This window comes from Blennius ocellaris (assembly GCF_963422515.1).
Source record: "Blennius ocellaris genome assembly, chromosome: 7".
In the NCBI taxonomy this organism is placed as follows: domain Eukaryota; kingdom Metazoa; phylum Chordata; class Actinopteri; order Blenniiformes; family Blenniidae; genus Blennius; species Blennius ocellaris.
Window position 1 is genome coordinate 17,292,100 of NC_137656.1, and position 72,089 is coordinate 17,364,188.

Genomic DNA, 72,089 nt, shown 5'->3' on the forward strand with positions numbered 1-72,089 from the left:
GAAAACTGTATTTCTTGCATATTTGTGCGTGTTTGCAGTATTTCTCACCGAGTGTGTGGGCGTCGCAGCTTTCTGACAGCCAGCCTGGCAATAACAGAGGTGTGTTGGCCGTCTACCTGAATAAGCACAGATGCCAGTTTCAGCCTCAGACTGGACACCACCTCGAGTGGTGATGATGTCACTGTTAACTCCCAGTCTCCCCTCTCTGTCAGGACAGCTGGAGTCCGCCTGACCGAAGCGGGTGATTATTCCTACTTTTAACTGCTGTGTCACGTGACGCTCTCTTTTCTGCCCTCCCAGTTTGTGTGTGGGAAAAGTTTTATGGAAACTTTTGGGTCATGGGGAGAAGCGCGTTGTCTGGCTACTTGGTTGAAGTGATGATATTAGGGTGTTGAAGAAATACTGAATTACTATTTAGTTGTCAACTGTGGGGTTTTGACCGATGGAAATCTGCTGTGTATTAACTATTCATGTGATCTGTTGTATCCTGTTGAATTATTGTTACTCTGAGGTTTATCAACCATAAATGTTACAGACCAATGAAACAAAACCACCAGTGGTTCACTTTTACAGTATTTAAGCATCAATTTAACGCTCAGTCCACAAAACTCATTCCATGAAAAAACACTGAGATTGCTGGAAATAAACTGATTTGCCACAATTGTATGACCACCTGCCTAATATTGTTGAGGTCCCTATTTTACCGCCCTGACCTTGTTACAAATCACCACATTTATTGGCGTGATCACAATCACTTATTCACTCAAACACTTTACTGTTTAAAGTACTTTCGAATGGTTTTCCAACAGTAATATACCTCTCCATACCTGGGAATGACACCCCAGGAGTGAAGCAAGTCTGTCATCTCCCTCCCTGGCTTGTTTCATTTTTATAAAGTGTGTTGCGCCAATGATTGAATCAGAAATCAAACCCTATATAGTGTCATCGGAGGTTTAGCCAATCCCATTCAAGGTAGGACCTCCCTTTAGTTCCTCCCACAGTTAGATAGCTCTGCTCTGGCATGTGGCACCACGAGAGGCAGTACTTCCTCCTCTTCCCAAGATGGGCATGTGTGGGTGGAGCCAGTCCAGCTCACATAGACACAGCAGTTTCTGAAAGCAGCTGTTATGATCCAATATTCTAATGGATGACAATGTAGGAAAAGCTGGATTTGGGGCAATAAACTTTGAATACAATGTTTTTGGACCAACGAGACCCATGTGAAAGTGTTGAAAAGCTGTATAATATGACCGATTTAACATATCCCACACACTAACCACAATATAAACACCATTTGTAATTATCACCTGACTTTTGTTGAAGTCTTGATAGAGGAGATTGGTTCAACACTCATGTTTGTAAGTTACACATCAAACTATACTAAAATAAATGATTAAATTAGCCAAAGGTAAAAGATTGTTAAGAGTATTGAAACACTTAGATATACTATAGATAGATACAGTATTATTATCTTATTAGCCACTTCATTAGATAAGTGATTAATTATATCCAAAGTTACCTCTTAATACAGTGTGGTTTAAATGTACTGTAAGTTACAACCTCAAAACAATACCATATACTTAAAGCTGAAGCTCTCAAGCAAAAATGCACATTTGTACTTTTACTTGTAAACGTACAATTAATTTCAGGGTTTCTGTGCTGGATCACAATAAACTTTAAAATCGTGTGTGTGCATTACTGAATTGCTGTTTTAAGCCCTTTTCTGTCTCGCTCTGCAGTTGAACAACCACAGTACGACCTTCTTCGAAAATATTTGTCCATATAGCTCTATAATTATTTTTCTCACAGTTTACTTGCTTGGCAGGAGAATATAAATATAGCTAACCTGTGTTTCTACTTCCTGTGTTGTTAAGCTGTTAACTCCAGTAATATGAGAGATTCCATCACATAAGTGTACAAATAGCTGCTAAATATAGTTATCGGCGGATAATAACACACACAAGTTTCCAGTCATCACTCATCTTCCAAATAAGTCAGATATAGTCCAAACTAATGACGTAGGCTATAGTTGTATATTTGACATATTTGACTTTTTTTTTTGTGACTCCTCCAGAAAACTGTTTTTCCTCTGTCAGTTAGTCATCATTATCACATTGTCAATTCTGAATATAGTGATTTTTGGTCACTTCTAAACATGTATCAAGGATACATATCCTAGATACTGTAGGTGCTGAATCGAGTCAGCTTCTTTTGAAGCATTTGCATAGTTTGCTGAATCGGTCATTTGAAGGGGTAAAATCAAAAGAAAGAGCTGAACATGTGTTTATGTGTGTGGGTCGGACAGTTTAGGTACATTGCCTGCTCTAGTTCCTGGACTGGATTTCTAACAGGTGTCGTTTGTGCAAAGCTGTACTGATGCAGACAGTTTTGGTAACAACCAATTATCTCTCCATCTCATCAATGGAGGGAAACAGAGCAATCAAAGGCAAGCAAAGGAGAGAGAATGCAAAGGCAATGGAGTGACATATGTATTATTTGATGATCTGAAGGTGTTATTTTTACTTATTGCAAAGATACGTAAGTTCAGGCCCAGGACATTTGTCAAATTAAAAATATAGAGTTGTTAATTTGACAGATGTCCCGATATCTGTCAAATTAACAACTCTATATTTGTTTTGTCCCATTCACAAGTCTTTATCTCAGGTTCTAAAAAAATGAGCAGGAGTGTTTTTTCAGTAGGTGGGATACTTTGAGTCAGACAGCATCTTGTTTACATATATAAATACCTAAACCTATGTAAGGCAACACAGAGTAGGTGGATGATGATAACAGAGAGACATGAATGCTGCTTCTGGGTTAAACTTGAAATTACATGCAGACAGCTCATAAGTGAAGTCACTGCAGGAAGCTTCTGTTCAGGGAGTGGACAGTACAACTCAAACATGTTGCCAATATAAGAACACACAGACTAAATGTTGACGCCCATATATGATACATGCAGTACACATGCCATGCTGATTTTCAAATATCTAATAATCTCTTCAATAAATGTGTTTTTACTCACAAAAAGTCATCCAAATGTGTCCTGGTAATGATTTTAAGAATAATAATTGTAACTTTTATAAAAAAAAATAAAAATAAGTCTGATTTTGCCAATATCACTGAAAGGCTTCCAGTGGCCTCTTGACATTATTGTTTTTCTCTTAGTTCCATCAAATTCGCACAGCCAACTTGGCTTACAAATATGCAGGAAAGGATTTATTTGCATTGTTTTGCTTTTTTTAATTTATAATTTCTTTGTTAGACCACTTACAAGAACTGAAGATGCTTTGTTACCTTTATAAAGCTGAAATGGGAAGAGTGGATTGGATTTGGACGGCTTTTAATATACAATCTTTACAGATATATATATATATATAATTTATTATTAGTTCGGCTGTTAAGCATCCAATAATATGCAAAATAAGAAAATGATAAAGGATTTCAAATTCTGGAATTGACTGGTACATCATTAAGATGTTAGCAATACCACACAATGAATTACATTTTAATTTCTATATATTTGGACTCTTTTAGTGTATAAATTTAGAAAGAACCCTGGTTAGAAAGACCTGTTGGACTTGATATGCAATTAAAGTACTTTGTTATCAATATAGAGATTATGTTTATATTTCTATGAACTGCGTCAGTCTTCACAATGTGGTGAACACACACACAAGGACTTGGAGTTTAATGCATTTAGCCATCAGACACACCAGTCACAGACCAAAACCTGGCATACCTTGTGTTTTACTCTGGACCAGTAAGTTCCTTTGTGGTTTGTCTAGATATTTATATGGCAATCATCTGAACAGTATTTGTAATCTTCTTTTCTTACCTTTTTCTTTGATTCAAATTTTGAGTTTCCTTTAGATGCTTCTATAATCCAATTTAAAAACAGTGATTAATACAGCTTGGATCATTGCTTGTGTGTAGGTCATCCAGTCTGTGACACACAGATGAAGGAATTCCTAACTTGTGCTCATTCCACTTGTTGCACACAATAGTTTGTTATTTTTAAATCAGGATTAAAACATGATTTGAAGTTGGTTCCTTCTTGCTGTTTACTTCATTAAATGCCTGTCGGAAGAGCTCTATTGCCTACGCAAGTCTGTGTGGATTGTCCCATTTAGCAGCTGTAGTATAATGTAAATATCCCTACTATGAGGTCAGTGGAGGTCGGGACTTTACATCTGATGGTATTTTCATACATTTAAACAGCTTAGCCATCAAAACAAAAGCAGTTTTTCCCACAGCAGCTGTCTGCAGTCCTGCAGACAACCTCAGTTCTTATTTCCCCACTTATTAGCATAAATGTAATGACAAAATATGAACAGACCAAAGTTCTTCCACGGAATAATACATGGTTGTTTGGTTGAATTATTTAGATTTCTGACCAAATTATGCCTAGGATCTTTGGTTTTGAAACTGTGCCCTTGACATTGAGAACATGCACCCATTTTGTCGGAAAGTGTTACTTTCCAAATGCCCTGGGTTAGTTAGAGCTTTGAGCACAACTTCATCAGTAAAACTACCTCTATACAACTGTGTGAATATATATTCTTCCCTGTGACTTAATTTTATAAAGTAGCATATTTGTTGTTTTTCCACTGACAATGAGATTGGCATTAATTAGAGTATCTTAGAATTGATTTGTCAGTATTGTTTTTCTTACAATACATTGCTAAGTTATTTTTACCTGTTCTTTTGTTTTACTTGTCTTTGCAGATGACCACACTCAGCAGCCGCAGGATACCCAGTCTCCTCTCATACCAGTCGTACCGGACCATCCCATCCCCTCCATTGCGGATGGTGAGCCGATCCTGCAGAGTGGAGAGACAGATCTTTTCCCCCAAGCTGCTGTAAACATCACACCAGTGGTCAGCTTTATAAATGGGAAACAGGAGATCACATTCGAGACACAGAGTCCTGAGGAAGAAGAGGTGAAAGGTACCCAGATTTTGACAAATGTGACAACATTGGGGGCTAGCGAAGAAATAACTACAGCATTTGATTATAGTTGGACTGGCATTCCTGATGATAGTTTCACTGATAATACAGATGAACCCACAGCAATATTGACCTCGACAGAGATTTCAGATGTTATTGACTCTGATCTGGATGGGATCCCAATAGTTGAATCTACACCCCCTGAAATTGAGTTCGAGCTGGCCACAGAAGAGCCCACACACAAAGACTTAACCTCTATTTTGACCTCGACAGTAGAGGATAAGGCTCTGTCAAAAACTACACAGGAAACTAAAACTGGCCCAACTGCACCAGATACCACTGACTTTGTTCCCACAGTAACACTGACAGAGCAACAAATCACCAAAGCAACTGAGGAAACCCAAACAACACAGGCTCATATGAAAAGCTCCTCTGTCAGCACCACCTCTGTTGAAGAAGAGGTGAGCGAGTCAGGAAGGACTCCCACTTATGTGAAAAGTGACTCGAATGTGACTCACATAAAGACGGCTGAGGATGAATCCACGGTTGCTTCTCCAACCAAACCTCACACAGCTACAGATAAAACTGAAATCACACAGGACACAACGAGCACAGCTGCTGCTCCAGCTGTGACAGACATCACTCAGTCTGTGTTACAGACTGTGTTGACTCCCTCCTCTGATGACGCTGATGGGAAAACACGAGCATCAAGCAGTGACTCGCTGGACTCCACTCAAGATGCGAACGGAGGAACAGAGATGGAAACCTCAAAAGAATTTGCCTTCAGCACAATGTTGTCACCATTTACTTCTTCTGCATCGTCCACTACAGCCAAGCCTGAAATAACACCAGCTATAGATACAGGCAGCACTGAGTCATCAGCAGCTCAGGCACAAACATTGTCGAATACTTATGTGAGTGTAGTCAGCCAAGAAGGGGGTACTGTGCGCCAAATACCTTCCCTCTCACCAAAGGCAAGAGTCAAAAGTGATGCAATGTCTCCAGAAAAGGAAGAAGAGGAGGGTTCAGCAATCCAAACAGTAAATATGTTTACACCAAGTGCACAGTCTGCAGAGAATGCTGCATCACTTTCAGGTTTTAACTTGACACAAACAGACAGTGAAGTGATATCACAAACAGTTCGAATGGCACTCACAGATAAAACTGGTCATGCAACAGCAATGACCACTCCAACACAAGAAGACATTAAACAAGCTGAGACAACAGCAACCCCCCTTCTTAAATCCACTGTCACCACTGATTCACCTTTCTATACTGCAATTGAAATGATCAGATCCACAATGGCCACATTCACTGAGATTTTTAGCCAGTATTCATCTCAAGGTGCATCAACCATTTCTGAACTGCCAGACACAAAAGTTAATACTACTGGACGAGCTTTCACTGACAAAAGCACATCGATAAATCAAACCTTTCCATCTCTCAGTGCTAAAGTGCCTGAAAAAGCAGATGGTCCTGGTTCAACTGTAGTTTCAACAGTAGCAAGGGGAACTGAAGACACTACTGTCAGTGCATTTACAGGGAATGGGACACTGTTTTCAAGCACTGGTTCAGACACAAGAAGTGGAAAATCATATGGTATTGAATCAACAGAAACAATAACACCCTCAATTAGCAGTAGAGGAAAGCTAACATCAGTTTCACCAAAAACACAAGAAATGAATGAGATACAAACAGCTACATCAGTTAAACCCCACAATGCTTCTCTCAAATATGAAACATTAACAACCCCAACAATAGTTCCTCAAAGTAGCACATCCGTTATATCACCCACAATCTTTGATGAAGATGGTTTCAGTACTGAAACTACGGCAGTAGAATCCATTCCCTCTGCTAGTGGGTCAACCACTCGAAGTGAAACATCATCATTCTTTAGTACCATTGATGCTGAGAGTTCTGGAGATGGGACGAGTTTTTTCAGCAAAGATTCAACTATCATGTCAACCACTCTTTCCACTCTGTTGAGTACTGAAATGACTTCATCATTAGATTCTCAGACATCTGAATCAGCTGCGACCTTAAAAACAGGTGTAACGGCAACACCATCTCTTTTAAGTACCAAACAACTGCCAACAGTATCACCTAAGACTCCAGAAACATTTACAAGTACGGCAGAACAGGATTCACAAACAACAGAGCAAAGTCCTGCTTCCTCTGCAACAGATGATCAGAGGTCAGCCAGTGTGCCATCGGAAATCTCCAGGACTCCCAAAACAGCTCCTACAGCTTCATCATTATTTAGCACTGAAAAACCAACAGCTCTGCCAATAGAAGGCAAGGAAAGTGTCAGTACGGATCAGACTGACAAGAGCTCAGTTTCTCCTGTAGCTGTCGAGACAGAACAATCTTCAGTCTTCACACCCATTGATGAAGAGGGTTCAGGCAATGAGACCACAGACATGCCCTTCCCAAGCTCATCTGACAGATATCCATCCTCATCTGTATTTTCTACTGAGGCATTGACATATGCCATGAATGGAACAACTGAAACTGTTACAACAGAAGAGACAAAGACATCATCATTAAGTCAAGAAATATCCTTATCTCCAATCGCAACAGAGAAAAGTCCTGCTTCCTCTGCAACAGATGATCAGAGGTCAGCCAGTGTGCCATCGGAAATGTCCAGCAGCCCCAAAACAGCTCCTACAGCTTCATCATTATTTAGCACTGAAAAACCAACAGCTCTGCCAATAGAAGACAAGGAAAGTGTCAGTACGGTTCAGACTGACAAGAGTTCGATGTCTCCTGTAACTGTCGAGACAGAACAATCTTCAGTTTTCACACCCATTGATGAAGAGGGTTCAGGCAATGAGACCACAGACATGCCCTTCCCAAGCTCATCTGACAGATATCTATCCTCCTCCATATTCTCTCCGGAGGATTCAACAACTGTGATGACTGGACCAACAGACACTTCGACAAAAGATGAGACAAAAACATCACCAATCAGTGAAGAACCATCCTTATCCCCAATCAAAGATGAGACATCATTAAGCCCATTAATGGTTTCTTCAAGTGACACATCTGTTATATCATCCACAGTCTTTGATATTGATGAAGATGGTATCAGTACTGAAACTACGGCAGTAGAATCCATTCCCTCTGCTAGTGGGTCAACCACTCAAAGTGAAACATCATCATTCCTTAGTACCATTGATGCTGAGAGTTCTGGAGATGGGACTAGTTTTTTCAGCAAAGATTCAACTATCATGTCAACCACTCTTTCCACTCTGTTGAGTACTGAAATGACTTCATCATTAGATTCTCAGACATCTGAATCAGCTGCGACCTTAAAAACAGGTGTAACGGCAACACCATCTCTTTTAAGTACCAAAAAACTGCCAACAGTATCACCTGAGACTCCAGAAACATTTACAAGTATGGCAGAACAGGATTCACAAACAACAGAGCAAAGTCCTGCTTCCTCTGCAACAAATGATCAGAGGTCAGCCAGTGTGCCATCGGAAATCTCCAGGAGTCCCAAAACAGCTCCTACAGCTTCATCATTATTTAGCACTGAAAAACCAACAGCTCTGCCAATAGAAGACAAGGAAAGTGTCAGTACGGTTCAGACTGACAAGAGCTCAGTTTTTCCTGTAACTGTCGAGACAGAACAATCTTCAGTCTTCACACCCATTGATGAAGAGGGTTCAGGCAATGAGACCACAGACATGTCCTTCCCAAGCTCATCTGACAGATATCCATCCTCATCTGTATTTTCTACTGAGGCATTGACACATGCCATGAATGGAACAACTGAAACTGTTACAACAGAAGAGACAAAGACATCATCATTAAGTCAAGAAATATCCTTATCTCCAGTCGCAACAGAGCAAAGTCCTGCTTCCTCTGCAACAGATGATCAGAGTTCAGCCAGTGTGCCATCGGAAATCTCCAGGAGTCCCAAAACAGCTCCTACAGCTTCATCATTATTTAGCACTGAAAAACCAACAGCTCTGCCAATAGAAGACAAGGAAAGTGTCAGTACGGATCAGACTGACAAGAGCTCGATGTCTCCTGTAACTGTCGAGACAGAACAATCTTCAGTTTTCACACCCATTGATGAAGAGGGTTCAGGCAATGAGACCACAGACATGCCCTTCCCAAGCTCATCTGACAGATATCTATCCTCCTCCATATTCTCTCCGGAGGATTCAACAACTGTGATGACTGGACCAACAGACACTTCGACAAAAGATGAGACAAAAACATCACCAATCAGTGAAGAACCATCCTTATCCCCAATCAAAGATGAGACATCATTAAGCCCATTAATGGTTTCTTCAAGTGACACATCTGTTATATCATCCACAGTCTTTGATATTGATGAAGATGGTATCAGTACTGAAATTACGGCAGTAGAATCCATTCCCTCTGCTAGTGGGTCAACCACTCGAAGTGAAACATCATCATTCCTTAGTACCATTGATGCTGAGAGTTCTGGAGATGGGACTAGTTTTTTCAGCAAAGATTCAACTATCATGTCAACCACTCTTTCCACTCTGTTGAGTACTGAAATGACTTCATCATTAGATTCTCAGACATCTGAATCAGCTGCGACCTTAAAAACAGGTGTAACGGCAACACCATCTCTTTTAAGTACCAAAAAACTGCCAACAGTATCACCTGAGACTCCAGAAACATTTACAAGTATGGCAGAACAGGATTCACAAACAACAGGGCAAAGTCCTGCTTCCTCTGCAACAGATGATCAGAGGTTAGCCAGTGTGCCATCGGAAATCTCCAGGAGTCCCAAAACAGCTCCTACAGCTTCATCATTATTTAGCACTGAAAAACCAACAGCTCTGCCAATAGAAGACAAGGAAAGTGTCAGTACGGTTCAGACTGACAAGAGCTCAGTTTCTCCTGTAGCTGTCGAGACAGAACAATCTTCAGTCTTCACACCCATTGATGAAGAGGGTTCAGGCAATGAGACCACAGACATGCCCTTCCCAAGCTCATCTGACAGATATCCATCCTCATCTGTATTTTCTACTGAGGCATTGACATATGCCATGAATGGAACAACTGAAACTGTTACAACAGAAGAGACAAAGACATCATCATTAAGTCAAGAAATATCCTTATCTCCAATCGCAACAGAGAAAAGTCCTGCTTCCTCTGCAACAGATGATCAGAGGTCAGCCAGTGTGCCATCGAAAATGTCCATCAGCCCCAAAACAGCTCCTACAGCTTCATCATTATTTAGCACTGAAAAACCAACAGCTCTGCCAATAGAAGACAAGGAAAGTGTCAGTACGGTTCAGACTGACAAGAGTTCGATGTCTCCTGTAACTGTCGAGACAGAACAATCTTCAGTTTTCACACCCATTGATGAAGAGGGTTCAGGCAATGAGACCACAGACATGCCCTTCCCAAGCTCATCTGACAGATATCTATCCTCCTCCATGTTCTCTCCGGAGGATTCAACAACTGTGATGACTGGACCAACAGACACTTCGACAAAAGATGAGACAAAAACATCACCAATCAGTGAAGAACCATCCTTATCCCCAATCAAAGATGAGACATCATTAAGCCCATTAATGGTTTCTTCAAGTGACACATCTGTTATATCATCCACAGTCTTTGATATTGATGAAGATGGTATCAGTACTGAAACTACGGCAGTAGAATCCATTCCCTCTGCTAGTGGGTCAACCACTCAAAGTGAAACATCATCATTCCTTAGTACCATTGATGCTGAGAGTTCTGGAGATGGGACTAGTTTTTTCAGCAAAGATTCAACTATCATGTCAACCACTCTTTCCACTCTGTTGAGTACTGAAATGACTTCATCATTAGATTCTCAGACATCTGAATCAGCTGCGACCTTAAAAACAGGTGTAACGGCAACACCATCTCTTTTAAGTACCAAAAAACTGCCAACAGTATCACCTGAGACTCCAGAAACATTTACAAGTATGGCAGAACAGGATTCACAAACAACAGAGCAAAGTCCTGCTTCCTCTGCAACAGATGATCAGAGGTCAGCCAGTGTGCCATCGGAAATCTCCAGGAGTCCCAAAACAGCTCCTACAGCTTCATCATTATTTAGCACTGAAAAACCAACAGCTCTGCCAATAGAAGACAAGGAAAGTGTCAGTACGGATCAGACTGACAAGAGCTCGGTTTTTCCTGTAACTGTCGAGACAGAACAATCTTCAGTCTTCACACCCATTGATGAAGAGGGTTCAGGCAATGAGACCACAGACATGCCCTTCCCAAGCTCATCTGACAGATATCCATCCTCATCTGTATTTTCTACTGAGGCATTGACACATGCCATGAATGGAACAACTGAAACTGTTATAACAGAAGAGACAAAGACATCATCATTAAGTCAAGAAATATCCTTATCTCCAATCGCAACAGAGAAAAGTCCTGCTTCCTCTGCAACAGATGATCAGAGGTCAGCCAGTGTGCCATCGAAAATGTCCATCAGCCCCAAAACAGCTCCTACAGCTTCATCATTATTTAGCACTGAAAAACCAACAGCTCTGCCAATAGAAGGCAAGGAAAGTGTCAGTACGGTTCAGACTGACAAGAGTTCGATGTCTCCTGTAACTGTCGAGACAAAACAATCTTCAGTTTTCACACCCATTGATGAAGAGGGTTCAGGCAATGAGACCACAGACATGCCCTTCCCAAGCTCATCTGACAGATATCTATCCTCCTCCATATTCTCTCCGGAGGATTCAACAACTGTGATGACTGGACCAACAGACACTTCGACAAAAGATGAGACAAAAACATCACCAATCAGTGAAGAACCATCCTTATCCCCAATCAAAGATGAGACATCATTAAGCCCATTAATGGTTTCTTCAAGTGACACATCTGTTATATCATCCACAGTCTTTGATATTGATGAAGATGGTATCAGTACTGAAACTACGGCAGTAGAATCCATTCCCTCTGCTAGTGGGTCAACCACTCAAAGTGAAACATCATCATTCCTTAGTACCATTGATGCTGAGAGTTCTGGAGATGGGACTAGTTTTTTCAGCAAAGATTCAACTATCATGTCAACCACTCTTTCCACTCTGTTGAGTACTGAAATGACTTCATCATTAGATTCTCAGACATCTGAATCAGCTGCGACCTTAAAAACAGGTGTAACGGCAACACCATCTCTTTTAAGTACCAAAAAACTGCCAACAGTATCACCTGAGACTCCAGAAACATTTACAAGTATGGCAGAACAGGATTCACAAACAACAGAGCAAAGTCCTGCTTCCTCTGCAACAGATGATCAGAGGTCAGCCAGTGTGCCATCGGAAATCTCCAGGAGTCCCAAAACAGCTCCTACAGCTTCATCATTATTTAGTTCAGAGAAACCAACAGCTCTGCGAATAGAAGACAAGGAAAGTGTCAGTACGGATCAGACTGACAAGAGCTCGGTTTTTCCTGTAACTGTCGAGACAGAACTATCATCTGTCTTCACACCCATTGATGAAGAGGGTTCAGGCAATGAGACCACAGACATGCCCTTCCCAAGCTCATCTGACAGATATCCATCCTCATCTGTATTTTCTACTGAGGCATTGACACATGCCATGAATGGAACAACTGAAACTGTTATAACAGAAGAGACAAAGACATCATCATTAAGTCAAGAAATATCCTTATCTCCAGTCGCAACAGAGAAAAGTCCTGCTTCCTCTGCAACAGATGATCAGAGGTCACCCAGTGTGCCATCGGAAATATCCAGCAGCCCCAAAACAGCTCCTACAGCTTCATCATTATTTAGCACTGAAAAACCAACAGCTCTGCCAATAGAAGACAAGGAAAGTTTCAGTACGGTTCAGACTGACAAGAGCTCGATGTCTCCTGTAACTGTCGAGACAGAACAATCTTCAGTTTTCACACCCATTGATGAAGAGGGTTCAGGCAATGAGACCACAGACATGCCCTTCCCAAGCTCATCTGACAGATATCTGTCCTCCTCCATATTCTCTCCAGAGGATTCAACAACTGTGATGACTGGACCAACAGATACTTCGACAAAAGATCAGACAAAAACATCACCAATCAGTGAAGAACCATCCTTATCTCCAATCAAAGATGAGACATCATTAAGCCCATTAATGGTTTCTTCAAGTGACACATCTGTTATGTCATCCACAGTCTTTGATATTGATGAAGATGGTATCAGTACTGAAACTACGGCAGTAGAATCCATTCCCTCTGCTAGTGGGTCAACCACTCAAAGTGAAACATCATCATTCCTTAGTACCATTGATGCTGAGAGTTCTGGAGATGGGACTAGTTTTTTCAGCAAAGATTCAACTATCATGTCAACCACTCTTTCCAATCTGTTGAGTACTGAAATGACTTCAGCACTAGATTCTCAGACATCTGAATCAGCTGCGACCTTAAAAACAGATTCAACGGCAACACCATCTCTTTTAAGTACCAAAAAACTGCCAACAGTATCACCTGAGACTCCAGAAACATTTACAAGTATGGCAGAACAGGATTCACAAACAACAGAGCAAAGTCCTGCTTCCTCTGCAACAGATGATCAGAGGTCAGCCAGTGTGCCATCGGAAATCTCCAGGAGTCCCAAAACAGCTCCTACAGCTTCATCATTATTTAGCACTGAAAAACCAACAGCTCTGCCAATAGAAGACAAGGAAAGTGTCAGTACGGTTCAGACTGACAAGAGCTCAGTTTCTCCTGTAGCTGTCGAGACAGAACAATCTTCAGTCTTCACACCCATTGATGAAGAGGGTTCAGGCAATGAGACCACAGACATGCCCTTCCCAAGCTCATCTGACAGATATCCATCCTCATCTGTATTTTCTACTGAGGCATTGACATATGCCATGAATGGAACAACTGAAACTGTTACAACAGAAGAGACAAAGACATCATCATTAAGTCAAGAAATATCCTTATCTCCAGTCGCAACAGAGAAAAGTCCTGCTTCCTCTGCAACAGATGATCAGAGGTCAGCCAGTGTGCCATCGGAAATGTCCAGCAGCCCCAAAACAGCTCCTACAGCTTCATCATTATTTAGCACTGAAAAACCAACAGCTCTGCCAATAGAAGACAAGGAAAGTGTCAGTACGGTTCAGACTGACAAGAGTTCGATGTCTCCTGTAACTGTCGAGACAGAACAATCTTCAGTTTTCACACCCATTGATGAAGAGGGTTCAGGCAATGAGACCACAGACATGCCCTTCCCAAGCTCATCTGACAGATATCTATCCTCCTCCATATTCTCTCCGGAGGATTCAACAACTGTGATGACTGGACCAACAGACACTTCGACAAAAGATGAGACAAAAACATCACCAATCAGTGAAGAACCATCCTTATCCCCAATCAAAGATGAGACATCATTAAGCCCATTAATGGTTTCTTCAAGTGACACATCTGTTATATCATCCACAGTCTTTGATATTGATGAAGATGGTATCAGTACTGAAACTACGGCAGTAGAATCCATTCCCTCTGCTAGTGGGTCAACCACTCAAAGTGAAACATCATCATTCCTTAGTACCATTGATGCTGAGAGTTCTGGAGATGGGACTAGTTTTTTCAGCAAAGATTCAACTATCATGTCAACCACTCTTTCCACTCTGTTGAGTACTGAAATGACTTCATCATTAGATTCTCAGACATCTGAATCAGCTGCGACCTTAAAAACAGGTGTAACGGCAACACCATCTCTTTTAAGTACCAAAAAACTGCCAACAGTATCACCTGAGACTCCAGAAACATTTACAAGTATGGCAGAACAGGATTCACAAACAACAGAGCAAAGTCCTGCTTCCTCTGCAACAGATGATCAGAGGTCAGCCAGTGTGCCATCGGAAATCTCCAGGAGTCCCAAAACAGCTCCTACAGCTTCATCATTATTTAGCACTGAAAAACCAACAGCTCTGCCAATAGAAGACAAGGAAAGTGTCAGTACGGATCAGACTGACAAGAGCTCGGTTTTTCCTGTAACTGTCGAGACAGAACAATCTTCAGTCTTCACACCCATTGATGAAGAGGGTTCAGGCAATGAGACCACAGACATGCCCTTCCCAAGCTCATCTGACAGATATCCATCCTCATCTGTATTTTCTACTGAGGCATTGACATATGCCATGAATGGAACAACTGAAACTGTTACAACAGAAGAGACAAAGACATCATCATTAAGTCAAGAAATATCCTTATCTCCAGTCGCAACAGAGAAAAGTCCTGCTTCCTCTGCAACAGATGATCAGAGGTCAGCCAGTGTGCCATCGGAAATGTCCAGCAGCCCCAAAACAGCTCCTACAGCTTCATCATTATTTAGCACTGAAAAACCAACAGCTCTGCCAATAGAAGACAAGGAAAGTGTCAGTACGGTTCAGACTGACAAGAGTTCGATGTCTCCTGTAACTGTCGAGACAGAACAATCTTCAGTTTTCACACCCATTGATGAAGAGGGTTCAGGCAATGAGACCACAGACATGCCCTTCCCAAGCTCATCTGACAGATATCTATCCTCCTCCATATTCTCTCCGGAGGATTCAACAACTGTGATGACTGGACCAACAGACACTTCGACAAAAGATGAGACAAAAACATCACCAATCAGTGAAGAACCATCCTTATCCCCAATCAAAGATGAGACATCATTAAGCCCATTAATGGTTTCTTCAAGTGACACATCTGTTATATCATCCACAGTCTTTGATATTGATGAAGATGGTATCAGTACTGAAACTACGGCAGTAGAATCCATTCCCTCTGCTAGTGGGTCAACCACTCGAAGTGAAACATCATCATTCCTTAGTACCATTGATGCTGAGAGTTCTGGAGATGGGACTAGTTTTTTCAGCAAAGATTCAACTATCATGTCAACCACTCTTTCCACTCTGTTGAGTACTGAAATGACTTCATCATTAGATTCTCAGACATCTGAATCAGCTGCGACCTTAAAAACAGGTGTAACGGCAACACCATCTCTTTTAAGTACCAAAAAACTGCCAACAGTATCACCTGAGACTCCAGAAACATTTACAAGTATGGCAGAACAGGATTCACAAACAACAGAGCAAAGTCCTGCTTCCTCTGCAACAGATGATCAGAGGTCAGCCAGTGTGCCATCGGAAATCTCCAGGAGTCCCAAAACAGCTCCTACAGCTTCATCATTATTTAGCACTGAAAAACCAACAGCTCTGCCAATAGAAGACAAGGAAAGTGTCAGTACGGTTCAGACTGACAAGAGCTCAGTTTCTCCTGTAGCTGTCGAGACAGAACAATCTTCAGTCTTCACACCCATTGATGAAGAGGGTTCAGGCAATGAGACCACAGACATGCCCTTCCCAAGCTCATCTGACAGATATCCATCCTCATCTGTATTTTCTACTGAGGCATTGACATATGCCATGAATGGAACAACTGAAACTGTTACAACAGAAGAGACAAAGACATCATCATTAAGTCAAGAAATATCCTTATCTCCAGTCGCAACAGAGAAAAGTCCTGCTTCCTCTGCAACAGATGATCAGAGGTCAGCCAGTGTGCCATCGGAAATGTCCATCAGCCCCAAAACAGCTCCTACAGCTTCATCATTATTTAGCACTGAAAAACCAACAGCTCTGCCAATAGAAGACAAGGAAAGTTTCAGTACGGTTCAGACTGACAAGAGTTCGATGTCTCCTGTAACTGTCGAGACAGAACAATCTTCAGTTTTCACACCCATTGATGAAGAGGGTTCAGGCAATGAGACCACAGACATGCCCTTCCCAAGCTCATCTGACAGATATCTATCCTCCTCCATATTCTCTCCGGAGGATTCAACAACTGTGATGACTGGACCAACAGACACTTCGACAAAAGATGAGACAAAAACATCACCAATCAGTGAAGAACCATCCTTATCCCCAATCAAAGATGAGACATCATTAAGCCCATTAATGGTTTCTTCAAGTGACACATCTGTTATATCATCCACAGTCTTTGATATTGATGAAGATGGTATCAGTACTGAAACTACGGCAGTAGAATCCATTCCCTCTGCTAGTGGGTCAACCACTCGAAGTGAAACATCATCATTCCTTAGTACCATTGATGCTGAGAGTTCTGGAGATGGGACTAGTTTTTTCAGCAAAGATTCAACTATCATGTCAACCACTCTTTCCACTCTGTTGAGTACTGAAATGACTTCATCATTAGATTCTCAGACATCTGAATCAGCTGCGACCTTAAAAACAGGTGTAACGGCAACACCATCTCTTTTAAGTACCAAAAAACTGCCAACAGTATCACCTGAGACTCCAGAAACATTTACAAGTATGGCAGAACAGGTTTCACAAACAACAGAGCAAAGTCCTGCTTCCTCTGCAACAGATGATCAGAGGTCAGCCAGTGTGCCATCGGAAATCTCCAGGAGTCCCAAAACAGCTCCTACAGCTTCATCATTATTTAGCACTGAAAAACCAACAGCTCTGCCAATAGAAGACAAGGAAAGTGTCAGTACGGTTCAGACTGACAAGAGCTCAGTTTCTCCTGTAGCTGTCGAGACAGAACAATCTTCAGTCTTCACACCCATTGATGAAGAGGGTTCAGGCAATGAGACCACAGACATGCCCTTCCCAAGCTCATCTGACAGATATCCATCCTCATCTGTATTTTCTACTGAGGCATTGACATATGCCATGAATGGAACAACTGAAACTGTTACAACAGAAGAGACAAAGACATCATCATTAAGTCAAGAAATATCCTTATCTCCAGTCGCAACAGAGAAAAGTCCTGCTTCCTCTGCAACAGATGATCAGAGGTCAGCCAGTGTGCCATCGGAAATGTCCAGCAGCCCCAAAACAGCTCCTACAGCTTCATCATTATTTAGCACTGAAAAACCAACAGCTCTGCCAATAGAAGACAAGGAAAGTGTCAGTACGGTTCAGACTGACAAGAGTTCGATGTCTCCTGTAACTGTCGAGACAGAACAATCTTCAGTTTTCACACCCATTGATGAAGAGGGTTCAGGCAATGAGACCACAGACATGCCCTTCCCAAGCTCATCTGACAGATATCTATCCTCCTCCATATTCTCTCCGGAGGATTCAACAACTGTGATGACTGGACCAACAGACACTTCGACAAAAGATGAGACAAAAACATCACCAATCAGTGAAGAACCATCCTTATCCCCAATCAAAGATGAGACATCATTAAGCCCATTAATGGTTTCTTCAAGTGACACATCTGTTATATCATCCACAGTCTTTGATATTGATGAAGATGGTATCAGTACTGAAACTACGGCAGTAGAATCCATTCCCTCTGCTAGTGGGTCAACCACTCAAAGTGAAACATCATCATTCCTTAGTACCATTGATGCTGAGAGTTCTGGAGATGGGACTAGTTTTTTCAGCAAAGATTCAACTATCATGTCAACCACTCTTTCCACTCTGTTGAGTACTGAAATGACTTCATCATTAGATTCTCAGACATCTGAATCAGCTGCGACCTTAAAAACAGGTGTAACGGCAACACCATCTCTTTTAAGTACCAAAAAACTGCCAACAGTATCACCTGAGACTCCAGAAACATTTACAAGTATGGCAGAACAGGATTCACAAACAACAGAGCAAAGTCCTGCTTCCTCTGCAACAGATGATCAGAGGTCAGCCAGTGTGCCATCGGAAATCTCCAGGAGTCCCAAAACAGCTCCTACAGCTTCATCATTATTTAGCACTGAAAAACCAACAGCTCTGCCAATAGAAGACAAGGAAAGTGTCAGTACGGATCAGACTGACAAGAGCTCGGTTTTTCCTGTAACTGTCGAGACAGAACAATCTTCAGTCTTCACACCCATTGATGAAGAGGGTTCAGGCAATGAGACCACAGACATGCCCTTCCCAAGCTCATCTGACAGATATCCATCCTCATCTGTATTTTCTACTGAGGCATTGACATATGCCATGAATGGAACAACTGAAACTGTTACAACAGAAGAGACAAAGACATCATCATTAAGTCAAGAAATATCCTTATCTCCAGTCGCAACAGAGAAAAGTCCTGCTTCCTCTGCAACAGATGATCAGAGGTCAGCCAGTGTGCCATCGGAAATGTCCAGCAGCCCCAAAACAGCTCCTACAGCTTCATCATTATTTAGCACTGAAAAACCAACAGCTCTGCCAATAGAAGACAAGGAAAGTGTCAGTACGGTTCAGACTGACAAGAGTTCGATGTCTCCTGTAACTGTCGAGACAGAACAATCTTCAGTTTTCACACCCATTGATGAAGAGGGTTCAGGCAATGAGACCACAGACATGCCCTTCCCAAGCTCATCTGACAGATATCTATCCTCCTCCATATTCTCTCCGGAGGATTCAACAACTGTGATGACTGGACCAACAGACACTTCGACAAAAGATGAGACAAAAACATCACCAATCAGTGAAGAACCATCCTTATCCCCAATCAAAGATGAGACATCATTAAGCCCATTAATGGTTTCTTCAAGTGACACATCTGTTATATCATCCACAGTCTTTGATATTGATGAAGATGGTATCAGTACTGAAACTACGGCAGTAGAATCCATTCCCTCTGCTAGTGGGTCAACCACTCGAAGTGAAACATCATCATTCCTTAGTACCATTGATGCTGAGAGTTCTGGAGATGGGACTAGTTTTTTCAGCAAAGATTCAACTATCATGTCAACCACTCTTTCCACTCTGTTGAGTACTGAAATGACTTCATCATTAGATTCTCAGACATCTGAATCAGCTGCGACCTTAAAAACAGGTGTAACGGCAACACCATCTCTTTTAAGTACCAAAAAACTGCCAACAGTATCACCTGAGACTCCAGAAACATTTACAAGTATGGCAGAACAGGATTCACAAACAACAGAGCAAAGTCCTGCTTCCTCTGCAACAGATGATCAGAGGTTAGCCAGTGTGCCATCGGAAATCTCCAGGAGTCCCAAAACAGCTCCTACAGCTTCATCATTATTTAGCACTGAAAAACCAACAGCTCTGCCAATAGAAGACAAGGAAAGTGTCAGTACGGATCAGACTGACAAGAGCTCGGTTTTTCCTGTAACTGTCGAGACAGAACAATCTTCAGTCTTCACACCCATTGATGAAGAGGGTTCAGGCAATGAGACCACAGACATGCCCTTCCCAAGCTCATCTGACAGATATCCATCCTCATCTGTATTTTCTACTGAGGCATTGACATATGCCATGAATGGAACAACTGAAACTGTTACAACAGAAGAGACAAAGACATCATCATTAAGTCAAGAAATATCCTTATCTCCAGTCGCAACAGAGAAAAGTCCTGCTTCCTCTGCAACAGATGATCAGAGGTCAGCCAGTGTGCCATCGGAAATGTCCAGCAGCCCCAAAACAGCTCCTACGGCTTCATCATTATTTAGCACTGAAAAACCAACAGCTCTGCCAATAGAAGACAAGGAAAGTGTCAGTACGGTTCAGACTGACAAGAGTTCGATGTCTCCTGTAACTGTCGAGACAGAACAATCTTCAGTTTTCACACCCATTGATGAAGAGGGTTCAGGCAATGAGACCACAGACATGCCCTTCCCAAGCTCATCTGACAGATATCTATCCTCCTCCATATTCTCTCCGGAGGATTCAACAACTGTGATGACTGGACCAACAGACACTTCGACAAAAGATGAGACAAAAACATCACCAATCAGTGAAGAACCATCCTTATCCCCAATCAAAGATGAGACATCATTAAGCCCATTAATGGTTTCTTCAAGTGACACATCTGTTATATCATCCACAGTCTTTGATATTGATGAAGATGGTATCAGTACTGAAACTACGGCAGTAGAATCCATTCCCTCTGCTAGTGGGTCAACCACTCGAAGTGAAACATCATCATTCCTTAGTACCATTGATGCTGAGAGTTCTGGAGATGGGACTAGTTTTTTCAGCAAAGATTCAACTATCATGTCAACCACTCTTTCCACTCTGTTGAGTACTGAAATGACTTCATCATTAGATTCTCAGACATCTGAATCAGCTGCGACCTTAAAAACAGGTGTAATGGCAACACCATCTCTTTTAAGTACCAAAAAACTGCCAACAGTATCACCTGAGACTCCAGAAACATTTACAAGTATGGCAGAACAGGATTCACAAACAACAGAGCAAAGTCCTGCTTCCTCTGCAACAGATGATCAGAGGTCAGCCAGTGTGCCATCGGAAATCTCCAGGAGTCCCAAAACAGCTCCTACAGCTTCATCATTATTTAGCACTGAAAAACCAACAGCTCTGCCAATAGAAGACAAGGAAAGTGTCAGTACGGTTCAGACTGACAAGAGCTCGGTTTCTCCTGTAGCTGTCGAGACAGAACAATCTTCAGTCTTCACACCCATTGATGAAGAGGGTTCAGGCAATGAGACCACAGACATGCCCTTCCCAAGCTCATCTGACAGATATCCATCCTCATCTGTATTTTCTACTGAGGCATTGACATATGCCATGAATGGAACAACTGAAACTGTTACAACAGAAGAGACAAAGACATCATCATTAAGTCAAGAAATATCCTTATCTCCAGTCGCAACAGAGAAAAGTCCTGCTTCCTCTGCAACAGATGATCAGAGGTCAGCCAGTGTGCCATCGGAAATCTCCAGGAGTCCCAAAACAGCTCCTACAGCTTCATCATTATTTAGCACTGAAAAACCAACAGCTCTGCCAATAGAAGACAAGGAAAGTGTCAGTACGGTTCAGACTGACAAGAGCTCGATGTCTCCTGTAACTGTCGAGACAGAACAATCTTCAGTTTTCACACCCATTGATGAAGAGGGTTCAGGCAATGAGACCACAGACATGCCCTTCCCAAGCTCATCTGACAGATATCTATCCTCCTCCATATTCTCTCCGGAGGATTCAACAACTGTGATGACTGGACCAACAGACACTTCGACAAAAGATGAGACAAAAACATCACCAATCAGTGAAGAACCATCCTTATCCCCAATCAAAGATGAGACATCATTAAGCCCATTAATGGTTTCTTCAAGTGACACATCTGTTATATCATCCACAGTCTTTGATATTGATGAAGATGGTATCAGTACTGAAACTACGGCAGTAGAATCCATTCCCTCTGCTAGTGGGTCAACCACTCGAAGCGAAACATCATCATTCCTTAGTACCATTGATGCTGAGAGTTCTGGAGATGGGACTAGTTTTTTCAGCAAAGATTTAACTATCATCTCAACCACCCTTTCCACTCTGTTGAGTACTGAAATGACTTCAGCATTAGATTCTCAGACATCTGAATTAGCTGCTACCTTACAAACAGATGTAACGGCAACACCATCTCTTTTAAGTATTGAAAAACTGCCAACAGTATCACCTAAGACTCCAGAAACATTAACAAGTATGGCAGAACAGGATTCACAAACAACAGAGCAAAGTCCTGCTTCCTCTGCAACAGATGATCAGAGGTCAGCCAGTGTGCCATCGGAAATCTCCAGGAGTCCCAAAACAGCTCCTACAGCTTCATCATTATTTAGCACTGAAAAACCAACAGCTCTGCCAATAGAAGACAAGGAAAGTGTCAGTACGGTTCAGACTGACAAGAGCTCGGTTTCTCCTGTAGCTGTCGAGACAGAACAATCTTCAGTCTTCACACCCATTGATGAAGAGGGTTCAGGCAATGAGACCACAGACATGCCCTTCCCAAGCTCATCTGACAGATATCCATCCTCATCTGTATTTTCTACTGAGGCATTGACATATGCCATGAATGGAACAACTGAAACTGTTACAACAGAAGAGACAAAGACATCATCATTAAGTCAAGAAATATCCTTATCTCCAGTCGCAACAGAGAAAAGTCCTGCTTCCTCTGCAACAGATGATCAGAGGTCAGCCAGTGTGCCATCGGAAATCTCCAGGAGTCCCAAAACAGCTCCTACAGCTTCATCATTATTTAGCACTGAAAAACCAACAGCTCTGCCAATAGAAGACAAGGAAAGTGTCAGTACGGTTCAGACTGACAAGAGCTCGATGTCTCCTGTAACTGTCGAGACAGAACAATCTTCAGTTTTCACACCCATTGATGAAGAGGGTTCAGGCAATGAGACCACAGACATGCCCTTCCCAAGCTCATCTGACAGATATCTATCCTCCTCCATATTCTCTCCGGAGGATTCAACAACTGTGATGACTGGACCAACAGACACTTCGACAAAAGATGAGACAAAAACATCACCAATCAGTGAAGAACCATCCTTATCCCCAATCAAAGATGAGACATCATTAAGCCCATTAATGGTTTCTTCAAGTGACACATCTGTTATATCATCCACAGTCTTTGATATTGATGAAGATGGTATCAGTACTGAAACTACGGCAGTAGAATCCATTCCCTCTGCTAGTGGGTCAACCACTCGAAGCGAAACATCATCATTCCTTAGTACCATTGATGCTGAGAGTTCTGGAGATGGGACTAGTTTTTTCAGCAAAGATTTAACTATCATCTCAACCACCCTTTCCACTCTGTTGAGTACTGAAATGACTTCAGCATTAGATTCTCAGACATCTGAATTAGCTGCTACCTTACAAACAGATGTAACGGCAACACCATCTCTTTTAAGTATTGAAAAACTGCCAACAGTATCACCTAAGACTCCAGAAACATTAACAAATATAGCAGAACAGGATTCACAAACAACAGAGCAAAGTCCTGCTTCCTCTGCAACAGATGATCAGAGGTCAGCCAGTGTGCCATCGGAAATCTCCAGGAGTCCCAAAACAGCTCCTACAGCTTCATCATTATTTAGCACTGAAAAACCAACAGCTCTGCCAATAGAAGACAAGGAAAGTGTCAGTACGGTTCAGACTGACAAGAGCTCGGTTTCTCCTGTAACTGTCGAGACAGAACAATCTTCAGTCTTCACACCCATTGATGAAGAGGGTTCAGGCAATGAGACCACAGACATGCCCTTCCCAAGCTCATCTGACAGATATCCATCCTCATCTGCATTTTCTACTGAGGCATTGACACATGCCATGAATGGAACAACTGAAACTGTTACAACAGAAGAGACAAAGACATCAACATTAAGTCAAGAAATATCCTTATCTCCAGTCGCAACAGAGAAAAGTCCTGCTTCCTTTGCAACAGATGATCAGAGCTCAGCCAGTGTTCCACCTGAAATTTCCACCACCTCAGAAGCAGTTCCTACAGGTTCGTCACTATTCAGCACAGAGAAACTGACAGCTCTCCCAATAGAAGGCAAGGACAGTGTCAGCACAGAGCAGACCGGCAGGACCACCTTTTCGCCTATAATTGTTGAGACAGAAAAATCTTCAGTCATCACACCCATCGATGAAGACGGTTCAGGCAAAGAGACTGTAGAAATAGTCTTTCCAAGCTCATCTGACAGATTTACAGACTCATCTATATCCTTAACTGAGGCACCAACCTCTGTTTTAGATCAAAAAACAGTAACTACTTCCTTTATTAACACCACAAATAATTCAAATGTCACAGTGTCAGGAGAACTATTAGAGGAGGTTGACTACACCTTCAGTACTGATTTCACTCTTGTGGAATCCTCACCTCCTTCAAGAAAAGCCACTGTCAACACACTAACAAACTCACCAAAAAGCACAGCAACTGATTTAACATTTATTATGTCTCAAGAAACCACTGCAAGTGCAGACATCACTGTTTCTCCAATTATCAGCACATCGAAGCCAATATCTGAAACTGAAAGATCTGAACTTTCAACCACTGTTTCTACTCAATCCGAAATCAAAGCCACACTAGAAAATGAAAGCTTCGTAGGTTTGGATCATACCACATCGCATCTTGGTCTTGAATCATCAACCCCAGCTGAGTTCAAGATACAACAATCTACTGATCAAACCACATCTGAGTTAATAGTATCATCTACATCTGATGCAGAAAGTGGTGACTTAACTGAAGCCGAATATTCAGGGGATAACATATCTACATACACAGATGGTCCTCATCAAGAAACACAAACACGGGTCGCACTTCCCTCTATGAATATTATGACTACCACAATAAGTCCCTATATGCTTAAAACTTCTCAGCCTATGGCGTTACCAAGTGTTGCCGTGTTCACGTCAAAGGACACCTCTACCTACATTGATGCAGAGAGCTCTGGTGGTTTGCCTGAAGAGGATGATTTGGAGTCAACTCCAGATGGATCTGGTGCAGAGGCATCCATTGACGCTACCACAAGCCAACAGCATGACTTTATTGTAACAACCGATGAGACTGAAATAGATGAGAGTCAGAGCACTTCTTTCATGTATGATATTACTACATCAACTCAATCCAGTACACAGTTTCCAAAAGTGTTGATGTCATCAACTCAATCTCCTCATAAGACCAGCACTGAGATCTACAATAAGGAACAAGGCAGTGGGATGTCCACAGATGGTTCTGGAGATGAAGACGAGTTTTCAGGTGACGACACCAGTGGTTCAACTACATTTGTACCAATGACCTCAACTGTAGCACTTTCAAAGCAAGCCCAGTCCACGGTTGGTACTATTATACCAAAACCCACTGGCTCCACAGCTTCTTCTTTATATAGCACTGAGAGACAAGCAACAATGTCTCCTCAAACAGATACCTCAACAGTTCAGGAGAGTTCCACAACGTCATCAGAACAATCTTCAAATATTACCACTCCCACAGATGGTACAAGCTCAGAGTACACAGTGGTTGCTTCCAATGAGCAAACTACTGACGTGTTTCCTAAATTGGATGCCACATTTTATTCAGCACACACCACAAAGAGTCCAACAAATACAGCCTCAACTTATGAACCTGCATTCGGTGACACCACAAAGAGTGTTGCATCTTCCCTCTTCAGCACAGAAAAACCTAAAACAACAACAGCACTATATGAAACGTCATCAGTGAAAGAGAGTGTCACATTTGGAGAAGCAGCAGGGGAAACACAAACCTTTGTTTCAATGACACCAACCGCTGATGTTCTTTCATCACAGGGGGTTGGAATAACGACAAGTACAGAAACCCCCATCTTTTCTGAAGCAACAGAACACCCCGTTTCAAGCTCTGTGAAGGATCAAGCTACTGAGCACATAATGCAAACTTCCAATACAAGTGTTTCAGTCCATTCAACTGAATCTTCTTTTAGCCATCATACTGTTGTCGAATTCACTTCACAAAGCTCCAGCAGTGAATATAAGCAAAACGAATTCACAGCATCGCCCACTCCCATTCCCAGCATAGTTTATCACAGCGTTACAGATCAACAAGTTGTGATTATTACTCCAAGCAGCAGCCAAAGTAAGACTAACCTAACTGAACACACACCAACCATGGTCCTACATGCATCTAAACCATCAACCAGCACATCTATCATATTCACAGAGGAGGCAAAAGATGAAGATGATCTGTTCTCTGCAGTTACTAAAAGTGCAACTGAAGGCAGTTCAACCACTGGGCTAATCACCAAAGATGACACCATCATTGATGGAGACACTATTTCTATAGTTCCCTCCTCTTCATTTTACCCAACTATTCGGACAGAGGAAGCTGGAGGTGTCACGGCAATCACAATGACACAAAAGATGGAGCTTACAGAGGAACCAGAGGGATCAGGAACTACAGCAATAACTACACATGCACCTTCAGTCACTGATTCATCATTAGCCTCAACATCATCTGAAGCATCACCAGGAGTAAGCATTTCTCCAACAGACACATCCAGTGAAGAAAAGAAGCTCACAATGTCACCTCAAGCCATACATACTACTATTGTTTCTATAACCTCGACTTCTGAAGAAATCCTTGAGGGAGAACACACCACTGAAAATAAAACAGAGATTGCATCTTCTTACTCCAATTTGCCTTCTCAAACCTTAATTGGAGCAACAGCCACAAGTATCCCAGATGTGGAGGGCTCTGGGAATGAGATCACTTACAAAACAGCTGCACCATCTGAAACAGGGTCATCCGAGAGTCAAAAGACTGTACCCACCCGACATTTCAGCACAGAGGATCCCAACACATTTACCAAGAAGGATGACAGTCAGGCCACAGATGAAAATAAAGTATTATTGCCCACCACTGAAGGAATTTCAACATCAGCAGGTGACAAGATCACCTCTATATCCAAAAATGAAACTACTTTTACATCAACTGTGATCCCTCTGCAAACCACATCAAAACCGGATGTCATGGTTCAGTTTGTTACTACTATTGTCCCACAACCAGAAACGACACAAACTGAGGTGACCTTTCAACAAGTGAGGTCAGAGGTCACATTCACACATCAACCCGATGTTGACATCTCTTCAGAGAAAATGAATCTGGCCACAACCAGCCCAGTGTTGTCTGGTGAAGAGACAAGAAATGAATTTGATTCCACTGATGTGACTCCTCAGAGTACAGCCATTGTCACATCACTGGGAGGCAAGACAGATGTTACATCTCGCCAGCCACCTACAACCAGAGAGGATTCATCTGATGCTGAAAGTGGCTCAGACAAAGGCAGTGCTATCCATGAAACATCTACTCATCCTGAAGTGACATCAACGCACACAATTACAGTTACAGAGAGACTATCTCCAGGGGACGAAACTACAACTACAAAATTTACAAGTGACATATCTGTCAGACCTCCAAGTAATGCAACAACATCCTCAGGAATTGAAGAGGCATTTGTATCAACTGAAAAAAGCACAAATCTTCATCCAGATGTTCAAATAACTCCTTCCTCACCTGATTATGTTGACAAAGACCCAGATTATCCAACGCCAGACTATGATGCATCAGACCCAAACAAAGTAGAATCCATTCCTTATGACAATCAACCAACAGCACCAAGAGAAGATGGAGTACTTGCCACTACAACACATGCTGTGTCTCGGACATCTGAGAGCTCGCCTCTTGACCCACTGAGCAGCTCTGAAAGTATTTCGGAAGAAAAAGTCACCAACTCACCTGGAGTAGCAGCAGTATCTGTCATTGCATCAACTCCCGCACAATCTATCAGTAGTTCTGAGAGGGATTCAGAGAGCAGCAGCACCTCAGATGAGAGCATGATCACCCCAAGCATTGCTGATAATGAAGATGGGAGAGCTGCTGTTCCCACCACCACTAAATCACCTGCTATGTCCAGCACAAGAGCTCAAACTGAATCTGTCAGTTATGAGAGTACATCTGTCAGCTCTGATGTGGCCTCTGGAGAATTGATTACAAAGAGTGAGGGTACGGCTCAACATCCTTTGTCCCCTGATGAAATCCAAACTGTATTCAAGGTAAATGCTACAGCAACTTCAGAAGTGGAGATTAATAGGATGGGCACAACCTTTAGCAATGAAGCCAAAACCGATACGGATGTCTCTTCTCAAACTCAAACACAATTCGAATCTACAACAAGGTCTCCAGCTCACGTGCAAAGCCAGCTAGTTTCAGTCGCGTCTGTGACCAGTCCACCATCAACTTCACCTCAATACGATGGCAAACTGGACATCGACTCTACTGCGCAGTCTTCACTCATTGAAGGACACCCACCAACCAGTGAGGGGACTACGACGACTGTACCAGATCCGACAGTTGAATTGGGACATGCAGTTGTTGGCGAGCCTGTGGAAATTCCTGGTAAGTTTCTTTTAACATCTTTTATTTAAATTCTGTTTTTCGGGGAGATACACATTTCTCTTAGCCTTTGTTTTTTTTTTTATTAACAGGATTGTATGCATGCACAGAAAACATTTGTCTGAATGGAGGTTCTTGCTACAAGAGTGGAAATGTCTATTCATGTAACTGTGCTCCTGGTTACGGAGGGCTCCAATGTGAAACAGGTATTTCTCTAATCTCAGTACCTTAATTTACACACGAGAATAATTCAAATATTATTATAAACGCTCCTTTATAAAATAATGATTAGATGTTGTATTTCCTGTAATTGATTCTCTCTTTGTTTTTCTTCTGAAGATATTGACGAGTGCCAGTCAAACCCTTGTCGCAATGGAGGTTCATGTGTCGATGGGTTGGCTTCCTTCAAATGTGTTTGCCTCCCAAGCTATTCTGGGCTGTATTGTGAGGAAGGTATAAATGACATGCCAATGATTTTTTTTTATTACAATATTTCTTTTATAATTTTATTTATTCAGGCATCTAATGCTGCCCCTGCAAATTAGCCACAAAGAGTTTTTCAGACATGATAAATGCATGAAAATTGTAATGACATGATATAATATAGATTTGACCAATTTGTCTGTGTACAACTAAGTATCCTCTTAAGTTTCTCCACGGAATTAGCTGAGTCATAAACACCACCTCCATCTTATCACTGCAATTACTTTCAACAGTTTCTTTTTTAGTGTTGCCTGACGGTCCATTATGTCTGATAGTACTTGGGATGATTCAAACTCCCATGAGCTCCTTTAGAGTTTCCACATGCCTCAGACACAAAAGACAGCTGATACATTGTCTCCTTTCCTTATTTTCCACATTACTGCCTTCATGTCAAGCCTGGGTCACTGCAGGTGCACCACACTCTGTGGCACTTATGGATATTTCCATCTCGAAAATACGTCTTGAGAATATATTACATTACTTGAATGCCTTTCGATATGTAAATAGTATTTACACATCATTTCATAATGTGGAGGGCTGTATTCTTAAGTTCTGGGTTTTACAGTATTACTAAACCGGGGCACCATACATCTTTAGCTGATTTCTGTTGACCAGTGGCTACACCCTAAATTCTGTCTGGATCACTCATCAGGGAATCCCACCCATATTGTGTACGCAGACACAGCTGCTAACTGAGCTGTTTTTTCCAAATGAAAGAGGAGGGAGAGAGAGAGAGAGATGAGAGATATCTCGACGAAGAACAACCACAAGATTGACTCTTTCACCTCTTCTCTTTGTCTATTAGCCCTCTGAGTATTAATTTTGGTATGGCAAGATGGGACTGAATACTGATTTGTTGTATTACGTTTAGACAGACCCAAATACGACATATTCTAGAGTCGGCATACACTTTTTATTTGACAGTGACTCAGTGTTTTAGTTTTGTTGAAATGAAACACAGCGTTCCACCCAATTCTCACATTTTGTAGTTTACATATAACTGAATAACTTGTTATTTAATCTAGTATATCTTTTTATAAGAATACTGAGTAAGGTATCGCCTGCTTTAGCGATCATTCAAACCTTTGAATAATTATTGAGACCAAACTTGATAGTGCTTTTGTGAGAAACCAATCTATCATATTGATTATCTTTTAACGTCCTTAAACAGTCAGAGATGAAGACAGATATGCAAGAAAACTTTGCTCTATTTAAATCCTAACGATTAAGTTAAAATTGAATTATATCATTAAAGCTTTTCATGTCACTTTGATGCTTAATATGTCTACTGTCTTTTCCATCAGATACAGAAATTTGCGACTACGGCTGGCACAAGTTCCAGGGGCACTGCTACAAGTACTTCCCTCACAGGAGAAACTGGGACACAGCAGAAAGAGAGTGCCGCATTCAAGGAGCTCATCTCACCAGCATCTTGTCCCACGAGGAGCAACTGTTTGTCAACCGTAAGTTGAAGATAAAGAATCAACAATAACTTATTTTATCCCTGTCTTGTGAAACATATTGCACATGATAAGACTGAAGCAGTTATCTAAGAAAACAGCATTAAATTCACACATGAAGCTAGGAAAAGCCTTCAAAATGCCACTGATATCACTCTATTTGTCTTGAACGTTGTATAACTCAACTGCCCCAAAAAGGTCATTTGGCAAAATGAAATCTACATCCCTCTACTCTGCATGGCAGGTCTGGGACAGGACTACCAGTGGATCGGCCTGAATGATAAGATGTTTGACAGTGACTTCCGTTGGACTGACGGCACCTCTATGGTAAGATATGTTGCTTTCTCACATATTTTTGTCTCAACAAATATGGCACAGAGGAGAGTGTAAATATTTGGAAGTGATGCAGGAAACAGATTCAGTCATCTAGGGAGAGTTGTTGTTTTAAAGGAACTGTGATGACTTTTTCTCATGACGCACCCGCCACGACCTCATATCGCTACACCCTGGTGACAGCTCTGGTGATATACTGTATACTAGGACGTAGATGATACTGTGACTCACCACTGAAAACCTATAGGAGCAACAATTCAAAGTGCAAAAGATAATAATGGAGGGAAAAGTACATATTGTACAGAAAAGCTGTGTCGATGAAACATAGTGGAAGTACATGTTTGCTGTCGAGGTGCTAGCTGCTGAGGATGCTCCACACTTGGCAGAAAGCAGTTAATTACAACATGCTTCCGTGCTGTATAGAAGGACGTGTTCACTTCAAAGATGATTCTCTGGGAGAAGAGAGCTGGATTAAACATAAAGATGGCCTGGGGGGGGGTTAAAGATAAGCGGAGGCCTCCCATGGGGACCCTGATTCAGTTGAAAGATTGGGGGGTTGACGAGGGCGTCAGTGACGCAGTGGGGAAGGGGGGTTTGGCAGGCGCAGACAGGTATGGTCACCATTTATCCCCCCACACTCATGAGAAGGCCCAGGCAGCAGGCAGACACCCGGGGGCAGGGCCACCAAACAGGCAGCCACACAGATGGACAGCACCTGTGTTCAGCTGCAGAAAAAAAAACAAAAAAGAAACTGACCAGGGGGTCTGAGTGGGTGGTCATCTCCAGGGTATTTAAATATAATAAATACGACTGCCTTTAAACAATGGTGACTTACTCAATATAAGAAGAAGTGAGATCTTTAAAAAAAAAAAACTTTTTTAATATATTAATAGGAGGGCACAGAAACACAAGAGCTGTAGTATATTTTTAACGTGTGTTTAGGTGGGCGATCAAAGTTTGTTTGATTATTTTGAAGAGGATGCCGGCCTGCAGAGCATTTGATGGGTCAGCCATTTGTTAACTGGAGTGAGCAGAGCAGGAAGTTGGTGTATGTTTGTTAACCATAATGACAGAGCAGCACAGCCGTGGGGCCTGATTGGAGAAGTTGGGGGGGTCACAGCTTTGAAGAAAGTGTTTGAACCTAGAATGTGTTGACAGGCTGCAGGTAGCATCAACTCAAGCCCAAATACCCCACAGCATTACAGCTGTGTGTACACTGTATGAATGAGTGAGCGTTCATACGCATGTGTGCAACTATATCATATGCACAATTAGATAAACTGTGATGAAACGTCATTACAAATTCACAGTTTGAATTGAACACAAAACCCTTTTAGTGGATTCTAAACATGATATGTGATACTGTGCCGTTTCTTTTTTTATGTAGCCTTTCAAAATCTGTGCCAAAGTCATGTCATGAGTTGTTTTAGTCTTGGCAAGATACTATTCCTCCCTCTAGTGGACATAATTCAAAACTACAGCGATGAAAGTTTATTACTCTGTTTCTATTGCTTTGGTCAACCAAATTAAATAAATGGTTTAATTAATTGAAAAGGAATGCTATAAAAAATTAATCGTAAATGTCAAAGACAAGCACTCATATGAATATTACAGATTCAATATTTTTGAACCTTTAACTATTTGTTACCATCAAAGCAAAGGAGGGACTATCACACCTTAGAATTAAAAAAAAGTGTGAATTAAAAGGAAAAAACAGCACCCAGGTAACAGTTTTTGGAAATCACAAACAACCATTTTTTGCCAATTCTTCATCAGTTCTATTCTGTTTTGCTTTTTCACAAACTGCCTCAATGAGCCCTAATCAAGAGGCTGATCCACAAATATTCCAGTTCAATCTTAACTGTAACAGGCCTGTAAAATGACTGCAAGCAAATTACCCATCTTCCTTTCCAACACGATGCACACCACACTGTAAATTTTGAATTTCTGCCTTAATTTTAGTGCAAAGTACACGTTTTTACATCACCAGTGATAAGAGAGTGTCTGCTGTTCCTCCGATCCCTCAATTATGTTGCTACTGAGTTCCAGGTGTCAGTGTCGTGTTACATCAGTTACTACTTCTAAAACAGTATGTTATACCTGTAATAACGTTGAAGTTAGAATTTGACATTGTTGGCAACTTTAATAAACTACATTTATGTTGAAAGCAAAATCCCCCTGAAACCACAGAAATCAATATCACAACTTACACCTTTTCTTCTGCTCTAATTTAAGCAATATGAAAACTGGAGGCCGAACCAGCCCGACAGTTTCTTCACTTCTGGCGAGGATTGCGTTGTGATGATATGGCATGAGGACGGCCAGTGGAATGATGTTCCCTGCAACTACCACCTCACTTATACCTGCAAGAAGGGCACAGGTACAAACAAACCTAAAAAATCCCCACCCATTCATTTTGTGAACATACAACACATTTCTCATTCACGTGTTATTGCATTCCTCAGTGGCCTGTCGTCAACCCCCATTGGTGGAAAATGCTCGCACTTTTGGCACGGCACGCGAGAGGTATGAGATCAACTCACTGGTGAGGTATCAGTGTCGCATGGGCTTCATTCAGCGGCACATCCCAACTATCCGTTGCCGTGGGAACGGACGATGGGATATCCCGAAAGTCACCTGCATGAATCGTGAGTACAGCGAATAAAGCTCTCAATTGTAACATCTACTCTATGTGTCGTCCACATTAAGTGACGCTGTCGTTGCAAAGTCTAACATATGATTGATGTTTTGGTTTGTTTTTCTTGCAGCGTCAAGTTATCAGAGGACTTTTATCAGAAAGCATCAACACAATAGTCTCTACAGCATCAACAACTTCAGAAAGTGGCCAGATGAGGCCCTCCGCTTTCAACGTCAGCGTTATCGGGGAAGGAGAGACAGAACTGAACACAAGCGGAGAAAAGAATGACTGACAAAGAATAAGGCAGAGCTTTACTGAGACGAGTGCACATGCATTGATGTTTCCGCAGAATAAGGAAGAGAAAAAACTCACTAAAAACACATCACAGGAGGATCACCTGCAGTCTTTCTTGCATTTTGGACGATGATGGAATGAAGTGCCTTTCAGATGACATGTTGATTCATGCGCTTTTTTATCTTTTTCTTTTTTTTCTTTTCTTTTTTTTACAATAATACTGGAAAAGCTTTGTTTTTGTCATTTTACCAAAGAAATACATCCATGACTGTTTTCTAATGCCGTTTTACACTGACTGTGCAATTTAAAAATCACTCCAAGTGTTCCTCATTCATATAAAGAAAGCTGATGTGAATTATAGTGCACGTATGCTCTATTAAAGAATTCCCTGAATATGCTATCAAGCGGTTTAAAGCATGCATTAACCCTTTATCAGGCACATGTGATACTTGCAGTCATAGAATGCTAAAAATTCTAGAATTCTTTACCATTTAAATTTTCCAAAATAAGCAAATACGACAACAATCTTCTGCTATACACATTCACAGACATGATATAGTGTTTTAACCAATGCACATTGTGTGAAATAAGTCAGATTTACTGTATTCTCATACAAACAACACAAATGATGTACTGCTAAATCATACACAGCCCAGGGTTGCAGGAACCTCTGAATATTTCTGTCCTCTAAAGGGTTAATATGCACATGCAATGGAGCTTTCTTCCTCTCTTGTTTTTAGCAATGTTTATTCTCTGTCAAAAAGATCTCTGGTTTGTCAGAACACAAACAGGTGATCATGCAAAGGACTCATACTGTTGTTTACATATTGTACCTTGCTGTACTCTAAACAGAAGAATAGATCTAAATAAAGTGTCTTTTTTTCTCCCGTATTCAAACATTGTCAACGGAGGCACAAATCATACTCAGAGACATGGTTTCACAGTTTATACCAGTGGTAGTTGATTAGATTACAGATCAGTAATCCCCCTAATTCTGCACATTTCTTAGTAATCAGTTGAATACTCTCTTTGTGTTGGCAGCTTTTAAACTACCAAATTACCACCTTCCATCCTCTCCTGCTTCCAATGGATGTACTCTGTGTCAATTCTAATGTTTATAGAGAGATTTCTGTCGAGGGAATCTTCAAAATGTTATTGATATTTTTGTATGGTACAATTTGATATGAAAGGTTACTCTCTAAGTACTTATCGACAAAGCATTTATCCACGGATGGAAATTGATGTCCATCAGCTTTTGTAAAGTGAAAGAAGGAAAGTGTGGCTCGAGTAGCCTGTATCTTCTGCTCTGGAATTTTCAGTGCTTATCTGACAGTTTGTTGCTGCAGCATGTTTACAATATCTATAATGCTGGTTTTAAATGCGCACCCTGGAGTCTTGCTCTCACCTCTTTCTGTTGGTCTTTGGCTTATTGTATAAACAAATGCCTTTCTTTACTGAGCTTTTCTGTTATTGTGGTCAATTGAAAACAGCCATTGAGAGAATGTATATTGTGAAACACTCAGAAAGACTTGAACTGAACAGATGTTGAGGCACAGATGCGTATAATTTATTTTCAAGCTGCTCTTGATCTCCTCACTTGTTTCATACTGGCACCTAAAATATGATGCTGTTACGTGGCCCAGCAGTGTTTTTCATTTATGATACTCGATGATCAACAGGAGATGAGCCCACTGAGCAATAAGGCCAATTTACACATCTTTTCACATCTTTAGTGCCAGCGGTGGACCAAAGAAGACGGATGGTCACATCAGCAATAATCTGCAATAATGTTGCTTTTAACACAATATCCAAACATGTGGATGGTTTTTGTGTTTCTCTGGCATTTTGTTCATAGAGAAATATGACATCTGCCTGTGAATGTTTGGATGTGTTTTAGCCTTACTGTGCACATAATACCATTTTATATTTATAACAGTTTGTTCTATTTTGTTTTTTTAAATTTAATTTTACAATGTGAATGTCTGGGATGTTTGTGAATTTTCTAGAAATAGATCAAACTGTTTTTTTCTGCTTTGTTTCACCAAATCACCAAAGAAAATAAAAAAAAAATATATGATTCTTGAATACGATACAATTTCACTTGTATGTCTACGGTGCTTTGAGTGCTGGCCAAGTTCTCCGTCTGCTTCTGTGAATTCGTGCCAGATGTTGTGGTTTCCTCTCAGACATCAAAGACATGTGGGCATGAGGGAGTTTGCAATAGCTCTCTTTTTTCATTGTATATGTCGGGAAAGAAAATCCCACAAAAACCAAAATGAGAGTGGTGAAAAAGATTACTGAGAATCCTTCATCCTCTTGTGTTACGATCATGTAAATCTCATACGATTTAAGCAGTGAGGTGATTTCACCACCAGGTAGTGCTATTAGACCAAGTCATAAAAAAGTGTGTGCTGTTTTATTTCCTTCCATATAACACCCACAAAACTCAGAGAGGCAGAACATATTGATACTGTCAAGGATTAACACTTTGTGTGAATCACCCTCTGGAGGGCATCATGCCAAAGTATTGCAGTGCCTTGCATGTACATAAATCACTTATAACAAAAACAAATAAAAAACTTATCAGACATGCTCAATAAGGCTGTTGGTAGACAGACAGCACCATAAGGGGAAGCAAATAGGAAGTGGTGGTGTGAATGTTAGCAAGCATATGGAGTAAAAACTGGATTCACGCAAACTGATGCTTCATAACTGTGGTCTTGCATAAGTATGCAGCACTATACTGTATATTCCTAGTAAATAGCATGACTGAATGTGCGCCTACTGAATGTCACACACCACTTATGGGTACATAAAGTGCATAAATGAAGCAGATGAATTCCCGCAGTATAAAAACACAAGCCATTTTCAGCGCATTACCCTTCACTACAATTCTCAGAGTAGGTCCTCATGCAGCAGTCATTTGAAGTTCACAATGACACTGTATAATAGCATATAAAATACTATTACCTGGGTGATAGCATCAACCGGTAATCATTGTGTAAGTTGCCGTGGTTTTCACCATGACTGCCCACTCTGTCATTGGAGAAGGCTTGGCTTGTGATTAAAGGCTGCTCCTGTTTGCCCCTGCAACAGTCAACCCTGCAATCTTTCCTCATGAAGTACAGATGTCTCATGGCAGATCAGTGGAAAAAACCTGGACCCCTTTGGCTCAAGTCTCTCTGGGATTTTACAGGATTTCTCGGTTTATTTTAAAAAGGAAGTGCACCTTGGCTCCGACTGACATGTTGAGGTCAACAAGACTTTGTGTAATCCCATGTAAAGTGTCCGTCAAACCAATATTCAATATGAACACACAAACCAGTCTGCTGCAATGTGTATTTTTCAGAGGTTGGTGTACACACAGTGTGTTGGTCTTTTTGATGTAGTCATTCATTATTGATGTATGGTATTTTCAAATGAAACTCCTGTATTCCACTGCACATGGTCCAGCGGGGCGCATGTAAATTTCTGCAGTCATGCAGAACTTGACATAACACCTGTTCTTGTAAGAAAGAGATTTATGAACTAATGACAACGAGAGGAAGCAGCAAGAGAACAGCTGAGATGAACCAACATGCAGACAGCTCTTATAAAGATACCCAGGCATTCATTTTGGATCGGATACAGCACAGGTGCTGTGGAAACAGATTCATGTACATTTTTCTCAGACATTTTCCACGATACAGTCGGGAGGAATGAGCTTTTTCAAGATTTATGAGCAGCTTCTCCTGCAGTAAAGTGAGGGTTAAAAAAGAGAGACAAAAACACACCAAACACATGGCCCTCCCTTGAGATCAATAAATGATACTCAAAGTTATCAGAAAATTTTAATATATTCATAGTATACCTCCTTCTCTCAATTCAGTTGAATAACAAAATAATATCTTATAAATAGGCATATATTCACATGTACGCTAAAAAAAACCATTATCAATTATCAGTGGGACAAAAATATGTTGTAACCTCTGGAATGTAATAGAGATTTAAAAGAAATGCTCCATTTGTATAGAAAATCGAATCCACTCATTATGGATAGAGAGGGGAAGCGATATACTTTAGACAGATAACCATTCTCTCACACCTATATTTAATTTAGAATGACCAATCAACCTCATGTGTAGGTTTTCTTTTTGTTTTGGACTGTGAGTCAAAAACGCAGTACTTGGAGAAATCACACATGCACAAGGAGAAGATGCAAACTCCACACAGGAAGGCCTGGTCTGGAAGAAAATCAAAGTACAAGAACAACTATTGGCTCTCTTTAAAAGTCTGACAGGACTTAAGAATAAAATATTTAAACAAAATAACGCTAATGTTTTAGAAAGTCCAGCTTTAAAATAATATGTTCTTGTTCTTTTCATTTCAATATTGTATTGACATTGTTTTCAAAACGTTTCTGTGTAAATGCAAAACTTGTGAAATGAAAACACGAAAACAATGCCTTTTAACTTGAAGCATTAGGGCCTTAAAAAAAGCATTACTTTCCAACACGCAAAACAGTAATTGTTTAGACAGTGAGGCATTCCACTAAACCAAATCTTCATGTTGCAAGAGCAAAATTGTTAATATTTATTATCTGTAACAAGTGTTGAATAGTGTGTCACTATTAGGATTTTCAAAATTAATGAGTACATTTATTTCTTTTCATTTATTTCTTGGGAATTGTCCTCTTATCTTTTGTTGCTTTGAGCTGCTGCATCTACGTTGCAGTCTAGACTTTTCCTTACCATTGCATTTATTCACATTTGTGTGGGATCTGCCAGCTGTATCCACCTAAAACTGACCCCATTCCCATGGATTCTCACAAGCCTCTTAAAGACTGTGATACTGTTCTCTTTGTCTTACTGAGTGGTGGGTTGGCGGGCTGGCACTGAATAAAAAATGGAGAGCATAATCTTAAGTCTTCTTAAAGACATGGGTCTATGCCAGATACGTGGCCCCTGATTTGGTTGCTTCAACAATGCTGTCTAAATCTGTGTTTAAACTTCCACTCCTCCTCGTAATACGCACTGATCCTGCATCAGCGGAAATTAAATGCTGGTTAAAAAAAAGAAAAAAGAAAAAAGAAAGGAACACTTTGACACAAAAGACTGATTTAAGACTTTTGTTCTTTATTCCAAACTTCTTTTTCTTTGAAAAAAAAAAAAGGTACATGACGATAAGATACAAAAATACCTTCATCCTTTTTTTTCATGCACAAGTGTGTACAAATACACAAGATTGAAAGGCAAATTTTGAAAAAGATTTTGCTTTTACAAATAATGCATCGCCATATTACCACATGTAATCTGCAGTAAGTACCACATGAGTGCCCAGGGTTAGACAATGTTAACAGGAACTCTTATCAAATTTCTGCTTGCCAGGTCATGCAGTGACAGTCCAGTTACTGTTACATGATTTACAATGGATGTCTTTCTGAGTGTAAGTGGTCATCGGTATGGACCAGGTCCCTCCAAGTTCAAAGTGTCAGTGGTATGGACATAACCACAAAAACAAAAAGAAAGAAAAGCAAAACCTCTATCCATGCTAAAGGGAATATCCGGACTCCACTGTGATGATGAAATCCTGCTGGTATGAATTACTTAATGTTGGACTGCTTGTATAGGATGGAATCTGCACTTTTTCTTTTTCAAGAGTGCAGCAAACATTATAATATATCATTAAAACCATCATTAAAAAATACAAATATTTTGTTAGAACATAAATTTCCATCGTTTAAAGTTGTAATAGCAAAAATGTCTCTCAGAATGTGATTGAGAGTTAATCTAACGGGAACTTTCGATGCAGACTAAGCCATTAACAGTCATTTTCTTGGCAGTTAATTTGATCACAGCTCGTGCATTTAGAGAACCTTTCTGCAGTTTCAGAGGTTAAAAAAGAGTTTCAACTCCGACTAGAAAAGGATCCAATTGAATACTTACTGCAGGACAACATATATAAATGCGTAGCTCGACAGTGGTCGTAATGTTGTAATCATTTTCTGTCACTGATGTCACACCTGATAAAATAAAATCTCACATTGTTCTGTTGTCGACACATTTTAAAGCAGCACATGTCATCTGCACGTGAGCAGAAATTGCTAGAAATCTTGAACTTCACTCATTTCTTCATTTAATGGAAGACAAAACAAACTTAGATGTTGACCATTAAGTTCTTGTCTCTGTCACATCAGTCAAACTTAACATAACACTGTTGCCATTTCCCCAGCAGCCAATGTAAAATCAATGAATGCACAGCGAGAGAAAAACAAAACTTAACGGTTACAATACATTTTGCCATTTATTGCTTATGGGTGTAATGTGCAGTAATTGTTGTAGCGTTATCACAGCTTAAGAACAGTATTGAGTTCATGCTAGGTAAGATCCAAAGCTTATCTGCTTCATTGTTGCTATTACTGGTCGTTGTTGATGCTCTTTGGTGGTTATGGCTTCACTGCTCCTATCTACCCTTCTCACTGGTCGGCTTTGTAGCAGTAGACACCATAAGACTTTTGCTGCTTGTCTGGGAATCCGATGAAGCGCACAGCAGCTTCTGTGGGGCTGCAGTTCTTGCGGGGCCTGGTGATGGGGTAGCGAATGCTTCCGTCAGCCAACCAGCCGGCATCGCAGCGATCGTAGCCCTTGAGTTTCCAGGCGGCGTACATTTGGCCAACCTTTGCAATCTCCGCACCATCATCCAAACATGCCTGGGTAGCCTCGTCGAAGGTCAGCCTGTCAGGCTGGACCAGCCAGTACACATGTCCTGACACAAGAGAAACAACATTTGATACCTTTAGTCATGATATTCACTCAAGTGAGCTCAGCACAACTTGGGGAAAGAAGAGAAAAAAAATCTTAAAATCTCACCCTTGAGTTCACCGGTGTAGCAGAAGACATCATAGCGGCCTCTGTGCTTGTCTCTGCGTCCGTAGTTTCTCAGGCCAGGTCCACTGCTGGTACCACCGCAAGCCTCACGGGGTTTGGTGATGGGATACTGCACGGTGCTGTCGTTGAGCCACCCAGCATTGCACCAGTCCAGACCCCCCTTCCAGGCCTCAAAGAGCTGATCGAAGGTGGCGACCACAGCATCCTGGTCCTCACAGGCCTGCACAGCATCGTGGAAGTTGAGATTGTAGCGGCCGCTACTGGGAGAGTACGGGAATACGACTCCTGGAGGAAGCAGACAAGATCAAATTATTAAAAAAAAAAACAAAAAAAAAACATAAACCTTCAGAATATATATTTTTGTGTATATCAATCCTAAACCTGTTAGGATGTCTTAAAGATAGACAGATGTTTAAAGAGTGTGACTTCATCAAATATTAACTGGGAACACAAGCTAAAGTTGTGCAGCCAAATCAATAAATTGGAACAGGATGTCCCAGCTGGAAATTGGCAGATGCAAAACCAATTTAAATGAAACATTGTCAACTATCCGAGCAGATTGTCAATGAATCATATCACATAACCTAATATGCCTGATGTGAAGACATTTTGGAAGAGGAAATAAGCTTTTTTTTTTATTTTTCCAGTAATGCGTTCAGATCCGATCCGACTGTAGAAACATGTAATTGAGTAGAAGTGTGACCATTACAGTTTACAATCAGTTTAGAATGGCACTTCTAGTAAAATTCTATATAATGTTGAATAATTTTAGGGATATGTTGGTGGCCTTTAAGTCCACTGCCACCAAACCAGAAGTATAGGTGGCACACAGTATGTTTTGTGTTATGTTACGTACATGTGAATATCGGTCTATTAGCGCAGCAGCTTGCAGCATATTGGCAATGGTTTCCAGAAGCCCAACTTTGCTGACTCATTAATTTTGTGTTTCTCTGGCCCGCTGCACAGTGGGGAGGTGGGGGATGGGAGTGTTCTTTTATGTAAACTAAGTGTTAAGTTCTGCCACATTAAAGATCATAGTAGTGGGAAGCATGGTAAGTGTATGGATGTGAGAAGTGGTAAAACAGATTTTCAAAAAGGAATACATGCAAAGATGAAACCCGACTCAAGACAATTGCTTTTGCAACATGCAGAGGTAAATGCTGCAACAAATAAATTACCTTTGCTGAGACCAGCGCCGGCACCTTGCACCTCCAAGGTGATCTCTTGAACTGTGTCCTTGTCTCCATTCACAATCTCGCAGCGGTATTTTCCATTGTCTTCCACAGAAACGTCAGTGATTGTGATGGAGCCATCGTCACTGTCCTCTTCCTGCAGAAAGGCACGGTCTGTAAATCTTCCGTAGGTCTTCTTGTGGAATCCCATTGAAACCAGCACTTCCTCCTCCGGAGTGTCATCATCCGCTAATTTGGTCCATTGCACCCGGACACCAAAAGCTGAGCCATCTGACTGTGGCAGCCTGCAGGGCAGGGTGATGTTGGCACCCGGTTCAGAAAAAACCATGACTGGAAAAAGAAAGAAAGAAAAAAAAAAGACACGATATGAGTCTAACGTTGCAGTTTAGCCACTTGGAAAGTTTTACGGTGCTTATATAGCATTATAGATCTCTTTTAATACACTAACTCCAAAGAATTCAGGACTGTTTGCTCTATTTTGTGTTTGGCGTACAACTGGTGCCGCAAAACCGTCAGCGAAACACCATAAAAGGAGAAATACTCAGACGATCCCTTGGCAAGTGACCCCACCTTTATCAGCTTTGGCATTTTGTACTTTTTGTCATGTTCTGGCTTGTGCATGCTGTATATATGAAGATAATACGCTATATATGTACATATATATGTAGTGCATAAAGGATTAGCTTACACAAAAACTGCCAAAGACTCTGGAGGTATCCTTTTTTGGCTAATTAGATATAGTATTGGGCACCAGCCAGTCGTCAAACCTTGGAGCCAATCAGTCTCTTCATTTTTTTCCTGCTGTTGCCAGTCCTAGCTCTCATAAACCGTAGGTTCCTTGGCATTAACCCTCAAAATGAAATACTTATCTATCTTCCACTACATCTGATTTTTATTTAATAACTAAGGCACTAGAGGAATAACAGGAATAAAGGGAACAGATAAAGTTGTGCACTCCTCGTCTAGCCGACAGCTGAAAGCCGCAGGTTTCAGGGTCTCGCCATGGGTTCCCATCATTTCCATAACCTCTATGTTACGACCCCACAGGACTTGCTTAGTTAAGAAGACCCCAACCTGCAAAGTGTTGCAATTTCCAGGCAATAATAGGCACCAGATGAATAGATGTACAGGACCTCTGACCCCACTCGACAGCCAACTCTCACATGCCCCCCACTCCAGTCCAACTTTAACAGATTAGGCCTTGATGAGTCAAGAGACATTGCACAGAACACATCATTTAATCTGGAAATTAGTACATAAATTAAATCAGCTGCTTGAATTTAAGTTTAGGGCTCCTCTGATTATTTGGTATTCCCTGAGAAAACTGGCTGCTCCATATCTGATTTATGTTCTTCCCACTTACTCAGTATAGAAGATCTGTGTGTAAACCAGTCTGTCTCTGATTTCTGACAGCAGATGCCAGCATTTATGCTGAGGCGCCTCACTTGGAGCAGGCACACTGGAGCCATTACTGGAATACTGTGTCATGGGCCCCAACAAACCTTTCCCACATGAATAATACAGGACATAAAAGAGCTACTGGCTGGCTGCCTTTTGCAGTGATCACCCCATATCCTACTGACAAGGCACGCACACGTGCACGCACACGTGCACACACACATGCGCACACACACACACACACACACACACACACACACACACACACACACACACACACACACACACACACACACAGGAGTGACATCAAATTCACTTTTAATCAAACCCATGCCGAAACTGTTCCAAGCTTCAAGTTCACTTAAAAAATGTGTGTGTGTGTGTGTGTGTGTGTGTGTGTGCTTGCGTGCGTGCGTGCGTGCGTGCGTGCGTGTGTGTGTGTGTGTGTGTGTGCGTGTGGACACTGTTCAGGGGTACGCAGATCATTAGTATTGAGTGCTCCTGCACCAGAATGTAATTAGCAGAAGCACTGCTAACTGACCTAATCTACCCTTCAGTCTCACTTTATGCCACTCCATACTTAACTTTCCCAGTTCTTCTCTCAGGCTACACTACTCCTAACAGCAAATCGCCACACCCAGCAGCATCACTGACATCTGACTCAAGTGGCCAGCATGCTGCCAGCTATTTTATGAGGTAGGAAACACCCTCTTGCTGCTGCTGATTATTAATGTCTTGCAAAAATAAGTAGAGCTTAAATGCAGACTGGACAAGAAATCCCCTTTGCTTATTTTGTCATTGAGAAATGACTCACAGCTTCTCCGTGCCTCATAAAATTCTCTGCAAGTATAGCAGCTGCATGAAGTGTGACTAAAACCTAAATGACTCACTGGCAAAGGTACCAGTGATGTGGGCAACCAGGTGTGATACCATCAAACATAATCTAAAAATGTCTCAATTCTTAAATTTTAGTCAGGAGAGGATGCAGAAAAAAGGGTCTCATTGTAATGTCTTAAAAAAACCCAACCCATAGTTCTGCACTAAAATGAAAACCAGCCCTAACCATTGGATGTGTGGGCTGTAATCCTGAAATGTGAAACAAAAGCAGAGGATTGATTAAATGCCACAGCGCCAGTGTCGACGTGAGACAAGAGCTTAGAATAATTTACTGAGTACATACTAACATAATGCCTTGCAGGGCGAGGTGAAAGGATACGGGACAACTCCGTCACTCAGGTATATATGTTCTGCAGCAGCCTTGAAGATCATCATACTTGAGAGGCAGCAGCAGCAGACAGTGAGACAGGCTTGTTGTAAGTAATTCCACACTCTTTCCTGCTTCTGCAGTTACCAACAGACACATGTCCCACTGGAGAATGTGGCCCCGGCCATGAGGGGCACACAGCACTCATAAAGCAACAGCCTGTTTTGTGAACTTTTTTTGTGGGAAGAGAAGGAAGCCTTTCTTTCCTTTGACACACCTCGAAACACATGTGATTCTCTGAGGTGAGAGATGGGGCCAAATTGTCACATTCAGCAGAAATATGGGAGGACAAATAATACTGAACGCTTCCCGTTTGAAAATGTTGACAAGACTGTGCCTGGGAATGAAAACACACCAAAGAAGTAAATGAACATGTGTGTATGACAATAAAAAAGCTTGGCAGCTGCAGCCAGGACCTACTGCCATTTTATTACCAAGCACAATTCTCTCTCACTCTGTAAAAGGTTGTATTTGCAAATGATTGGAACCATCTGCTTCTTTGCAGTGCCAAACAGTAAATTAACAACAACATTACAGCCATCCAGGTCTACTGAGTGCCCCAGATATTTTCAAACTCCACAAGTCTAATTAGGCAGTTACATTCTGAGACCTAATTTATTCTTAAGTAATTGAATGACTAAATGACATTTAATTGGGTAAAATCTCTTTCAGGCAAAAATTTGAAATCGCTTATTGGGAGCCGGCGTGGAGGGCCACACCCTCTGACTGAGCAGCAATGCACAGGATGACGAGACAAAGCATCCCACAGCTTTGTTCTTGTGTGCTTATGGCCCGCTTGTGTCAATATGGAGAAAGAGTTAACAAGCACAGCTGGGACAAACACAGCCGGCCAACTCCTACACACTAATCCCAATAAGCTCCTTCCTGCATTTCGCCCTGCAGACCTAGCTTGGAAGTGTGCATGCGATTTACATGTGGATGTGTGTGTGTGCACAGGATTTAACACAGTCCTCTGCACACGTGTAAAGCAAACTGCCAGTTGTTAAAATTCATGCTAAATGATATGAATGCAATTGTAGCAAGCATGGCTCCATCACCATCTCATCTCCCAGCCTTAACACATTTGCCACTCAGCCCCCGAGCTTCAGGCCTTTTCCCAGCCAGGCTCCTTTTCCCAGCCAGCCTTAGCAACTGGGCCAAGCCTCAGTAACCAACGACCACAGTGAGCATTACACTTAACAGACTATTACCTCACAGGGAAAGACAGAGTCATTTGGCTTCTCTTCAGCATGGGGCTCTATACATTTGGCCGTGGGTCATTAATCTTAACTTTGCTCTTGTCAGGCTGCCCGTTACCATGGCCAATTTCCTAAAGCTTCCAGGGCCAGAATGAGTCAGTAGGTAGGAGGACAGGCAACGCCCAACACCCAGACATACAATACACTGGTCCCATGGTAAATACTGTATACTATACTGTATGGAACAGTGACTGAACTGGCTGGAGCTGAGAAATTGGGTTTTATATAATGCAGACAATGAGGTCATTTATAAACATTGAAATATTCGGACACATTCACGCACACACCCGTGACATCACTGGCCTGTGGCAGAGGTGTCAATGTTTGGATAAAACCGCACAATCTCCATTCAGACAGAGAGAGAGCGAGAGCGAGAGCGAGAGCGAGAGCGAGAGAGAAAGAGAAAGAGAGAGAGAGAGAGAGAGAGAGAGAGAGAGAGAGAGAGAGAGAGAGAGCTCTCCCAATGGATGAGCCAATCCCTCTGCTCTTGGAAAAGAGGGAGCTCAGACATCCTTAATTTGAAATCTACTGAGTCAGCTTGGAGGGCTGCTGAAAGCATATTAAACATCACTCAATGCATATAACATGAGAGCTTCTTGGACGCCCCTCCTTTATTTTATGTCACCGCGACGTAAAGTATTTTTCAGCTCACAGTTACAGCAACTCAACCATCTTGCAGTGTCATCCTGTAGCCAGGTGTGAATATGAAATTATAACAGTGTTATGATGGAGTCCAGGTCCTTCCCAATGAGCAATATTTCTGGTTTTCACATTCTATCTGCAGCAGGCAGTGACATAAATTATTATTGGAAAGGAGGAAAAAAACAGATTGGATATAACAGTGAGAAATTCCTGGCTGTTAACACATTGTAATACAAATTTACTTGTGAATATGGGACAGCCACTAAGTCACCTTTGACCCATTTTAAAAGTGTTTTTTTTTAGTGATGTGGTCATCATTCAGAAGAGTCAGCAGTAAGCTTCTGTTGAACGACAGGGTCATTCATCTACCAGCCAATCCGTGCTGTGGTGGCCTGCACGCAGCAAGTAAATGAGTTGCTGGTGAGCCACACTGTGTCTGTGTGTGTTACCCCAGAGACGACCCATCGCAACAATGACCCTGTCGTTACGCAAGCATGTGCAGTGGTGCTGCTTCAGTCACAGCTCATCCCCCCGTCCTTCTTTTTCACATGCACATTGATATTCTTCCACATTGATACTAAATCATTTATTGAAAAAAGATTAACAAACCCAAAACATTTACAGACATATTTAAATGTATAAAGAAATTATACATGAGTTCAGTCTTACCTGTCACTTGCAAGTTCGTTTCTTGACTGTAGGAGCTGCCTGCCAGTGTCAGGGAGATAATTGTGATGCAAAGCAGACTCACCATTTTGCGTCTTTTTTCTTTTTTTTTTTTTTTTACCAAAAGGGCCTTTTTCAATAGGAATATAAATAAACTTAATTATACAGTCAGATGATGCACTAAGTTATCTGGGTTGCAAATAGTTAAAGTAAGCTGAAAAAATTTTAAGTTTTATTCTCTTTTATTCTTATTTATCTCGCTGCCCCCTTCCTATTTGTCTTTGTGCAGCAGCCGCCTGTGGTGCTACTGGAAAGTTTGGGCTCCTCAGAGGTCCAGACAAGTGCCTTTTATTGTAACCAAGCATGGTTAGACCACTCCTACTCCCATCAGCCCATCACCATGCATAGCCCTATACCGGCAATCCTTTGCCACTTTAAAGTATCAAAAATCCCGCCTCTCCTTTAGGAGAAGGGAATGATCAAACTCTAACATGCAAATGATTATTCAAGGAAATACAAACTGGATGAAAGTGAAATAACTATTAAATATGTGTAAGATACAATACGATTAAAGTGAAAAAAAAAGCATTTTTTTCACATTATTAATATATTTTAATGTTTATTATTAAATAAATTACTTAAATTATTAAAATGTAAGAAAACCTTTCAAACATCACTCTTCCATGACTTATAAATGAAATGCGTTTTCACTCACTTTTCTTACTCTCTTTTGTAATCTCTAATTAACTGAATCCTACAATAAACTGTCTTGAAGTTAATGAACTGCCATGCCAATACATTGCGCTTCATAAATTAATTCAGACGCAAACAGACAGTTGTGAAAAACCAAGAATAAGCATGCACTTGATGTAATTCTAGTAAATGTAGAAAGGTTGTAAAATGTGATCCACACCAACTGTTTGCCCTCGAGACATCCTTTTTGTCTTGCCCTTCTTCCCATTAAAGTCATGATGTTCTCTTCTTTTCCATTTTTATTGTTCCCTGTAACATGTATTCTTCTTTTGGTAGATACAGCTGTAATTAAGGAAGTAAGAGACCAAGGCAGCAACGACCCACCCACCTCACAGCTGTAAAATGTGTGAGCGTGCTTCTCTCAGTCTCCTCTGATGCTGTTGTGGAAGAAACGGAGCTTCAGAGAAGCGAAGCAGAGAAGCCAGAGGCAAGTAAAACGTGAATTTGCAACCAGTCATGAGCAGAGAGGACCTGTGTGGTCCTTCCAAAATGTTTTCTCAGGCGTTTCGATGGTGTTTGAAAGATGGCAAGGCTGGGAATTGAGCAACATGTGGCAGATGCTCCTCTGGACCGTTCCATCACTGGAGTTATTGCAGCTGGGACAATCCAAACTGTTTTCATTTTCCGCCTCTTTCTTTCTTTTTTCCGCCCCAGCTGTCAATCCTTCAAGCCATGCAGAGATGACAGCAGAGTCCAAGGCAATCCTTTGTTGTACATTCTGGTCAACTATAGGTCCAAGCTTATTTGAATCCTCCAATCCAAGTTAGGGACAAAAAGAGGAGCCTATATAAGGTACTGTTACATAAGATTGCCACAGGCCCTAAAGGCAGAGTGAAATTATGATCATACATGGCCCCAACGTGATGGCACAGCAACCTCTTTCATTCTACGAGCTCCAGTCTGAGCCGCAATCACCTATTTCACGAAGCAGGATATTTAGGCCACTGAGGATATCAAAGCCAGCGCTGTCTGCAGCAGCTTTACTGTTGATGGCAAGATAGCTGTTTAAGTGAGCATTTCCTTTCCTCCCAGCAACTAGCCATTTGTAGACACAATAGACTGGAAAACATGTGTAGCCAAACTGAACTGGCTATTGTTGCAATTTTCTCCTTCGGTCCAGCTTGACAAAAATAATTAAAAGGCGGATGTTTTATGCAATAACTGGGAGTGTGTTCACATGATGCAGGTATAAAAGAAGCCGGTACAATCAACAGAAAGTGTAACTCAGCTCAATACAATGAAACTTGGAGAGTCAACATGATTGCATTTGACAGAGCTTGGCAGGACATGTAAGAACAACAATGTGAGTCTGGATCTGGAGAAGCTGCATGGATTGCAGCCTCTGTGGGACTTTTAGCTTAACATGAAACTCCTGTGTAATATTTCAGAAGAAACTGTGTGATGAACAGTTACATAATTGCTGTAATCGCCAGGCACATGAAGCGACGCATACTGTACTTTTGCACTAACAAGGGACGATTATTGAGTAATGCAATGTCATCATGGTCATCATAGCAGGAACAGAAAGTCCCACTCAAAGCTGATTGGATACAAATTTGAAAAAGACATTGAAAGATGGATAGATAGCTATATATTTTCTCCTCCTGGTTTTTTTGCTGCACTCTGGAGGCACCACAACTTACATCTGGCACGTCTGGCTCATTGACAATGATCATGGGACTACAGTAGATTTATGCTGTAGGGAAGTTCATATTTAATGATTTGCCCAGAAATACACCTGTTGACAAACTCTGACTCTGAAACTCAAAGTCCAGTCATAAACACATTCTTTTTTCTTTTTTTTCCTAACTAAAATAACAGTTTCTTTTTTAATTCAGCACTGCAAAATGTTGCCATTCATCAAATATAACATAATGGCAATGAAAAGTATCTTAAAAAAACATAAAGAAAGGGGTGATGTTGATTCTGCTCCCGGGCAGACACATACGTAAGCTTTCACATGTACAACTATGTACATCTGTACGTGTGCGCTCATTTGAGCACTGGGAGGATTTGGAGCCCTGCCCAGGGACTTCTACATGGCTCTGCTGTGTTAGATCAAGTCTCAGGGCCATGAGCACATTCACAGCTGGCTCTCTGCAGGCTCAGTTCCCAGCCTTTGGCCGGGCTACAGAAAATCCTTGTTAACATATAGCAGCTCCATGGTTTTGAGCCACTAAAAGCATTGAAGAGCAGGAGGGTGTGTAGCATCCCAAAAAAATTACCATCAGGAGCCTTGGGAGTTTCTTATATAAACCTTCCCATAACACTGGATAGGATAAAATGGAAGATGAACAAGAACGGGTTACCCCATGTAAAACGTGCACATAAGCCACAGCCAAACATATGGTTGTAATTATCTGTACTAGTACCACACGTGATTAGGATTGGAAACATTTCTGAAGATGACGTGGGGATGATGCACAGCTTCGCTGCTGGTAAAGAAACAGTGAAGCGAAGGGCTGGGACTTTAAAAGGCCTGGGTGGGACGAGAAAGCAAATGTGCTGAATGGATACTTATGTGAGCAGAGCTGCTTTGACGCCACACAGTTGGTGTGTCATAGTCTCATCGCTTTCATATCAAGGAAGATCAGGGAGGAAGAAAAACAGCATTTTTCATTTTGTGTTTTGTAATGGATAGTTTCTGTCAACAGATCTTGATTAGAGGGGGCTCCATCCACACACGGTGGCCTTCGCTTGGTTGCTCCAGCTGTTGTGTGCAGCCATCTGTATACAAGACTGGCCAGGATGGTGGGAGCATGCTCCTGGTGCAACAGTGTTTGAATGCCGGGATATGCCATTCATTAGTTGGCTTTGGCACAAAACCATACAAAACCACAATGCAGCCATTAAGGAACCCACAGGGTTCAAATGAGTCCTTAGAGACAAGCGGGGATAACAAGATTAAAAGCTAGTTGAATTCAATTTGGCATTCCTTTTATTTGATGTGCGATAGACGTCTGGTGGCCCAATGCTGCCTTCACAGATGCACCAATGTCTGTAAAACTGTGGTTACCTTTTTATCAAATTTGCCTTCAGCGTCTCATTAGACACCTTATTATCAATTAATTAGATACAACTAAGTTTACTTAAACATTTCCTGCTTTGTTGCACTTTTTCTTTTGGTAGATACATATATTGGTACATGGTATTTAGTAAGTAATTGTCATAACTTTTTTGATATTCAATTGCAATGAATTATTTTTATGTTCAGTCTTACTTTAACTTCCTTTAAAAGAAGGATTTGTGCTCGTATGCTTACATACAATATTTCTGAGTGAATCCACAGCATCTATTAACATCACATTCAGCCTCTGTAAAATAATGTCGGCCTGAAAGTAACTTATTTCTATTTATTTCACAAACATTAAACATTATGGACTAGGATCTGATCACTCAGTATTACAATGAAACTTTTTTTTTTTTTTTTTTTTCAGAAAAGATCGCAAATTTTGACCTGCAACACAACAGGAAGCTTCAAATGTCACTGCTATGTGCTGTCAATACTCCTCAGCACTGAATTAGTGTGCTACATGAAATCATTAAGGTTCAGATCTCAAAACCTGTCCCCAAGTGTTATATCACCCCACCAAATTGTCATATTGATACATGGCACAAAAGCTGTGGTATGTATGAATATGTCTCTCAGAGAACATCTCAAATGCTTTTACATGCTTGCATTGTGCTGTCACAAACACACATTTGTTTCTGCTTCATTTTCTATTCATTTTTTTCCCCGTCTCCATCTGATGGTTGGCTTTGTTTTCTGCATTTCACTGCCAAGCTCTCACCAGGGGGGCACGTGGGTGTGAGGCCTCGCACTAGCTGCAGCTGCAAAGGACTGTGGGAGAATCGCTCTTGTAACACAATTTGAGCAATCACGCCACTTATGTCAACTCACGACATTAAATCATGTAGTCACTGGTGGCCGCTCACCACTGGGTGCTTGGATATTGGCAGTTGGATTTTACAGTCAAACTGCAGCTAAGTTTTTCCAAATGAGCTGATAAAATAAATTAATCCTATCAATATTGAGGACTATATGGAAAACACATGATCATTTTCCATCAGTAAAAAACATTAACTAAAGGAGTTGCAGAAATGGGCTAAGAAATGTCTGAGCTTTCGTTTCTTTTGAAAATGTTTCTCATCGTGGAAATAATTAGCACCAAGTTTTATTAATACGTCATCTGTTGTAAAAACTTCAAAAGTGAACGAGCAGGAGTATCGGTAACCGGTCATACAAACTGTTGCCACACAACAACACAGACAAGCTGTAAGTCATACAGAATTATACTCAGAGAGAGGTATTCTTGATTTACCCATTGATGTGTTGGTTTATTTCATAAAGCTCAGATTATGCTAGTTTGCACTCTGAGAATATATGGCTGCTCAATGCAACTCCATGCATGAAGAAACAGTATAGTTGGTGTGATGCCACATGTCACATGTGATTTTCTTTTTCATATTTGCCTTTGAGGATTCAGTTCCCATCCATAAAAGCTTGGCTTGAGAGCAGCGATTCACTATTTAATACATGGACGCTAGAGGTGCTGCTGCTGCCGTCATACAAACAGATGTGATTATAGACACATTGCCGCTGCCATTTCAATGACTGAGAAAACAGGAAAATCAGAACATTGTCATGAAATCAAAAGACATATGTAATGTCTCCCTGTAATAATAGCCTTTCCCCCCCATATGTTTGATGATCAGGGTTCCATTGGGGGGAAAAAACCCCAAAACATTCATCCACAGAACATTGTCATGTTGTGGTGATTGGTGTTTTAGTGGGCAAAGGAAATCCTATCTCCCATTTCCAAGATGTGGGTGCTATTCTGCCTTTGAAACATCTGGTTTTTATACCTACTGTGTCTCCACACCAGCCAAAGACTCAACAAGTTAGTATTGGTTTATATGTTACCACGACCAGAACAAAGTCCCGACAGTCATGTTTGTAGGCAGATTGTCCAATGTAAAATAAAACAATCCATATTTAAATGAATGTCACTGTTCGTTTATGCAGCAACTTTTTTGATATTGGTACATCTGAACAGTCTCATTGAAAGCTTTCTAAAACACTTGCGCACAATAGTTGCAGTGCACTACAATCCACATGTGCAAGAGATCAACAATGGCGGATTACAGAGTGAATTTAACATTGCTCTTTCAACATTTAAACTGGGCCAAAGTGACATAAGGCATGACTTTTGATGAGTCATAGGTGTGAAGCAGCTCTGACTTTTATATACGCCCAAATCATATCATCATCACAACACTGCAACTTTATGCACAATAATAACAGCAAAGGTTCAGCATCCATCTCAATGTTTTTTTGACTAGCAGAAGTTACTCTGTTCAATGGAGTAGTGCAAATTGACTTTGCTATCACTAACTATATTTATACACCCAGTCAATGAGGCCAATGTATGGAGCTTTAATTCAAAAGTTATAACTATTATCAACAGAATTGTCCCAAGCAAAGTATAAATGGGTGGGCATCTCTGGTACAGCACAAATCCGGTTTTATCCAGTATTTGACACAAAAACACAAGATATACATTTCATTATGAAGCAGTCTTTAGGGTTAGGGTTAGATCTGAGGTGTGACATGGACAGTTTTGGTGTATATATACTGTACAAGCTAAATTTGAAGGACAAAGTCATATGGTACTTTACTAAATATATATGGACATATACTAGATATATGGAAAATATATAAAATAGCAATTAAAAATAACAATATGTAAAAGTGCATTATACAGGGTTTATTTTCTCCCCAAAATTCTGAAATCTCACCCATGGACGAGTTGTCCTCTGAGGATGCTGTCCATTGACGAGTTGTCCAGGGTGTCAGTTTTGTGGATGAGTTGTCTGTGGACGAGGTTTCCTACAATGGTCAGAATAGATCTCAGACCTTTTATCTGTATCAACCCTGCTTTTTGTTTCAACAATATAAACCAAAACTGCATAAGCTGCATTTCGTTATGCACTAAAGTTTTTATGTACCAAAACTGCAGGAGGGCTCCAAGTGTGGGTACAATGAGGCTGAAGGCATTTCTGTATTTATTTTTTATGTTACACTGTGTGTTTAACTCTTTGATTTTAAATGTTTTTTTCTTTGTTAATTGCTTTTTATGCTTTCTGTTTTATTTCTAATGTTTGTTTTGAAATTTCTTTTTTCGATTCACCTTTCTTTTTGTTCTTGCCAACTGTATGTCTATGAAGGTAAAGCACGTTGAATTTCATTGTTGCTGAAATCTGCTACACATATGAAGTTGACTTGCCTGAACGCTCATCGGGAAACATACATCTGTTCAGCAGCCTGAAATCACCTCCTTCTCACCTCTTTCTCACCTCCTTTACAACGTGACAAGAACCGAGGTGTGAATAACACGTCACACATTTCTGTAACTCTGCTAATTTTGCTTCTAAAGGCTCCTGCAGACTGTGTGATTTTAACAATCATGTAAGTTCACAGCTCGCCACACTGTACAACACGGATCAAATAAACGTAGGTCACGACATGAATTTTGCTGTGTGCAGATTGCATGATGAAACAAAATGAATCGCTGAGTAAAACAATGTGAATCGACATGATTGCACACAAAAAAAAAACATGTCATAAATATGAAACAAAGAATATAGTGGAATAGAAATGAACATGAACGGAGCTTCGCAATGGTGCCATTAATGCATTTGCAGAGAAATCCCTCAAAAAAGGGGAAGGAGAATAATGTGGCTGCAATTGTGGCTTGGAACGAAAGGCCAACCTGGAAGCCAATTTTGCAAAAGGAGCTTGAAGTAAGTACTTGTTGGAGTCTACTAGTATTTTATGTTAGCATTTACTGTTATGGTGTTGCATTGTCCAACAGAACAAGCTCTATGGAAACAGAACAAACAGGTCGCAGCTGCCGACCCCCCAAATATCTGACACTGTCCAAATTTTGGACCATGCATGACAATGGTGGTCCTTGAACTGGTCTCACAGTGCGACGTAGGACTGATTTAGAGCCAATACCAAAGAGTTTGCCATGTTTCTCCCATGTTTCTCCCATGTTATCTTTTGTCTGCGACAGCTGAAAATTGCATGGTGTGTAGCTGCCTGAATAAGTTACCCCAGAGCTATTTTGAAATGTGTAAGGCAGTTACTGACTCTTAGCATTAATATTAACATTAGTCAAAGTTATCATGTCCTTTATACTGGAGAACCTTATTAATCCTGCACTAACTCAGATGTGACAGCAACATGTAATATTTTCAACTCCAAGTACCAAAAAATTCCTTTAACCAGAGCTTACCTTCATAAAGATGTCTGCATGTTTGTAGTTTATCTTGAATATTTTGATGCTGCCTCATCAATATTTCATGAATTTTTTATCTCAGGAACTGTAAATACTCCATTTATATCATTCTCCTAAACATAGCCGACTTAATATCGGTTGAACGCAACAAGTGAATTAGTCATTAGACTAATCCATACGCTGATAACAGCTCAAGTCAACACAACACTAAAAGAAATACAACTACAAGGACTTTGATATGATAATTAAATGAGACATTTATAAAGAATGATATCAATTCTGAAGTAAATAGTTAGACTTGATATCATGAGTAAAGTACCTAATAATGTTTGAATAAACTCAGAACTTTAAATCATCATTTAAACTTTTTTTGTACCCTTTCCTTGCAGCTTTCTACTTAAAATACACCAAAATGTGGGGTTTTTTTCTTGTGTTTTTTCTTGTGTTTAACATTCTTGTGTTATTTCTTTGCAACAATCATCACAGCATCTAAAATAAATGGTTGATAATAGCAAAAGAAAAGCATTTCTCTGTAGATTTTCCAACTGTAAAGGACCTAAATAAGCACCAGAAAGAGCATAAAAACAAAAGTATGCAATGTTTTTATTCAAATGCAATAAAATAGGTTGTAATATGCAAAACCCCTACTATGGCCTTGTAAAAGTCCCTTTAAATATTTTGAATGGAAAGCTGTAAATTCCACACTGATGGAGCTGGGTAAGGATAAACACAGGGGCGTCATGGAAACCTACATGTAATTACTGTATGTTGTCAAAGCGAACAGATTTCACTTTAGATTTTCTGGGAGTCATCCACAGACCACATTGGCACTATAAGGGAACTTACAGTTGCCCAGGGAAATGAGTGTGTTCAGTAGTGATCATTTATGGGAAAGCAATCTGACTTTAGTTTTGTTCTTGGAAGGGGGGGGTTACCACTATGGCTGTGAGTTCCCCTCCCTTTACTGGGTGTTGGAGTCTTTTCGCCTCTATATTGCTCATATGTACCTTGAACCCTCCCTGAACTATGTTCAAACTCTTAAAATGTCAGAAGGTAGAGTGAAATCCTCCTGCGTTAGGAAAATACTTTTTTATCATGAGATTTTGAATGAAAAACATTCGGTTTTCCTGAAGAAAATATAGCTTGATAACTCAGCTTCCATTTATCTCATTTGCCATTTTTGTCACCAAGTTTACTGTATTTAAACAGATTTGAAATCGAAATTAAGATAACGGAGATGCATTAAATCTCTAAATTCCCCATTGAGTCACGAGGAAGTGTGAATGCCAAAATGTGACTCAAAACAGTTTTTACTGAGAGCAAAGTCTTAGCATCAAAAGACAATTGAGACATTCAAATCTTGGGTGTTGGGGAGCTGTTTGGGTGGATTCACAGCATAATACTGCCCCCTGAGCGGTTTAATGAATAACCCAGAAGCACTGCAGCCACATGTGCTTTTATTCATGATTGATTTAAGGAGTCATAAAAAGTCATACAATCCACGCAGACTTCTTAGTCCCAAACCGGAGTTCCAGCCAAGGACACCAGTGGGGTCAGTTCGCCACCTGGCTTAGCAAATAAAATGGTGAATTCAACTTCAATCACATCTCCGTCATGGTGTTTAGCTTGAAACTAGGCAGCTTCATCACACATCTTTGTGAAAATGAATAAACTAGTACAGCATTGATTTTTGTAGACCTATCTGTTTCCAATTGGGGAAGAAAGTGGGATTTTACTATCCATTTCTTGATTAAAAACATATGCTGCCCAAACTTGATGTGGAGGATGAGAATTATAAGCCTAATGTCAGAAAAGCCAATGCCTAAAAATGTCCACAAAGTTGGTAAAAATAAATACTCCAACTTGAGGTAATAACACACAATAAAAACCTATCATTTAATCAGTAAATCTTTATCGTCAAGCAGATTTGTATACAGCACAGTTGGGCAGGCAAGTCGGACTTCCAGCTAAATAATGTAAATCTCTCCCAAGGCAGTAGTATAGTAAAGTTATAGACACCATGTGTTGTTGAGGCTGAAGGTGAGGACCCCTGGGAAACTAATGGCTCAATGTAAATATTTCCCATAGTGAAAAATACAAAGGAACATCAGGCACACAAGTACAAAACAGCCTTGTGATAAACTCTATGGTTTGTTCCATGGGTGGAGTTTAAATAGGAACAGGATTTACTTCAGAGCGCCTCCTTCATTTATGATTGATTAAAAGAAATTTTATGGTTTGAATTCAAGGCCTGGCAATTCTCTTTTAAGTGCTGCCTTTACAGATGTTTAAAAAAGTTACATATTCTTACACTTGTATAAAAATGTTCAAGCAAACTAATTGCCAAAAGTTTGTTTGAACTCGTCATCAGGCATTCACTACCTTTGATCAACAAACTGTAAAAAGAATTGGCTGAATCGAATGTGTTTCAATGAGGTGATATAAGCGAGTGAAATAATGCAACATGTAATATTAAACATCTGCAAGTGGGAGCTGCGTTCAAATAGACATGAAAATTTTTTTTATGTGTCATTAAATAACCTTAATATACATGTGTTTTGGATTTATGAATGTTTACGTAACCCCAGTCCAAAGAATTTTGAAGTGTGAAAAGAAAACAGAAACTGGAGGCAATGACTTGCAATTCTACTTTTGAGAAGCTTATCCTCTCCAATATGTTTGTTTCTTTCTCATATCGAGTGAAATTTCTGATCTGATGGATGCAAAATGCTTTTATGGCGGTTTTTGTTTTGTTGTCTTGAGATGTGTGACTCCCATCATTAAGCCTGGTCTCGTGAATGAACTTATGAAGCCACTTGGACAAAGGGCGAACCGCCGTCAAAGTCATATGACCAGCTGACCTGATTATTTTGTGTTGTTATTTTGACTAATTTATTTTGCTTCCAATTTGTAAGAATGATATCTCTTTATAAAATCTGCATTTTTAAAAATTAGATTTCTTACATTACCCTGCATGTTTTGAAAATGGGGTTTTAACAATTATTATGTAAAAAACAAACAAACAAAAAAACCTTTATTTTAGTTGTTTCTGCTTTGACAGAGAAAACATTTAAGTTGCAGTTTAAAATAATTCTGTGTATGAGTAAGGCTAATATATAATGCCAGTATTGACAATTTAAGAAATTAAAGGTACAAATTCTTGTCAAGTAATATCTTTATGGAAAAAACTAAAACCAGTACAGTGCAATACTGGTGACCATTACTTGTGCCTCATAGAAAAAATACCCCAGGTTTGGGTTGGAGCTTTCATGTGCAGTTTGCACACATTCAGTTTTCTGAGGGTTTCCTCCCACAGTCTAAAGTCATATAGTAGGTGATTTAGTGTCTTTAAAGTGACCATAGATGTCTGTATATGTAGTAGTTTGTCTCTCTGTGTGTAAACCTTATGATGAAGAGGTGGCTCGAGGGTCATTATTCAGATGAGAAGCACTATGATCTCAGATCAGCGAGTAAGAGCTTAATCATGTCACACAAACCTGGCTGTGACTACTTAGCGCGGCTCGCAGAAGCCTCTTTTATTTGCTGATGGTTAATTTACAAATGGCTGGGTTTAAGTGGTTGTGCATTTCTCCCATGGAGTCATATACCAGTTTGTTTTTATTCATGCTACCTTTTTGTTTAGTTTCAAGATGAACATTTTGACAAACTGAACTGATTTTGTGAGATACTATTTTCTTTTCCAACAGCCATGTTGTAAATTGCTGTTTGTCAGGCACTGACAAATGGAGGAGGATCGCTGTCTGACAGCTCTGCAGCTCCGATTAGTGGAAGGCATGTGCATGATAGTCAAGCAGTGCCATCGACGCGGCTGAAACACAAACCAACTTTACGTTTAGCTGACAGTCTCATGCATCTCTATTGGCAGCCTCTGTCCTACCTTGGCCCACAGTAAACTGAGATTGTCTCGAGCCGCCCGAAGACTTTAAGCTGGATAAAGCAGTATAGCCGATTGGCAAAAAGCTTCAAAAAGGTATGAAACAATAATTGAAACAAAACAATAAAACATTACGCCTGGAGGTTAAGGGTGATCAAGTTATGGTTAAGCATCAATAAGATTATTGCTGACTCTGAACAGCAGGCACAAAATGACCTGTAATCTATTTATCGCCCATTATCTTCAATTATTGGAACAATAATAAGACTGTGGTCCCTCTGTTCCTGTTCACAATAAAATAGTGATAGGGAAGCAAACATTAAACAAATGTGCAGGACTGCTTTTTTTAACCTGCGTCTCTAAAATCATTCTGATCATTCCGGAACATTCTGACTCAGATTGACATTGAGAAAAAAAATCCTATTACCAGAGTACACTCTATTATCAAAGTAACGGAATAACTGATTAAAAAGTCTATAATTGATTCAAAATACTGCAGGGAGAGTCCTGACAGGAACCAGCATCAGAGATCACATCACTCTAATATTAGCTTCTCGTCATTGGCCTCCTGTTAAATCTAAAATAGAATTTAAAATCCTTCTTTTAACCTAAAAAGCTCTTAACAACCAGGCCCCATCGTATCTTAAAGAGCCATTAGACCTATATTGCCCTAGAAGAACTCTTTATTCTCAGTGCTGCTTACTGGAGGTTCATAGGTTTTCTAGCAGAGTGGGAGGCAGAGCTTTCAGGTATCAGGCTCCTCTCATGTGGAACCAGATCCTAGGCAGGCAGACACAGTCACTACTGTTCAGGTTAGACTCAAGACTTTTTTTTACTGCTGTAGGTGTAAACTACTAGAATACCCACACTGAGCTTGCTTCCTTTCTCACTCTCCATGTTTCACTATTACATGTCACTAACATTCAGTCTCTCCCATGCCCTCTGTCCCTGTGTTAACCTTTTCTCTCCTATACCACAAAACTATTTGGCACTATATACATACAATTGTTTTAAATTAAGTAAAACATGTCTATCATGTCTCACAGCGTAAAATGTGCACATTTGGTTGATAAATGACATATGATTAGGATTATATACTTATAGATTATAATGCACATTTGTTGATAATTCCCTTGATAATTCCCTTGCCTTTATTATTCTATGATTACAAGTTGCAGAAAAGAAAATCTATGAGTTTTCTATATGGGCAGTACTTATGATGGAAAGATTGGAGAAAAATGACTTGAGAGAACATGTCGAGTCACAAAGTCTGCATTGGTTGGTTTGTTTAGGGGTGGTAGCAAGTCGAAAACCACAGACTTCTAAGCAGGAGACCATTGTTCGTGCTCTGGCGAGAGAACTATAGTGAAGCCAGAAGAGCGAGTACAATACAATATGTTGTTTAATGTAATGGAGGCTTTCACAACACATGTCTGCACAGATCTGCAATTGTCATGATTTTGAAATACGACTATACGATTATGTGGATTGTTTTATTAAATTACTGTGATGCTGAGTTTAAGCAATATTCTCTACAATGTTAGTACAAGGTTATCATGAGTTATTAATGGTTCACTCCCTAATGTACTCATGCTCTGTCACAAAGTGTATATGAACTATCTTCCCTCCTTGAGAAACGTGCAATATAAATATTATAAAACAGTTGTATTTATTGCTACCTTGTTTATTTTGTTTTATACTTGCTCTTATTAAATAGACAGTACAAGCCAGTCACAGCATTAACTGAGCAGAAAGGTGCCTCTTCAGCACATTTATTGATAAATGACATGTTTAGTTGAATGTGCTATGCTTCCCAACACAGCTACCTTATTTAATCTCACCCCAGGCTCGACCCCTGCCCCCCACCCTTGCCCCTCACCACCTCCTCTCACAAAGGATCCTTTGTGTAAGGGAAGGAGCCCTGTGAAAAGGGAGAAGAAATGGAAGAGGGATGAATTTGTTCCGTCTTCTTCTCCTCCCTTCTCTTTTTTCTGCTTAGCAGACCCCTGTTTGACAGGAAAAATCCTGGGATAGAATGATGCTTGTAAACTGTTAATCCTAAGCATTGCTGGAGCAGTCGCCAGCCAGTGGCTCCCACTCTCTGTCTTTTTGATTTACACTTTGCATGCATCACAAACGGGTTTTTATGCTGTGCCATCTTTACTCCGAAGCCTTTACCAGTTTTCTCCTTGATGGGGGAAACTTGAATGAAACATAATGTGAATCATGCGTCACACAATAGAAAAGAAAAAAATAAACTCGGTGATGACAAGAGGAAGGGAAGTTCCAAAACCAAAGACAATTATCTGGTAAGAACACCAAACTAATTTTCTCTTGTGTCTGGTTTTATGGACAACGATTCTGCTTGGGAGTTGAGCTCCTTGCGGTGTTATGCTTGCCTCCAAATCCAGCTGGCTGTGATCACACTCCAGGGTTAAATAAAATGCTTTTGGGTCAATGATTCATCAAAACTTTGACGTATGTTGCACGAGATAAAACACTACAAAGTGTCTGTAAACAGTTGTGAAGTATTAATGTTCAATAAAGGAACAATCATTGAGCTGCCGCCAGGGCTTCATAACACACCCCACCCATCCATCTTCCCACCCTCCCAAATGAATGACTAAACAGGTTTTGGAAACGACAGTTTTTTGAGGGGGTTTTGTACTGTCCCATAAATTTCCTGAGTGTTTTGGGTGCATGTGTAAACCTTCCATCTGTCCTTAAACTGAATATAAACACTGATTTAAGTGTCTTTAAGCAGCCAAAGTGCTGGGAACAAGGTTGAACTGCGGGGGTCGAGGCTTCAGGACCACCCTATACGTCTTAAACACTAGTATGCAGGAAGGCCACCCGCCAGATCCCCAATGGGTTCAGGAACAGTGTTGGAGTACAGTGCCCAGCTGCTCCTACTTTCCTCTCAGGTCCCTCTGGACATGAGCCCAAGTAACATGTGGGCTTAATGGTAACTATTAAATGGTTTGCATTTATCTGGTCTCTGGTGATCTACGGCAGTGACGTAATCTGCTGCACAATGTCCCCCTTTTTTTTCCTGTATAAAACATTATATATGAATATTATGGCATTTCTCTGGAATTCAACATTACCTTAAAGCTGCAGGTTACTCCCTCTGTGTCAAGTTTCATATGTGCTTATTCTGACAAGAATGGGGATTTTTTTTTTCTTTCCAATGTATACATTCACAGATTGCAAAGCACAACCCTGATGAAGAATATGTTCAGCAATCACACCCAAGGAAAGTGCAGATTTGAAGCACAGTTCTCTAATGCTGGTGTACTCTGGGCCCTGTAACAGTGCTCTTTTATTGCAGGGCTGTGTAATGCTCTATTCATGTTCATTCCCTTTCATTCTCCTCACAGACTGTTTCCCTTCCACACTTTCTCCCATACACCTTTTCTTCTTTTTTTTTTCCACTACCAGTGTTACTCCTCCCTTGTCCATTTAATGAACATTTTGATAGAAAATCTTACCATCTATTAATACAAATAGGACTTGGTGCCCCAAAGGTCACCTAAAAATTAAAGCGTGCATAGACACTTGAGAACTGACGCACATGACATTAAGTGCAGTCTTTTCATCCGGTCCCATCTTGCCCTTGAAACCATTTTACAACTTCTTCCAGTGTATCTTTCTTCTGGATCAGCTTGGCTGACAGCGCTGCCATTTTAACAATGATGTGCAGCTGCTTCTTTTAGCTTCCCTCTTCTGGGGTCTACGCAGCAACATGAGAATAGCTTCCACATGTCCTTTACACTGAGGGAAAATAGGAACAATGGTTGGATGAAACTCAGCAAAAGAGGCAAAGACAGAAAAAAAAATAGAATATTAAGTACAAACCATTAGACAAACCAAGATGGAATATGTACCTCAGCAAAAATGAAATAACCTACTGTTTAAGAAATACACTTCAGTAACACATGTATTTGATGGTGAGTGCCTGGAATTTCTTTGAGCACTGAAAATTTCATCTACACCTCTTATCATAGCTTGGGTGAATGAATGTTTGTCAAAATTGATCGTGTAATATTTAAAATCCCTTGATGTACTGCTGCATTTTGTGTCTGCATTTCTGTATTCTAATTGCGGCCCTGCTTGATTCACTCACTGCTTTTATTTACATAATGGCTAGCATGGGTAAAACCTAGGAAAAGTATATTTGTTCACAGCAGAATGCAAAACCATGTAGATTTCGATAAGTAGTCTCAATGTAGATTGAAGAGCATGAATTGCATTGCCTGCTTCTGTCCATCCAAAATCCCATGCTTTCTCTCTTTCTAAGCAATAATACTGCACTATATTCGACACTATTTATATTTGGTATGGTAACTGTTGTAACTGTCTCGGTGTAACCAGTCAATGATCGACTCAAAACACCAACTTTTAAGTGTTTTGCCTGTAGATGTTTATGTGGTCAAAATGGTCGCTGTGGATAAAAAGATGCCAGAAACATTGAAAATGATGCACATTTTGATTGGGGCTGTAAGTGAGTGCTGTGTTTATGTAACACAACCTCTCACGTAAGCAGGCAGAGAACAGGACATCATAAATATACATTGCCATTAAAGTGTGTCTTTGGGTCAACTCAGTGTCAGAATGAAAAAAAAACCTTGAAATTCAGTAATCCAGAGGGTGGGGTAGTAAATGTATACTTTATTAGAGAACTGCTGTGAAATCCAAAAGAGATCAGCACAAGCTGCATCCTGATTCCTTCAATGTTGGTGTCAAACTCATCATGCATATGCAGCATCAGCGTTTCTGGAAAGTCTTTACTGAGCCATTTTTAAAAAGTTCTGTTACTCTGGGCAATGCTGTCATGTAAATGTGAAACCAAAATGTAGCTAAAGTTTGCAGTTTAAATTTGTTTACATCACATTTACACTTAACTCCATTAAAAAAATGTGTTTCAAGAAAAAACATTAAAAAAAACCCCAACATTTAAAAAAAAGCCAACCAGAAATCCTGAATAACCACTGCTATATTCACATAGCATTTCTAGCTATACAGCTTAATTTCTACAAATGCTGTGTGAAACAAATTTAAATGCAACAGATTCAAGCCTCATTTAGCCAACCAGTTTTTAACTGGAACCAGTTAAAAACCGTGAAGTGAGGAACAGTAGAGTTTTTGAGAAGTGCTGCTGGTATTTACTGTATACAAAAGCTCTCTCGCCGACTTCAAAGTCCCACTGTGAAACCACATCGGTTTGTGTGTAGGCTGATGGGAGGAGGTCGGTTTTGTGGTCAGAGAGTTCATATTAACAAACTTTTGTCTGTCTTGTTTAATAAAGCGCGTTTTAGCCGTAACAAAAGGGCACGCCAAACTGACAAAATATAGGATGAAGTTACTTCATGGAATTCATTAAAATATCCCTCTTGTGCATTGATGAAGAGCGGCCGCAGAATAAAAGTAAAAAAACAACAACAAACTGTCACGTTAATATAATTATTCTCCTCTCTGGGGGGGGGTCTACACTTTACAGAACATAATTCCCCTGAAGTCGACCATGTGCATGCTATATTCCCTGCTGGGAAATAAAACTCATTGGCTACCGAACATCAATCTGTTTCCAATCTTTTCCTCGAGCCTTTCCCATCAGTAACATGATAAAAAACACATAGTCTCGGAAAATCTTTGCAGGCTGAATGTTAAACACATTATTGATGTTGTATGCAGAAACATCTGAGAAAAACAGGAAGTGTCGAGATATCAAAGTCTGGTATGTCATCTGTCCTGTTTATGGTAACATTTAGTTATTTAGCAGCTCCAGAAGTGTTTGTAAAAAAAAAACATCTGAGGCAATGTGAAAAACAGTGAAAGTACCAATGGCTGTTTATCAGGTGAAAACAGGAAACTTGTTTCAAGACAAATTACTTAAGCAATGCTCAAAGCATCTAAACATCGAGTTAATTCTTTTTACCTAATCTACTACAGGTTTGTGCAATAATGAAAATGCACTTATTCATGAAGCACACGTGTAGTAGAATTATCTGAGCACAGCACAGCATGGCACTGTGCACACAACCACAGCCACAGCAACAGCGTAGTATGTCAAAAACATTATGAAAAGAAAAAACATTTTAGTTACTCTGCAGTTTCTATGCAGCATTGAAGCAATGGGAGCCAGGTTTAGAAATGTATATTTTTTTCACTCCACAGACCCTCAATGGAAAGCTGCCAGTCACAATGCTGGCAGATCTCTGATCTTAAACCTTTTTCCCATTACTACATTACCCCCCACAAATGTAAAGAAACAGGGCTTCAACTTGGGTTAAATCAAACAAGAAGTGTATACATTGACCACATGGACATTTTGATTGATTTCTTGTGTAATAACCTCGGGGGAAAGAAACATGTTTACGCCACAGCGGGGGGAGAAGAACTTGGACCATGGTGCTCTATCAGCAGAATAAAGCTGATTCAGCAGAGTCAGGTCATAACTGTGTCAGTTTCTTCTGAGTCATTCTCAGCATGAGCTGTTTCTCCATGAAGGAGGCCCAGCTTTGTCTTGAGTAACATGTATACTGTATATCAGCAGGCCTCAGTGGGATTACATAACCAAGTTGTCCTGCCATCTTCTGCACCCCGGGACGAGACTGTGCATCTCTTGCATCAATTAGAAATAGTGGAACACATGGATAAGAAGACATAAAGAGTACATTAAGAATATTCTTTAAAACCGCTGGAGACTGGACATGAAAGCAAAACCAGAACAACTGGAAAAGCATTGTCTAAAGATTTGAAGTTTATGTTCCAGCCATTTACTGATCTGACCTGGTATCAATCATGACATGAAATAAAACGTATGCACCAAGAACAAAATGATCTTTTCTCTGCATCTGTTTCCAGTTGTCCAAGAAGTACATTGATCACAGCTAATTGCTGATGGAAAGGTCTTTTTAGCTTTTTGGATTTTCTGGCTTGGACCAAAGCTTTTAGGAACAACCACGGCTGCACTTCTGCAAATGATTCAGCTCAACACTGACCCATTGTTACAAAAAAACCAAGGAAAAAACATTTGGTACCACTTATATTTCAGGGCTCCCATATGCCTGCTTTAGGCTTCGGGAGCTGTAAAAAAGGACATGTACAGTAAGATCATAACTGACAATGTTGAGAAGGCCTATTTATCTAATTGGAGTTTGGAAGCAATTTGGGTGTGGAAATGCAAACCAGCGCTCTGTAACAATTAATGAATTTTCCCAAACCATAAAAAATCATCCGTGTCTTGAATCTCTACACAATCTCGCAAATAAAATTGCAAGTGTCAGCTCACTGGCTCTCCCACTAAGGTAACAATGCACTGCTAGTGTGCAATGCAAATTGATGACAGACTGACTCAGTACTTTTGCTGTAGCTTACCATAATTGTGGTTGCTCACACACAGTGTGTATTTCTTCCCTCTGGAGCCTTCTGTTTGAGCTTACTTCCTGCTAGTGACCCATGCCGGAAAGCATAACTAGACAGGGAGTGGTGGGATTTCTCAACAAGGAAAATTCCTGTCATTCTTTGTAATCCGCAGTCACGTTAGTAAAGTACTGACAGTATGTTGGACTTGCAACAAAATTAAAAATTTGTCTGAACTCTGTAGAACAGATACACTGAATGCTTGAACTGATGACGGCTCTCGGTTTACTGATTCATTCATCTTCAAGGAGCTGGCACACATAATGCTCATTTAATGACAGCCTGCAGACAGTGCGCTATGGGATTTTTTATTAAAGGCAGACTGTTGCAGAATTTACTGAATACCAGACCTTGGACTGGTTGCCAAGTATTTCTCATTTAACCTTCTTCCATGAGATAAAATATTAAAGAATTCAAGATTTTTCTTGATAAACTACAAGAAAAATAATAAATATATGATCCATCATCTGAGCCCATTCATCCTGTGTCCTGGTCACAGGATGCTGGAGCTTCTCCTTGCTCACGGGAAGAGGCACATCCATAAGATGGACTGAGAGTCGTTTGATCTCAGATGCAAACCTTCCTGCAAATTTTCCGTTTCTAATAACCTTCATGTCTGAGGACAACGGGACAAAAGAAGAGCAATAACCTTGGGCAATATGGGAAGAATGTGCAAAACACACAGAAATCCACATTAAACCCACATTGTGAATCAGATTTTGAACGTTTGTAAAGAACCTTGACAGATCCGACAGTCAGCTGAGGTACAAATAAAGCATGCTATCTCTCTTAAATGGCGGCAACAACATGATAATTTAAGTGAACCGCTGTGATACAAGAGCAATTAATGTGCCGTGCCCTAGTAGGTGTGCAACATTTCATTTGCTGAGCTAACTAGGTTGCTCAATAAAATGACATCAGCAGACATCTACATGGATTACCGTCATTATACTGTGACTGATGGTCACTGTTACTTTTTAAGTATCAGCTTAATGTTGTAGCAGTAATGACATGTTGTCTGATTCACAGGGAGAGAGAGAGAGAGAGAGAGAGAGAGAGAGAGAGAGAGAGAGAGAGAGAGAGAGAGAGAGAGAGAGAGAGAGAGAGAGAGAGAGAGAGAGAGAGAGAGAGAGAGAGAGAGAGAGAGAGAGAGAGAGAGAGAGAGAGAGAGAGAGAGAGAGAGATGAGAGAGAGAGAGAGAGAGAGAGAGAGCTCTTCTTGATGCCAGGCAACAAAGCTTCATGAAGCTTTCCTAGAACTATGAAGTTATTCTTGAATACATATCAGAAGTCACTCAAGATGTTCTGTGAATTGTAAATCCATGAGTTCGGCGAAAACATTAATAAATCCCACAGAACTACAGATTTTCATAACCACATACAGATTGAATAAATACTGCAATTTATTTGGCCATTAGTATGGTTGGTGATAGCGTGATAATAAAAAAAGGTATTTTTAACAGAAACAGTCAGGCAGGCTAACAATAATTTCTAATTGACTTGTGAATTTTATTACTGATTGACAGGTCCTGTGGTGAACTCATTCAACGAAAGTCATATGAGGGCAGTTTTCTGACATCGTCACTAAACTGAGTCATGTGACAGGATTTCACATGCGCTTACATTCAAGCTAAGAAAGTTAGGAAAATGTGAAGTCCAATTTTTTTTTTTTCCTCGAAGGACTAATGTGTAGTTTATGCTGGCATCAAGTGTTGAGCTTGTAGACTGCAACCAAATGAATATTCCTTTCCACCGCCTGTCCTTTCCATATGTGTAAGTTGAGGTAAGGTGAAACTCACAGAACTAGAATAGACCTGCTCTGGAGTCACTGTCTGGTGTATTAAGTCGGCAGACAGAAAAATATTTCAGAATTCAAAAAAATGCATTTCGTTTCTGCCAATAGATCCTTGTGAATCCGAGCTCACAGTCCACTTTCTACCATTTTTGTTTAGACAGAATGACAAAAATATCCCGAATATTATAATTAAATCACATTGCAAACAGCCTAAAACTGTGGAAAAAGCCTAAGTGGACCATCTCAGTACCGATAACTCCCAGGCATTAGTTTCTCCATCAGGGTGTGTTATAAATTATTCTGGTGGACTTCCAGGGTCCCCTGTGGTTTATTTGGTAGTCTACAGTGTAAGTGCTGCAGTTTGCATGTATGAGCTGTACTGAAAGCAGTAAAAATGTGCGAGAGCTGCTAACTCCATCAACCGAGTCACACGAGAACGATCTAAGCAGTGAACATGTTCTGAATTTCCTGAGGGAAACGCAGGAGTCAGCCAGTCACTGCCTTTTCTACTTAAAGCAAGCTTCACTTTGTCACACTGTTAACACTCTTGAAGGTTGCGCATGCTTCTGGCAGTATAGTGAGATGAGAAAAAAAAAACAAAAAAAACAAGTAGGTTGCAGAAGGCAATGTTGGACCTTAGCAGAAGCTTGAGCAGCCGATCTAATTTTTTCAAAGTATCCAAAATAAATGTATGACCATCAATCCATCCATCTTTTGATGTGTTTAATCCAGAGCTTATCCTAGACTGGGGCAGGTATGATAACTCAAACGCGTTGAGTTTCTCTGTTGATACTGTTGCCTCAAGGCAATCGTGGACCTTTTAAAGTCCTGCGTCAAGGTTGTATGTGCCACCGCCAAAACACTGGGGGGCGTCACGTTTCTGAAGTTTTCTCTCCAATACTGAGTGTGTGTGTGTCATGGCTTGGACAGTGTCCAAGAGCATTTGCAATTTGATTTACATGTGATTTGTTGTAAATACACACCCAACAGTTTCCAAACAAATCAAGTTTTATTTTTGTATAGGCTGTATGGAACAAATCGTAATAGCAGACTACCAGAAATGATGCAATAGACCAGACCATTCGAAACCTCGGCAGTCTGTCATTTTGACTTACAGTTACACATTTTTGGAGGTACATACATACATACATACATACATACATACATACATACATACATAGTCACGAACAAAAGTTCATGAGAATCGGGATGGAGACCTTTTGGTATACACATACTAAAGCTCCTCTACCAAAGTTTTTTCTTTTTCTGTGATTTGAAAGGGCTGATTTGGAAGTAGATTACACTGTCATCCATAATGCCTGATGAAAGAACAGATGTAACATCAACATTGCAAACACCCAAATGATTCAAGTTCCCTTTACATATTATTTGTAATGGTGCAAAATTCTAAGCTCGCAAAAAACAGAGGTCCTCGTAACTACGTATATGAGCACTAATTCAAAACATACTGTTTACATAACCGGGCACAAGCACATATGTTCCATATTTGTGTGTAAGTAGTGCCAAATGTGTACTGAACCTTTGTTGTATTCAATGTAACAATTGAGGATGCTGGTGATTATTGCTTTAACTGTTTCACACCATTTGCCTGAGAGCAAGTGATCAATAAAACATTTGGTACAGTGGATAAAATTAAATGAAAAAAACAACTCAGAGAAAAAAATCAAAGGCAATCGATTATCAGTTTCCTGATGAACAGTACCAATGCATTTTTTTTTTTTTTTTTTTACAAGAACCAGCTTTACTCACTTTGTTAAAGGTTTTTGAACAAAATCTAGTTTTTCCAGCTTCAATAATATCACATTTTTTATGTTTGACATATTTTACAATTAAACTACTCTGAATGTGCAGTAATGACATGTTCAATGATGTACTGTAATGTCATTTCTTCAAATGGTGTCTCTGGGCTTTTCTCATATAGACTGCAATGTCTCTGTGAGGTAATGTCCTTGAATATTATGTATTTGTGACACTAATGTACATAGTGTACATTTCTCAATGCTCTGTGCAATTTGGATGAGACAGGTTACAGCAGAGTACCACTGCACCAAACACTTCTCCATTCCCCTTCGAAACAGTTTGTCTACTGCTCCCAAGATGACACTTGGGATACATTTTCTCTAAGCCATTAACCTATTTTAGTAGCTCTAATGACTGTATGATACAGTATTAATGAAGGATGTCAATACAGTAACATTGTGCATAATGACCCACAGAGTTGAGTTATCTCACACCCGAACCTCAGCCCAGTGAGTTGTTCAGCACGTGGTGTAGATGACATAATGTGATGTAATCAGAATCAGAATTCTGTAAAACAGAACCACCACGAGTCAACTTACTGACCCTTCCACACAATGAGAAATCATGACAAATGAAGAATAATGAAATGTTCAGCACATAATGTTCCTAGTCAGTGGTCCCAGAGTATATGCTGTCACATATGATACATTGCATACCCCAGTAGAACATGAGCATCATACAGTGTCGCTGGCAGTTGTATGTATGCAGCTGTGCTCCTTTACAAGATCTTCTTTTGTCGAATATCTCCTGTAATTATGCCAACAGTGTAACTCATGTAATAAATGTCTTTACTTATTGCTAATTGCTGTCCTCTACTGGATTTGTGTGTGTGTGTGCGTGCGTGCGTGCGTGCGTGCGTGCGTGCGTGCGTGCGTGCGTGCGTGCGTGCGTGCGTGCGTGTGTGTGTGTGTGTGTGTGTGTGTGTGTGTGTGTGTGTGTGTGTGTGTGTGTGTGTGTGTGTGTGTGTGTGTGTGTGTGTGTGTGTGTGTGCGTGCATGCGTGCGTGCGTGTGTGTGTGTGAATAAGTAATAAAAATAGACTAAGGACTGAATCATACCCTGGAATAAATGTGAAGATCCATGAAGAAATAAAACATAATCCAGGGACATAAAGACTAGATAGTTTTATTACCTTTGCATGGTGATAAAACTGCAGCACTGACACGTTTAGTGCTTCAGAGTAGCAAACCTCACTTCAAAGCCCCTTTTTGTGCCGTTTTTGATTTGAAAGGCAAGTAAAACATAAATGATGATTTGTTGATCACCAACCTTCAACAGTTCACTGTTGAGACTACAATACATTTTCTTTGTTAAACATGAATGGAACACAGGGTTATATCACTAGTCTTTCTTTGCAATGTCCTGTTTCTCTCAATGGCTTTGTATGTGGGAATTGTGTCCATTATAAGTTATGACTAAATTATTTTCCTGCATAATGGATCTACTCAATCAAATTATCAAGTTATAAAGCATATTTTGTATTTGCATGTTTGGAATACTAAAGTAACTGTACATTTTAGTCTGAATATCAGCAAATGCACTTTAAGTAAACTATTCTCTCCATTCATCAAATAGACAAATGCACAAACGTCTCTGAACATGGTGAACTTTACTCTACATACGTACACAGCCATATTGTGCACATTGTGAACATAAGTACCCATAACACAGACACTCAGATTGTAAAACCTTTCCAAGAAGAAAAAAATGTGACTCCTGAAAATAATTGAATGGCCACTGCGTGTTGCATATAATGAAATGAAATATATGGCATATTTTTTTTGTCAGATTCTGGCTTAAATCCCACTTCCTTGAGTGAATTCCCTCTCATAGCTTGTGGCAAATCAGCAGCTGGGTGAAGAGACAAGATGGATCGCTGAAGCGACCGCCAGCCAAACACCCACAGAAAACCCGGCCAGGCTCCATGGCGGCACAGACAGGCTGCACACACTATTCTCAAATGACTAATAAATCATAAAAAAAAAAAAAAAAAAATCAAAGAGATGACAAAGAAGCTGAAACAA

The 72,089-nt window shown here is 40.5% G+C and overlaps 2 protein-coding genes across 2 annotated transcripts; one reads left to right on the forward strand and one right to left on the reverse strand.

Annotated features, from left to right (window-relative positions):
• The first annotated feature begins 22,995 nt into the window (after positions 1 to 22,995).
• Positions 22,996 to 35,871, forward strand: LOC308132621 (uncharacterized protein). Its single transcript, XM_080499778.1, has 8 exons — positions 22,996 to 28,581; positions 28,671 to 28,784; positions 28,918 to 29,031; positions 30,366 to 30,524; positions 30,766 to 30,848; positions 33,090 to 33,234; positions 33,320 to 33,502; positions 33,623 to 35,871. Exons 1-8 carry the CDS (start codon positions 23,058 to 23,060, stop codon positions 33,778 to 33,780), a joined length of 6,480 nt encoding a protein of 2,159 aa, XP_080355904.1. The 5' UTR covers positions 22,996 to 23,057; the 3' UTR covers positions 33,781 to 35,871.
• A 3,008-nt stretch (positions 35,872 to 38,879) lies between these two features.
• On the reverse strand, positions 38,880 to 47,386 carry hapln1a (hyaluronan and proteoglycan link protein 1a). The gene is made up of 4 exons (XM_080499134.1): positions 47,078 to 47,386; positions 41,831 to 42,175; positions 40,635 to 40,937; positions 38,880 to 40,530 (listed from the first exon to the last, which is right to left on the reverse strand). The coding sequence occupies exons 1-4, from the start codon at positions 47,160 to 47,162 to the stop codon at positions 40,241 to 40,243; spliced, it is 1,023 nt and encodes a 340-aa protein (XP_080355260.1). The 5' UTR covers positions 47,163 to 47,386; the 3' UTR covers positions 38,880 to 40,240.
• Positions 47,387 to 72,089: the final 24,703 nt, after the last annotated feature.

Excerpts from the sequence above, each read along its gene's own strand:
- hapln1a (XM_080499134.1), bottom strand. The coding sequence starts at position 47,162 with ATGGTGAGTCTGCTTTGCATCACAATTATCTCCCTGACACTGGCAGGC. Across the intron at positions 42,176-47,077 it reads AACGAACTTGCAAGTGACAG|TCATGGTTTTTTCTGAACCG; the intron begins GTAAGACTGAAC and ends TTCTTTTTCCAG. Across the intron at positions 40,938-41,830 it reads CGGCGCTGGTCTCAGCAAAG|GAGTCGTATTCCCGTACTCT; the intron begins GTAATTTATTTG and ends TGCTTCCTCCAG.
- LOC308132621 (XM_080499778.1), top strand. The coding sequence starts at position 23,058 with ATGCCCTTCCCAAGCTCATCTGACAGATATCTATCCTCCTCCATATTC. Across the intron at positions 28,785-28,917 it reads AGGGCTCCAATGTGAAACAG|ATATTGACGAGTGCCAGTCA; the intron begins GTATTTCTCTAA and ends TTTCTTCTGAAG. Across the intron at positions 33,503-33,622 it reads GAAAGTCACCTGCATGAATC|CGTCAAGTTATCAGAGGACT; the intron begins GTGAGTACAGCG and ends TTTTTCTTGCAG.